Below are 72,089 nucleotides of genomic sequence, written 5' to 3'. Positions count from 1 at the left end.
AGAGTAGTGGAGGTTTTTATAAAGCTCAAGCATGTTATTTGAAGGACTTGAATGACCAAAACAAGAAATTGAGCACAGAAATGAAAACCATGCATGAAGATTTTCAGAAGATCAGTCAAGCCTTTCGAAATGCTGGCATAGGAAACACCCCATAAGAGTGGATCACAGGGGTCACCAAGCTGAAAAAGAACTGTAACATATATGAAGATCTTGTTCAAGAACTTCTTGGACAGAAAGGTTCTCTTACAAGGGAAAATGAGCAACTCCGAGAATTGATACAGAAGATGAAAGAGAATGTCATGGAAGAAGCTGCAGTCCAGAAAAGCAATATGACCTAAAAGCTGATAGACCAACCTGATTTTACGAGGAATTGAAGTAGACTGATAATTCAACTATTGAGCATGAATGGAAATTAACTTGGCTTTAGAGAAGTTAGGACTGAAAGATGTCCCATATATGTAAAGTTTTGTTTGATGTACCGAAACTTTTGTGTTCAATAAAATCTGTTCTAAGATGATCACTCTTGAGTAACACCTTTTCATACATGCATTTGCATTTTTGTATTTTCATTTTGCATTTGTTGTTTGCTTTTGTATTATTTTATTTTTACATTTACATCTTTACATTTGCATATTTGTATAGTTACATTTATAGTTTCAAACTAATATCATACGTTAAAACATTCATTCATTAAAATAAGGATTTCAGCCGAAGTGATCTTGGTTCTCCCTTGTAGAAGAACGCTTAGCACAACACAAGAAAAATGTCTAAAGAAACTGAGGATAGGCTAGCCAAATTTGAGATAGAGCAGAAAGAGATACAAGAGGAATTGAGGAGCAAGTTGGCACAAATTGAAGCTAATATCACAAATTCTCATATCGATCTACTGAACAATATGAAAGAAATGATTGAGAAGCACCAGACCGCTGGAAAGAGTCTTGTTGAAAACCCCACAAATTCTTTGGGTGTTACACCTGTTCATATTCCTGAGTTCACCTCTATACCCCAGGAAATTCAATCACCGATTTACTTCGCTGTGAAGAACTCACCATATCAAGCTGGAGCATCGTTCCCCACTGATTGTCCTACTACTTCTGAGTTGAAGCCTGATGAATTTCGTATTAGTAATGAGGTCTTTAACCTAAACAAATCAGTTGAGAAGGAAAAATTCACTCAACGACTGGAAAATATAGAAGAGGTGTTAAAATCTATAGAGACAGTTGAGTCATTTTATGGGTTTGATGCCAAAGAACTAAGTTTGGTCCCTGGCCTGGTTATTCCACCAAAGTTCAAGGTTCCAGATTTTGAGAAGTATAATGGGACCACATGCCCTTCATATCATATCACTATGTATTGTCGTCGTATGACTGGCTATGTAGAGAATGAAAAGTTGTTGATCCACTGTTTCCAAGACAGTTTATCTGGGTCTGCATCCAGATGGTATAATCAGCTAAAACGTACTCAAATACGTTCTTGGAGGGATTTAGCTCAAGCTTTTTTGGTTCAATACAAGCACATGACTGATATGGCCCCTGATCGAACAATATTGCAAAGCATGAATATGAAGTGCAATGAAAGCTTTCGACAATATTCACAACGATGGAAAGACGTTGCTTCTCAAGTACATTCACCATTGACTGAAAAAGAGTTCACTACTTTGTTCATCAACACATTAAAATTTCCTTATATTAATCACATGATAGAGGTTGTCCCTAATAATTTCTCTGGCATCATCATAAGTGGAGAAATCATCGAAATGGATATCAAGAATGGCAAGATAAGAGGCTCTGACAATACTAAAGTCAAGAAAGAAGCTGGGGTTAATACAGTGAGGTCTTATTCAGTTAAACATGGTGCCAAACCTTATAGAGTGATCAAGAAGAAAAAGAATGTGTAGGGATTTCAATTTTCTCCCTTCCACTGTTCGAGTGAAAAATTGCATCCAAAAATGCTCTCAGCCAGATCAATTACTCCATAACTTGATCAATCACAGTGGCCTCCAAATGAGAATTGGACCTATAAGGAAGTTCCTTGGATAAATCAGACTGGAATTCCAAATTGTTCAGCTAGGTTCCTGGTAACCTTAAGGGAAATTTCCAAGACCCTTTAGAGCAAGCAATTCAAAAATGCAAGATAAAAGAAGGGGTTAAGGTTCAATGTTCAGAAATCGTTGTTGCAACAGAAACTAATGTAACCAAATCCTACGAAGAATATCGGGCACAAGAAAATGGGAAAAGAAATCAAAAGGCTCCCATGGATGTAATTCGAGATTGGCCTATAGGTCTAAGAAGGAATGAGGCAGATATAACCCAGAATACACCTCAGATACATGTATCAGATTTTTCGAAAACCAGTAAGGCAAAGGACAACTTAAGAAATCTGGTTAATATTACCCCAGTTATAGCTGAAATGAGCATTCAGAACCCCCTCGATAACATGAGAGCATTCATTCGTTCAGAACGATCAAAGAAAGTGATAGCTTCGCGAGCGAGAAAAACTCTGAAGGTGTTTCAAGAATCTATCTCAGACCTGTACCCTCATTTGGTTAAAGGTCAATACATTACACCAAGATTGGTGAAGGTGTCACCAAAGCCTTATGCCCATTGCTATGATCAAAATAGCTTCTGTAATTTTCACTTGGGAGTATCTGGACATTCAACAGGGAATTGTTGGTCACTGTTAAAGGAAATAGAGACGCTCGTCGACAAGGGAGTCTTGACACAAGAAATGATCAAGAAATGGGGGGCAAATAAGGATAAAAATCCTGGGCCAAGTACACACCCAACAATAGAGGAGTAATGACATAAACAAGTGGAAGTGTTATCTACCACTGTAGTACTTTCTATATTCAGCATCTTGTTTGAACTTGTTTTTTTGTTTCTTTTCTCTGCTTTTGTGCAATAAATAAATGTGTGTTGCTTTTATGGTCATGAGCAAGGAATCAAGTTTTAACTTTGAAATTTTTGAGTATCAAGTAGATTAAATATTCTTTTATTTTTTCAAGAGTTATAGATCTTTGGCAAGTGGTAAAATTATATCTTCCATATCCCATCCAACGCCAATTACTTGATCCTTACAAAACCAAATCCTGACATTACGATTATCTTTGACTCTGAAGAAATATCTCTACCTATTTTTGAAAGACCAAATCCAGATGTTTACTGGTTTATGATATTACCCCTTCCACCATATATATAACCTCAAAAGTCACACATTTGACCTTCCAAACACAATGCCACCAAACTTTCAATTATCCGTGAATTTTCCTGCAAGAAGAGATGAGATGAGGCATCATGGACCAACTTATCGAAGATAATTTCGAGTGATTGGGACATACTCAAAGAAGAAGGAAAAAGGAATTTATTGAAATAAATATATCATGCATTAATTACATTTTTTCATGTAAATAAAGTTAATCTTGAATATTCATCCCCCTGTGGATACCTTTTTTTACAAAGGTTTATGTGTATGAGATGATGAACGGCATTGTTTCATTTATCCTTTAATATATATATATATATATATCCTTTGTTGTCCCCATTTGAGCCTGAATAATTTTTCTTCTAATTCAACCCTAACCAAGGATCACCCTCTACATTGGGGGGCAAGGTGAAGGATATTTGCTCACAAGAATAAAGATTGTCAATACATTTTTATTACGAAGACAAGTTTCCATGAAGTCAAGAAAGTTTTGAACTACAAGGTATGTCAAATACAGAGTGCTTGAAGATCAATCCAATCAAGAATAATGGAAAGCCTCCAAAATGCAAAAGGAAAAGGAGGTGCTCAAAGCAATTGAAGTATTATACTCATCCAGCAAAGAAAGAAGAAGAAAAAAAAAGGAAAATTGAATCAAGATGGGTGACTTATTGAGCCTCAAGTTACAAGGTTGATCAAGTACGAACAAGAAGAGCAAAAAATGCTGGAGATATGAGAAAATGGAAATGAATCCAAAATTTGGCAGTCTAGAGGGATCCAAATGATGGAAAAATCCCCAACAAAGCATATCCAAGTTAAGCAAGGCAAGGTGAAGGCATCATAATAAATTGATCCTTGGTTTGATTACCCTTAAACACTTATTTGGGCCTTTTTATCCATTTCTTTCGTAACCATAAGCCATGGACTACGTTACGTACCTGAAAAGTACATTATAATCATACATGGATTTCTAAGTAAAAGAGGATATCTTCAGAATTCATTCTGCCTCTCAAGATTGATTTTTATTTGCAAAAATTGGTTTTTAAAATCTTTAATGCATGATATGAAAAATGATAAAGGGGGGGTTCAAGATGTAAATTTTTAAATAACATCTTGAAACCAAAGGAGGATTCGAGTTGAAAACCTAAAAAAAAGGCGGCTCGAATAATGAATGATGCAACAATGACATAAGAGACGATCTTAAGCTCTTAATGAAGCACCGTAAATCCCAAAGACGTTCATGAGTGTTTGGAAACAAGAAGCATCTTTACAAGATGAGCATAACAACCATTTCTTCAAATCAGTGGAAGCTCGAAACGACATATTGAACCAACTTGAAAGAACCTACTTTACCAAAATCAACCTACACCTCAAATCAGTCAATAATTTTGACACTTGCCATAGGACTATGATTTTTGAATGATTTAAAAGTGTAGTTGAATTATTTGATATTCATTAAACTCATTGTTTATGATTTGATTCTATTGTGAACTTAAGAAGTGCATTACTTTGCAAAATTCTTTCATTCTTCAATAAAGAAAGGAGAAAAAACATTTTCAAACAGGACAATCTCAAATGAGGAAGGTCCTTAAAGCAATTGTTGCTTATTCTACCTCTGTTGTAGAAAAAGAATGAACGAGGCCATAATAATGAAGCATTTCACATTTTTAAAGGCAAGTGGTCCAAGAAGCCAGAAAGTCTGGAGAATTGAACTTGTGACACTCTTCTATGACATTATTAGTAGCTCATCAAGAAAGATTATCGTTTATCTCATGCTGAGGGAGATAAGCATCACCAGACAGATTATTTTCCCCAACCATCAATTCATGTTCTCTAGAAGATTACATCATAAAGCCATGAACAAGTCACTACCTGCACTCTGGTTATACCGTGATGCTGGCTCAAGTCTTGATACATCATTGCTACTTCTTCTATGATGATCACTTTCTTTGTCAATATGATATTCATTATGTCCTTCAGAAGATTGTTGAATTTGAATTTGAGGACTTATGGCACAGAATAAGACATTGGAACAGAATCTACCCTTATAGGCCTTTTATATAGGGTAACATTGGTTATAGGATTCCAAAAGTTAAAGATGACCAGTTTTACTATCAACTAAACCGTTCCATGATTCGAAAAGAGTGGGATATATTGGAGCAGCTGAAGAGAGAGTTGTCGTAGCAGTCATTGCAAGAAAATGCACCAACAAAAAAATATTCTAGTTCATCCTGATGATGTTTATTTCTTCCAGTAAGGTTGTTACGCTTGATGCCACCGACAACAAGGTCGAATCTGCCAAATCTACTCATCAATTGCTCCAACAGATCATCATTCAGTTCTTGCACATTTGTTTTCAAAGGTATACCAAGACAGTAGAAGGCAACCTCTGCATCACTGATTCCAGAGAAAAGAGACATGACATTGATACCATCGGGGAACATGTCTCTAGCAGATCCTCCTCCTCGTGTATGGTTTTTAGGGAAACCTAGATGCATTTCCACTTCATCAGGTTCAAGTGGAACAATTTTATTCCTTCCAACCCATACTAGATTCCATTTTCAGCACTCATCAAGAACATACTTCTGGACACTCGAAGGTGGCTCATCGTCATAAGCTTCAAGAGCCTTACAGATCCTTTCTGTCAATTTGACACTTCCTGTACATGTTTATAAAAAGTTCAACTTTGTTCTTGGATCCCAGGAAGGCCATCATTTCTTTGTCAATGAAAAAATACCATGTATAGTGCGTGGAGAAAACAAGATAAGAGGAAATTTGTTCTCAATTGGCAGATTATGAATATAGCCCTTTTCAGTGTAGCAGCATGAAAATGCTTCGAATCTACAAATTCTGGCTCTACATCGAATAAGTATTGTAATATTCCAGTCCAAACATTAACTGGAGCAAGTGCCACGTTCTCGTAGTAGAAATAAGGAGACTCAATAGCATCTTCTGAAAGTGTTCTTTGAGTTATCTGATCTGATTTGGTATAAACCCCAAAACTAATCATTAGATTTAAAAGATTAATTTGTTCATAGTAGAAATAAGGAGACCCAATAGCATCTTCTGGAAGTGTTATTTGAGTTATCTGATCTGTTTCGGTAGGAACCCTAGAACCAATCATTGGAATTGAAAGATGAACTGCATGATCGTCTTCATTAAGAAGCTTATTTTCAAGCTTCCTCTGTTTCTTCCTTTTCAAAAATCATAGCCCAAGTTTCGCCTTTGCTTGTAATTGGGATAATTGCATAATGGCTTCCTATCTTCTACCATAAGAAGTGTGTCAGTAGCCTTAGCCATTTGAACAACACATATAAAATCTGTCAACTTTACAATTGATGAATCCGGACCACATCTCTCCATGGCTATTGAAGCCTCAGCATCTGAGTATCCCATTTTCATCAAGTATAACGGTTTATTCTCCTCATCAGAATCAGAATTCAGGATTTCCTCGGTATCAGAAAGAACTATCAATATCTGTGAAATCATCCTGAAAGATCGCTTCATAATCAGATGAGTTGTTATCAGAATCAACATGCTGTATGGGTGTGGATTTTTCAAGAGCATATACCACTGTATATGTAGTCTTGCTGTTGCATCAGATTACTGTTCACATAAATTGGTTTCTCGCCCACAGAAAAGTATATTCCAGAAATAGCCTTCACTGAAAATAAGGTTCACTATGTCAGCCTGGAATGAATTACCAAGCAATTTATACTACTTTGTCTGACTAGATCCCTCCAGATACAGAAAATGGTCACCTCATTCAGAAGACACATATCTCAGACGTTTCTGTCAGAATGATTGAGTACTTCTTAAATTTGTGACAACATGAAGAGAATTTCTCCAGTTACCTGACAACACTGCTGTTTAGTGACACCAGAATGAGAGTATTCAAGATAAACATATTTGGAGCACGAATAAAGCCACAAGTACCTACAACATTTAATTGTCAAAATTGGACCTTGTGGGGATCATGACATTTCAGTCAAACAGACATTGAGAGTGAATCAGACAGATCTAGAGGGACATCATGAGGGCCCATTTTCAACCAGAAATAGAATATTGGGGCATTTTGAAGGCTCACAGCAATATGAATATTTAGGCATTCTTGGAGGCTCATATCAACAAGAAGTAATATTGAGCACACTTTTAACATCTGTATCGGCAAATGTTGGGGCATTTTAAAGGTTCCTTCAGACAGATCCATGTGGGGCATTTTGAAAGCTCAGATTAATAAGAAGCAAATATCAGGGCATGCTGAAAGCCCATTTCAATCAGAATTAGGATTGTTGATGCATTTTTGAATATTTGTATTAGCAAATGCTGGGGCATGCTGAAGGCCCACATCATCATGTGTTAAAAATCATTGACTTGAGCAGATATTTCCAATGAGACAGAAAAATATGAAGAATGAAAATGGTGAAACAATAACAGTCAATCTGACTACACATATTGCTTCGTTCATCAGGCAGTTGTATTAGGGTCATGTTGTTGAACAAATATCTACTCAACAAGTATGGTTTCAAATACCCAATCTTCTTAAACCATGTGTCACATGACAATGTGTTCTTTGATAAACTACATCATGATTGCATGAATAAAGATGATCCCCAGGTAGACTACTCGATCCAGGGTTCAGTTCCTCAAGATCTCAGCTTTGAATTTTGTATTATGTGTGTCGGTGATGATTGGAAATATTTCTTTGAGATTCATGGCAGTTAGTTTCAACAATAATGTTGAGATTATGAAGCTGTTTTTCACATCAGTTTTTGCTTACTTGATGACATTGAAAATGGAGACTCGACTCTCACTTATATTATTGTTATTCCCATTGTTATTGGGATCATCATTGCTAGCCAAGATGAACTGAGTTTCCATCTATTTTGGTTTTATCATGTACGTTTCATCCCCATAAGCAAGAATTCCACGGATATCTTTCTGTACATTGATCCTATAGCTGAAGTGTTTCTACTTTTTACAATGCTCATTATGAAAGAAAGCATGATCAGTATCACATTTTCCTTTTCCAGAGATGATATCAAGATTTGTTGGTATCTCCTATTCAATTCGACACCAGCACATTTTGTGAATTTGACCAACTTTTTGGTCATACCAATATTACACTTGAATCCCCATTGAGTTTTGTTCTCAAATGGTCTTGTGACATCATTCAAAAGCTTTGAACACTAGGCAAAGAGCTTCAATGATTGAGAAATCTTGGCAGAAGCCACAGAAAAGGATGAATGTATTGTCAAATGTTTTACGAACATCTGAGCAGAAGCCACAGGAAAGGATGAATGCGCTGTCAAATGTTTTACGAACCTGCTATTCTGATGCTGAACCAATTTTGCGATCATATGGTTTCCATTTATTGATCCAAGATGAAGTCTGTCTTCTTCAACCCCAAGATTAGAAGTGAGATATAATGAAGATTTCTTTCCACAGAAGGGAAGCAGAAATTTTAACAACAAGAAACTAGTGGAGCCAACTATGGTTGAACGACATGTTGTTATTAAGCATATCGATATGATATGGTCCAAGTTGATGTATTCGAGATTGGATTAGATGTGGAGACATGAAAGGAATTAGGATAAATCCTCCTTGTGATATGTTTCAAGAGTCAAATCAGAACAGACTCTACTCTCCTAATTAATCCCTGCTGAGTCAGGCATATCTACATCTACACTCTTTAAATATGATAGATTCTCTTTTTAAAGATGACAGATTCTCTTTTCAAAGATGAAAGTTTTATCGGATTTTTGCACAACTCCAAGCAAAGAAAGTTGGTTTTATCCAAGACAAAATGGGGCATCAAGGTCATAGTTCTGACTACGACAAGAGTTCCACAAATGAAACAATTCTTCTGAGACTTTCATGAAGCAAAGAAGACATAAAGATACAAGTTGATCAGATGGTTCTTCAGAAATGCAAGCTTGATAGCATAAGTTGCTACACTGATATCCAGAGGTGACCCTGGCAATAAATGATGAAGTGGAGGAAAACCGAGTTCACCATTTTGAAGTCAAATGAAGATTGCATCAACATTCATGCATCATATTTAGACATTTACAAAATATGAGCATTTTCATTAATTTTATCTATGTTGAATATTTGACAAGAATTTCAAAGATTTTAGCAAAGTTCAAATCCATCATTCAATGGATCAACATTTCTGGAAGAGTTCATAATGAGAAGAACTCATCTGAAGAAGGAAGAAGAAGTTCATAATGAGAAGAACTTGTTCAACTTTTCGCTTGAATTCATCATTAGATGGATCAACATTACCAGGTCGAGTTCATAATGAGAAGAACTCATCTGAAGAAGGAAGAAGAAGTTCATAATGAGAAGAACTTGTTCAACTTTTCGCTTAAATTCATCATTCGATGGATCAACATTACCAGGTCGAGTTCATAATGAGAAGAACTCATCTGAAGAAGGAAGAAGAAGTTCATAATGAGAAGAACTTGTTCAACTTTTCGCTTGAATTCATCATTCGATGGATCAGCATTGCCAGGTCGAGTTCATAATGAGAAGAACTCATCTGAAGAAGGAAGAAGAAGTTTATAATGAGAAGAACTTGTTCAATTTTTCGCTTGAATTCATCATTCGATGGATCAGTATTACCAGGTCGAGTTCATAATGAGAAGAACTCATCTGAAGAAGGAAAAAGAAGTTCATAATGAGAAGAACTTGTTCAACTTTTCGCTTGAATTCATCATTCGATGGATCAACATTGCCAGGTCGAGTTCATAATGAGAATAACTCATCTGAAGAAGGAAGAAAAAGTTCATAATGAGAAGAACTTGTTCAACTTTTCGCTTGAATTTATCATTCGATAGATCAGCATTGCCAGGGCGAGTTCATAATGAGAAGAACTCATCTGAAGAAAGAAGAAGAAGTTCATAATGAGAAGAACTTGTTCAACTTTTTGCTCGAATTCATCACTCGATGAATCAACTTTTCCAGAGAGAGTTCATAATGAGAAGAACTCATCTGAAGAAGGAAGAAGAAGTTCATAATGAGAAGAACTTGTTCAATCTTTTGCATGATTCTATCACAGAAGGAGATAGATCAGCATCAACATTTCCAGATTATATCACAGAAGGAGATGAATTGTCATCCCCAGTAAAAGAGTTCATAATGAGAAGAACTTGTTCAACATTGCCATCATAATCAAGTGAAGTCAAATGAAAAAAAAAAACTTATTGTCTTTTAGTCTTTGCCCTATTCTCGTTAACACAAGAATGAACAAAGAGGGACAGTTGAAGACACTAGTTTTTTTATTTCATTTGTTTTATTTATTATTATTTTGTTTTAATATTATTATTATATTATAATATTTTTTTATTAATTTTATTATATTACAGGCCCAAATTACAAACCAGACGGAGGCGCAATTATAACCCATACTGGCCTAGACCCAACAGACCCAACTTGGTCCAAGCCTAGTTATAAATAGAAACCCTAAATTGATTAGGGTTTATATCACAAGCTTCCAACCGTCGTCGTTCCTGAACATCCCAGCCGCCTCCAAGATTCCAGAAGGCCAGCCGTCGCCTCTGCCAGGTGGTCCAACGTCCAGCTGCCGACACTCCAGTGCCACGCCACCTCACCGCCAAAGCCTCTAGAAGCTCTGCTGTCACGACTCTGATCGTCCACGTTGTTGCCTAGGGTGAGTTACCACCATAGTTATGGTGACTCACCGAAAGCTTCCTAAGGGACCGGTCCGACGAAAGCCTCGGTGGTGCCACCACACCTGCAAAATAAAAAAACAGATAGGAAGAACCAGAGATAACAGAAACAACAGCAAGCCAAACAAAACCCATAGCAACAAATCAAAAAGCAAAGAGAGAATAGAGTGAGAAAACTTACCACCGAGGAAGCTACGCCGTCGTCAGAACCTCCACACGCCGCAAAAGAAATTGAAATACCGAGAGTATTTCTGTAGATCTAGGTAACTACAAGGCTTTTTAGAGAAAAAGGACACCGGATTCGTCTTTAAGACGTTCTGATCTTTATTTTGGGAATTTTGAAATTTTCTGACCACCGGCAGCGGTGGCCGGCGGTGGTTGCCGACGCCGGAGCACGGCTGTCGGCCGGTGGTCTCTCTCTCAGTTTTAGAGAGAGGCGAGAGAATTAAAAATTCTCTCTCAGTTAGAGAGAGAAGAGAGAAAGAAGAAATGAGGATGCTGGCCCGAAGGGCCAGCCGTTTAGGGTATTTAAATACCCTCTCCCAAACGACGCCATTTTGGAGAAGGGTGTTTTTGTAATTTCATAAAGGGTAAACCCCGTCCGCAGTGCTCCAAGTTTGTATACCTTGCAATTTAGTCACTGAAAGAAATTTTTGCCTATTATAATTTAGTCTTCGAAGTTTATTTTATTTTATTTCAGTCATGTCCAGTATAATTATATATTTAGGATGAATACTGAATTTAGTCCCTTATAGTTTAGTAATTATTATTTTAATCACAAACATCATGTTTTAATTTGTTTTAATTTAATATTTGAATTCAATATATATTTATTTTAGTCACTACATTAATAAATAGGTAATATAGTATGTTTAGCCACTATATTTTTAAATAAATAATTATGAATTAGGTATTTAATTCTATTAGGTTATAATTTAGTCACTAATTTTAATTTTAATTTTTTTACAAGTTTTATTTATTTTAAATATATAGTTTTAATTTTGTTCATTATATGTTAATTTTATATGTTTACTTTTAATTATTATTACTATTATTATTATTATTTAGCCATAAATATATATATTTATAATATTTATTTTTTTATTTATTAAAATCTTATTTAATTACTTTTAACTTATTTTAATCCTGTTTTAATATTTATTTATTTTTTAATATTAAGAAAGGACAGTCTTAAAACAACTGGATGTCCATTTTCTGATATTTTTAAATAAATAAATATCCTATTTTATAAATTATATATTAATTTTTTTAATTATTTATTTATTTTTTAATATCGAAGAAAAGAGCTGTCTTAAGGCACCTAGAAGTCCTTTTCTGATATTTCTAAATAAATAAATATTTTATTTATAAATATATATAAATTAATATATTTTTTTCATAATTATAATTTTGAAATAATAGGATTATAAATTAAATATACTTTGAATTTTTAAATTTCTAATAATAGAGACAATTTATAATTAAAAAGTACCAATTTTGGGCGTTGTAGGGGTGCTAATCCTTTCCTAAACGTAACCGACCACGAATCCCTTTTTATTATTAAAAAGAACGAATTTTTGGTTAAAACGCAGATCCGTTTATCTTTTAATCGATGTTTTCTTAAAAACTCTTTTAAAGGATGATTTTTAGGTATTCGACATACCTGACCCAAAAAGCCGATGACAACTCCCAAATTATTTTAAAAACCATTTATTCACATCACTTTTCCCGCCAAATAAATATTTCGTGTCCGGACGAAATCCGGTTACGACACTAGTCTTTTGATATTCTTCTCCCAACTTATATTGATTTTTTAAAATGCATTGATCAATATTGTGTCCCACCACTCCGCAATAGAAACAAACTAGATGTGTACCCTTATATTCGACATTGAAGACATCACTCCCTATCCTAATTTTTAACAGAAGGGGTTTGCTTAGATCATCTTTGACACAAATTCTTGCAAACTTTTCCCTTGTAGTCCATGTTGCCCTGTAGTAAATTTTAATAAGAACACCGATTATTTTACCAATGTTCACCAAGATTCTCTCATCGAAATATTCCATTGGTAAACCTGGGATATGGACCCAAATAGCCTTTGAGGAAATGCTAGCGCTGTTGGCAAAGAAATTAGGCGTCCATTTCTGAACAGTGAGATAATGATCCATAATCTTTCAGGGACCCTCTGTTAGGACCTTCTGTCTATCATTCATATTTTGGAATTTGACCACGTAAAACTCGTTGTCGAGATCGATACAGTCGAAATCACCTTCAAGCTTCCATATAGATGTGATTCTGCTAATTAATGTTTTGTAGGCCAATGTCTTTCCAAGAAGTTTGATGATTAGAGCCTTTCTCCAAGGCTTTCTGATTCTTGATTTAATCTCCGTGGGGATCTTTATTGTTGGAATAATCCATTATTTCTTTACCTTCATTTTCAGAATCCTCTTCTTCTTCTTCTAGTCTTTTTGAACTTTGGAATATTCCTGAGAAAAAGGGTGAGTCCATGACCGTTTCTTTCTAGGATCTTGGGCGAATATCTTCATCAATAATTGCATTTGATTCGTCTGTTCTTACTCATTTGTTACTGATGATTTTGTTTTCAGGATTTTCCTCCGCCATTGTCACCCCGATGACAGGCAAATTCGTTAATTTTCTTCACTGCATGTGATTTAGATTTTTAATTCACTGCATGTTATTTTGGAATATTGATGTGGCATGCTAATGTATTTTACCATAAAACCCTAATTTCCCAAATATACAGCCACTGCAAAGATAGAGTTTTCCATAATAATAAAAAAGTGATCGTCGGTTAATTCCCATGGTGAGGGGGCTTCATTTGACTAGAAGATTAAGATAATTTAGTTTCAAACTAATTTGATAGTTAACGGTGACATATGCTACTTTCAAAATTGCTATTAAGTCTACCTTTTAGTAATATTTGATAGTTAACTAATTTGGATATCCCCATTGGTTATTCCACTGTTTCTTGAACGGATAGGGATAATATTTTGCATGCTCTTTGTAACCAATCCTTATCTTGGAATATTCCCTGCGAAGGACCGAACCTTAGTGTTCCATGGCAAACTGACCCTTTGCTTTATTTTAGTGGCCATTGTTGCGTTCCAAGTTCCTCTGGTATACATTCTTAACGCATAGACCCCATGAAACTGGAAAGATCCATTACACTTTTAAATCTTAAGTTGGTCCTTAGGGATAAACATTAAACAGAGTCTTGATGATCAAGTTTTTCCCGGGAGTGAAAGCCATTCAGGTAGAACTTATCATAAATCATCAACACTTCTTATACAGCTTTAATCAATAATCTACATATGATATGATTGACCCTTTGGATTTAAGAGGAAAAAAATCTAGCCTATACACTGTACTTACAACATTTGAGAGGCATTCACTACTATATGCCAATATGCAGCTAAAACATTTACCTACATGCTTTAGCGTATTCTCTAGATGTTATTGTGAGTAAGGTATGGCCTTTTGAAATATTCTTTGGCCAGGAGCAAGTATTGCCAGGGGATCATAACTCGATTTTCTCCGTGAGAAAGCTTCCCATTGTGAGCCAAAATGAGCTTTCCACTCTCTCTGTGTCGAATGATGTGGCAGGTATTGCTTTACACCGAGACGAGCTATCTCGCAGAATTCTAGAATGCGTTTGTTCTGAATTAGTATGTGGCCTAAGCCATCAGTTCCTGTTGAAGAAGGTACTGCAGAAGAAAGGAATGCCACTAAGTAGAAAACTTCTTCTTCTGGTAGTACAACTGAAGTTCTATTGTCCCACCTGTAATCAACATTAAGTCATTAACACTATGACCAATCAAAGAAACCCATTAATGGTTAAGACATGAATTTTGTGAAAAGAAAAAGAGGAGAGTTTACTTTGATTTATTAACCGGGTAGATAAGAACGGGGCCATTGCTTGTATCAGTAAGGATATTTCCAAATACATGTTGAGCAAATATTTGGATTTTACTTCTTGGGATGAGAAGATTAAGCCATGGATGTGGAACTTCCCATAAACCTTTCGACCTTAGTTTGATCTCGGAAATGTGAACTCGGTCTAGAAACTCAATGTAGGGAACTTCAGATACAAAAAGTGTTGATGGAACATGGTTTAACAGAGATAATGAACTCTTAATTTCCTGCATAGTGAAAACAGACATAAGTTTTTCAATTTGATGTGAATTGGGAAGTTCGACTGATGATCGGAGGAGTGTCTCACCTGACTTACTACATCCGTTTCGTCTCGATTGAAGTACTTTGCCAATTCTAGGCAGAAGAGAGTTCTTCCATCTGAGTTGAATTTGCTGGCTTGAACAGGATCTTGTGGATCGAATGATGATCTCCAGTTATTTAGGAGACCAGTTCTGTTTATTATCACAAATCCTTCGATATAATCAAATGTGCTTTCTCCAGATATCAACTTCTCTTGGTCCTTGGCAAATGTGGCAAAATCAATGTACAACAATCTAATCCATTTCACCTGTTAATGGAGAACAGTCACAAAAAGTGTAATTTCAAATAAATTAAGACCTTTTAACTTAATGCTTGCTGTTTATACCATTTCCGGTGCAGGTTCCAGCGATATTCTAGTCCGTGTTATGATACCGAACTGACCGAGTCCTCCAAGAACGCTGTAAAAGAGATCGCTGTTCTGTTTCTCCGAGCAGTTCACCACTTCTCCTTTCCCTGCATTCAAGTATAGTCCACCATCAGCAACACATATATATATATATATATATATATATATATATACGTAACGATGAAAATAATTGATAAATCAATTGCATAGGCTAGTTTTGTATCATTGATGTTGAACTTCGTTTCTTCTTAAATGTATATGAACAAACCTGTAACAACTTCCAGTTGATGAACATTACTGATCTGAGGTCCATGCCGGAAGGCCTGTCCACTGATCCCGGCATTCGACAACGTACCACCAACCGTTAAATGCAGGTAATCCGTCCAAGATTTCGGTGCCAGCCCATGTTTAAGGCCTTCACGCAGGATGTTTATCCACAACTCGCCACCGGAGACATCGACATAGGGGAAGTTCCCGGTGTGAAACTGCATTTCAAGGCCTTGGAGTGATTCCATGTTGATGACAACACCTCCAGGCGCTTGTGCCTGGCCCTGGAGTGAATGACCATGGCCTCTAGCTGCAACTGTGAGCCCCGAACCAGGACCCATCTTCCAAACATGCTTCACCGTGGTGGCGATATCCGAAACCGACTTGGGGCATAGAACAGCCGAGGGAAGGACACTGTAGATATTGCCGAAATCTTTAGCTGCCTGGTGAAGTTGTTCGAAATCGAAATGACCATCAATGGGAAGCGTTTTTAGTGAAGAAATAATGCTGGGAAAGCAGAGGTTGATTTTAATGGTTATGCAACCGAGGAATAAGATCATAATGCTTCTTAAGAAAAGCATGTTTGAAACTCTTTTCTAGAGTTTAAATCCGTATGAAGACTACCTTCTTCAGTGGGAGAGTTTTTGGATTTTCTTTCCGTTCAACATTTTTGGGTTCTTCTGTTTATATATAAAGCCAAGTCCAAGAAGAGAAGATTTTCACAAATCTTTTGTTGCTTAAATTTTCTGACAAAACCTTTGTTTAAGGTTACCTTCTCTTTCCTGTTTTTGGAATGTAATTAGGGTTGGTTAGAAAAAGGTCGATGAGAAATTCTCATATGCTTTTAGATTTAGATTTTTATTATATATATAATTTATTTTTATTCTCTTAAGATTTTATAAATTTAATTTTTCTAAAAATTTATAAATTTAATTTTTCTAAAAATTTATAAATTTATATATCGACATAAAATCTTACGTATATCTTTAGACATAACGATTAACTATAATTATAATAAAGACAATACACACAAAAAATTGTCTATATAAATTAAAATCGTAACAATGACATGAACGTGTATCTATTATGAGATTTGGAGTAGGGCATAGGCACGTGAAATTCAGATGCTTATATGTTGGCTTTATAGTTGAAGGCCGTATGATTGGTCACATTGGGACTCTTTGGACCAGCGATTTTGTAAAGAATGAAGGAGCGGATGACAGCTTAGTTAGGGAAGACAATCAAAGCCCCTTTATTTTTATTTTTAATTTTAACGTCTTTCGGCAGTCTGTTGTTTCTAATTGCGTCTCAAGCCTTGCCCTGTAATCCAACAACTGGACAACATAACTTTTTTTTCAATTCATTATTTCGAGTTCGACTTAAGTTTAAAAATTTTAGGCTCGTAAATTTTTGAATCGATTAATCTCTATTTTAAAATTTTTAGTCAAGTTGAGCTAAGTAATACTTGATCTTAACTCGGTTCGTTTACAACCCTACCCAAAATCACATCTCTAGCGAACTCAAACCCTTGAATTCACGACACATAGACGATCCAACGACGTGCAGGATGACAAGGGCGACAACGGTTAACGAAGGAGATGACAAATGCGACATTGGAGGTCGTGGCTGGTAAGAGAAGTTATGGTTAATGATTTGAGATTTTTATGGATCAGAGTTTTTTTTTAATTTTAGAAGAATAGATTTATTTATATAAATATAATAAATTTTTATTTTTTAAATTTAAAATTACCAAAGCGTGACACGTATTAGTTAATGAATTTTTTTAATTGTCATTATATCTCAAACAACTAAAATGGTAAAGTTTATAACATTAAGCACCTCATGATTTGAAAAAAAAATTAAACACCTATTTTAAAAAAATAATATAATTTAAATATTTATTTTATAATCATGCCTAATAATAATAATTATTATTAGAACAATAGCTTTTCTTTATCTTTAACAAACCACTTGCCACGGAATTCTACAACAAAATATGTGGATCATTGATTCCCTTACTAGAAGCTACAATAGGTAAAGCAAACTTGGAATCTCACAACAGTTCTTTTTTTTTCAAAAATAATTATTTTGTGTATATATCATACTATTATACAACGATAATTAAATATCATATATTATTGTTACTAATGATAATAATTATTTTCACTTAAATAATTATTATAAATAATCATACAAAGATAACAATAATCAGTTGGTTTAATAGAATGAGACATTATATATCTTAAGTAATATCAAATATTCAAATATTAACATTGTGAATGAAATAAATTAGATTGAAATGTTCATCTCAATATTAATTCTATACAATACTCAATTTAAATTAATATAAAATATCAACCGTTATAAAAAAAAAACTATACAAAATTATGAAATTTTGAGTAGATATTGCACTCATTTGTGGTTGTTCCACGTGAGCTAGATATAACAAATATACTTGTGTAATCTCCAACATATAAATGTGGAGAAAAACCTAATCTTCAATAGTTACAGACATACTTTCTAAAAGTAGCCCAACCACTTATAAAAATAAATAAATCGACTAGTTTTTATTAGCTTAATCTAATGATTCTGTGGGACAACAGAATTTATATATTATTATTATTATTATTATATTGCACAATATTAATGTTGAAATCCCCTTACGTGGGCCTCTCTTGTCCGTCTAATGCTCCACAATTGTGGAATGCAAAGGCAAAACGACATTGAACTTCACCGGATAATCATATATCGGAATTGTCATCAAAGAATCGAGGTGGGCTCCCCATTTTGGAAGCAAAATCATCCATCTACGTCAGCACCATTCCCCATTGGAGAATATGAGATTGGTTAATTTCGGACGTATGTGGGCATGACCACATTATTCGGCCTACAGTTGTTCATATGCCAGATTTTGGTATCTTTAGGATACGATTATGCATAGGAGTAATATCTTTTATGTGTGTATAAGATCAATTAAATATTAAACATGAGTTTTAAATTAATTTATATTTGTATAACTTTAATGTAAATATATTTTCGACCTGCACATTTTTTTAAAGATATTTGTTGTATTTCTTAAACACTCGTGGGGTTTCATTTTATTCAATTTTTATCAAGTATTTATTGTTATTGGATTATTGATTTTCATCGTAAACATTAATATTGTGACGTTTCTTTTAATTTCTTTCTTCTCAAAATAGTTTTTTAATATTTGAGTATAAATCTAAAAGAATTTTATAAGATTGAACCTTATTCTTAAAGGTTCAAATTCTTAATAGTATTTTTAATAAAAAAATATTAGTTGATAAAGTTAAATTATTAGAATCAAACCACCATAAATCATTGTATTCTTATTGATTATATTCAATAAGAATATATATATACATATATTAGGAACAACATTTATCATTACACCATAACTAAAGATAAAAATTATAAACAAATACTGAGATTCTGTAAATATAATAATAAAAGTCCATATATGTACAGATTTGTGTATGCATTGGAATATGTTAAAACTGAGAAGGAAAATGCCAAGCAAACTTTTGATGACTTTTCTTGTGCTATTACTACCAAAATTGTGGTCAATAGATAAATAGTGTATAATCCAAGTTCTGGATTTAGACACCTGCTTTTACTCGCATACCATTCAAAATTATGAATAATATTTTCCCATTTCCAACAAGTATACCATCTCACGTGAAATAAGTTTTAATCTATGCATTTAACAACTTTTTTAATTTGATCATTAATTTTTTTTTTCTATAAAAATTTCAAAATCTTTACATTCCATTATACATTTTAGTTTGCTATTAAGATGTGAATACAACTCTGAGGTAACTCAAAGTCATTACCCGAATATATATATATAAATAATGACATGACATGAAACGTGTCAAGCTACTCAAAATAATGATGCGATATGTGTAGTGATAGATCTAGAAATATTTTTCAGGACAGACACGCATATGTTAACAACATAAATTTTTTAAATGGGATGTATATTAATAAAATTTCAGGGTGAACATTGTTTCAATAAAATAAGTAACTACGAAGAAAATTCAAATTTCAAGATAGGTACAAAAAATTTCAAGGTTGGTATAATCAGTAAAATAAGTAACTAATTGAAGAAACTTCGGATTTCAAAGTTGGCACGAAGCTTTGGCTCAGTCACTGGATATGTGCAATGTCGTCAATTAATTGCATGTGAAAATATAAATATGCAATGATTGTTAATTAATTAATTAATAATTTTCAATAAAATTGACTATTTTGATTAAAAAAAATTGAAAATTTAAAAGTTAAAATTAATGCTCCAAAAAGGATCAAAGTGATCATTTGAACAAATAATAGGGACTAATTTTATGATAATGCTGCTCCTTTCCCTTTCAAAGTAAGGGTCAAGTCAAAGACTAAGGAGAAAAGAAGTTGCATGGTCCAGTGGGTGGAAACAGAAAGGAACTCAGTGGGAAGGGTTGAGGCGAGGCTGATGGATCGGGGATATACCATATGATAGCGGGGGAATTAAACCCCGGTCCCATTGCGATCGACCCCAACAAAAAAAAACAGGTGAAGTGAGAGACAAGACAAGAAACGATACTCTGAATGCTGCCAACACCACCATTATTATTCGTTAACTCCACTTTAACTTGTTGTTAGCGCAGTAATTATCTGTGTCGATCGACTAATGCTGGTAATAAAACCAAAGCCTATATATCCAGCTGACACGTTAAGAAATTGACTCGTAAATCAACAACACCCAATTGAATAAACCAAATGTGCTTTTGAATGCCATTTTCTAGGATTAACGAGTCCTTTTCCCACAACAATTTTGTCAAGGATTCCCCTCTCCACGCTTCAAAATCTTCAACAAATTGTCTCAAACACTTGACAAATTATTGTTAAAGAATGTTCTACGTTTGAATCAATTGTGAACGTTTTCTTCCCACCCTTTTCTTTTTATTATGTCGGCAGCATAAATTCGTTACTTAATAATTTATGTCAACTTACATATTATCATAGATGGAATTAAGATTAAACAACGAGAGTGATCAAATTAATTTCAAGATTAAAAGAGAATTAATAGATATTATAAAAAGAAGATTAAACGAGAATTAACAGATATTAAACTAACAGGAACAAAAATTATCTTTCAGTATCATATTTTAATCGTTTTTTGTGGCGTTTAAAATTGTGTGAAACCCACTGGGTTGGGTGATGGGTGGGTTAGGTTGAAGTCCAATATGGTGGAAAAGGAGGACCCTGTACAAGTGCATGGTGGTTAGAGACATTTTCGCTTTCATGGAAGGAGACAGCGAAGTTTGGAGCTTTACAAATGTCGATATTCAATCATAACATGTATAATGCGTGCCCTATTACACTCAACAAAGCTCCCCATTTTTGACTTCATTCTCCTCGCTCTTAAAGCTTGTTTGCCATTGGCTAAACCTTCCTAATTTCTCCACAATTGTTTTATTTCTTTTGGATGCTACGTACACCTGGCAACTCATTTACGTATACGGTGCTACTAAATCATTACCATATCTCTGTCTTTATCAATATCTATACACAAAAGTGAAGTATTTTCTCCTGGTATGTCTTGAGATAAAAGCTGTTGCAGTTTCGGAAAGAGGCCTTTCAAATTAGGGGATGACCTTCACAAGGGCAAAGATTTGGAGGTCTATTATGCAAGTTTGTTCATTAATGAGAGTTCATGTTGTTTGGAAAGGCATAAATTTGTTTTTTGTGCTGCTAATGCATTTACGTATTGAATACTTGGGGGGGGGGGGAAGAGAGAGAGAAAGAAATTGAGGGTAGTTTCTTGGTCAAGAGAGATTAGTATCTCAAATATTGATTTTTTTTTTTTTACAAAAGAGAAAATAACAACGGTAAATCTAGAAAGCAGCTAACTACAAAACTTCTAGAGAAGGAAATACCCCTAGAATCAGCGTCTACAAATTGGAAGATCTTTGTTGGCAGTGAGTTAAAAATCACAAACTCTTCTGCCGTACTGCGTCCCATTTTCGAGAGAATATTAACACAAAAATTCCCTACACGATAAGTATGTTGAAAATTGATTTCCCAATTGCGTGCTTTCAAATTTCGGGTATCGTTGATAATAGGCTCCAAAGGGTGTAAATAAACGTCAACAATATCTATCAGTTGTAATACCACGCAAGCATCTACCTCACATTCAATCGCTCTATAACTATACTCCCATGCAAGCGCTAATCCAATTCTTATAGCATGAAGCTCAGCCCCACACTCGAACAGATGCCCAAATGTACCGAGAACCCCAAAACTCACTCACCAAATGTGTTTCTCAGAATATCACCTGCACCTGATATGCCCGGATTTCCTTGGCTTGCACCCTCTGTATTTAATTTTTGTCTTCTATTCATAGGAGGTAGCCACACCACTTGAATGTGAGTATTTGGCTTCGGAGTAGGTTCTTATAAGCAAACAAAATGTCCTTCGCTGTTGAGATAATATTGCTTAAACAACCGAGTAAACAGCCCCCCATGTAGGTCGCCGAGAGTTGGTAATTAATCTGTCACGCCAAACCAAACAAAGGTTTTCTATCTTGCTGGGATAGGCATCCTCCACATCCATGATAAATTTTCATTCACCTCTCTATTATCCTCACAAATAAGAACAATATAAACTGATCAAGTTGTTAAAATTTCGTTGATAGAATATTTCCAGCAATAAGAATCTTGCATGGAAGATAATTTCGGTATCGGATATCTCATTGTTTTGTTCGCCACCTGCGCAAAAATTTTATCCAAATCCTATTGTCTATCAACAGTTATAAACTCAAATATTGAATTTGATATAACAATACGTATAGTTTAAACTTCCTACTTTTTTGCATAAGAAAACATGATGATGTAAATGAACAGTTATGCTTTAAAAAATATGTTCCTCGAGACATTTTAAAGTTGTTTATGTTTAAAATTTTAATAAATAAAAATAACATAATTTAAAAAAAATATTTTTTATAAAAAAAATAATCATGTCTAAAACATATTTGGACTTATCATTTACAAATAAGAGATGAATTTAAGAAAATTTTGACATACATATTTCAAATCAAATCAAACTTGATTAAATATGAGTTATGTTAATACTTTAATCAAACCTAGCGTGACCTATGAATATCTCCTTGTACATCTCAAATTAACCTCAAGGAAGGGACAACACGGCTGATGCAATTAAGTAAAACTAAACAAAGAACTCGAAAACACTAAAAAAATTATTTAAACCATGATGTTCGATTCAATTTCAATTTAATTATTCGTTAACTGCATTTGATTGACAACTTTAAGAGCTACAATTATCCAAATAAAGGCAAATTATATTATTTGTAATATTTTCTTATAATACAAATAATAAAATTTTATGTATCAAACTAGTAAAAGTAACTTAAATTACAACAATGCGGAGTCTTTTACTTATATTTCTTTTAATAATATTGGTTAGAATTTTGTAAATTACAACAATGACCTAGGCATAATTTTATGATCACCGTTCAATTCTAGCAAGCTGAAATATACTCTCTCTCTATATATATATTACTGTAGTAAATGACATAATTCTAAAGTATCAAAGCTAACAACACTACAATGAATTACAACATATTGCACGGCCAATTCTTGCTTCAAACAATCAATGGCAAAGCAGAAATCTGTACAACTATACACAACAAGATAGTGCATACCGGCTCTTTCGCTTGTTTTGTGGCTCCATGTGTTCGAAGCCAAAGAAATGAAAAACAGTCCGAATAGGAGATCATAAAGAAGCACACAGATTAACCATGCCATCATTGCTCCAATGTCGTCATTGTCCATGCAGGGGGCGACAATGGCGGAACAGCTGCTTCCTCATGAGCTGCCCTAGCTTCAATTTCCAGCACCTTCCTAACAGATGGTTGATGCTGTCTGTTTCTCCCAATCTTTCTTGAAGCGTGAGAGGCTGGGGAAACTGTAGAGAATAGTTACAAGAAGTTATTCTGTTTGTACAGTTAGAGAGTTTGTTAGTTAGTTTTTTGTTAGTTTGTACAGTTAGAGAGTTTGTTAGTTAGTTATTTTGTTTGTATAGTTAGAGAGTTTGTACAGTTATTCTGGGCTATTGGGTTATTGGGCTTCTGTTATACTAGCTTGTTTTCATTTCTCGCTTATGTTTCCCGTTTCAGTGCAAAATTCCCAATTCTCAATTATGTTCTGCGTTTTTACTTCTCTCTTCGTTTCTTCTTCTTCGTGATGCCTCCACAGGACATTTTAGAAATTGATTTCACGCATCCCTTGTATCTACACCCATCTGATACACCGAGTGCTCTTCTCGTTTCTTATCAACTCACCGGCGTCCATAGTTACAGTGTTTGGAGTCGATCAATGCGGATTTCTCTCCTTGCGAAGAACAAATTAGGATTTATTGACGGCGTCTGTCGCCAGTCTGATTTTGTGGAGCAACTTCAACCACAATGGGATAGGTGCAATGCTATTATTCTTTCGTGGTTAATCAATTCCGTCAGCAATGATCTTTCAGCACGTATTGTCTTCTCCTCCAGTGCTGCTCTTGTGTGGTCCGATTTGAAAGAAAGATTCGACAATGCTGATGGTTCTCGGGTCTATTTTTTGTACCGAGAAATTGCAACCCTCGTTCAAGCGGATTCTTCAATTTCATCATATTTCACAAAGTTGAAGCTTCTCTGGGATGAATACGGTGCTTTGGTGCCTCTTCCTTTGTGTGATTGTGTCAATGCCCAACAAAATACTGTTAATGCTCTCCAGTAACACCTTTTCCAGTTCTTGATGGGCTTAAATGAATCATACTCTGTTGTGCGTAGTCAGATTCTTCTGATGCAGCCACTACCAAGCGTTAATCAGGCTTACTCGATGCTGGTTCAAGAGGAGTCTCAACGATCTCACTCTACTGGTATATCTTAACTCACTGATTCTACTGTTCTATATTCTAATGCTTCTGCATCTCTTGGCAGTACTGGTAGGCGTCGGTTTAATGGTACTTGTGACCATTGTAAGATTAAAGGGCACAAAAAGGATCAATGTTATAGATTGATTGGATTCCCTGCTGACTTCAAATTCAATCGAATGAAGGATACTTTAGCTGCTCTTATTGGTCAGCTTGAAGAAACTGTTACTACTTCAGCTCCTCATATGCCCTCTGCTCTAGTCTTTACTCAAGAACAGTACAACCAGATATTGAGTCTGTTACATCAAACCCCTACTTCTGAGCCCTCTGTTAATCTTGTGGGACAAGCTTCAGGTAATGCTTCTTTCATTAATTGGATCTTAGACACTGGTGCTACTGATCATATTACTTTTGAATTTTCTTGCTTGATAAATCCAGTTGCATGTGCTTCAAAGAATCGATTTGTTCATCTTCCTAATGGTAAAAAAGCCCTTATCACCCATATTGGTTCTTACATTCTGAAAAATGATTGCATCATTCACAATGTTATGTATGTCCCTGAATTCAAAAATAACCTTCTATCAATCACTAAACTGACACACGAGCTTCAATGTGTTGTTTTGTTTTATCCTGCATGACATCTTCAGTGGAAAGATCAAGGGGATTGGTAAGGAACGTGGAGGTCTTTACTTGTTCGAGTCTTCTTTTGCATCATCGGGTTTGAATTCATCTTTTATTCATGATTTGTTTTCTAATTCCTCTGTTTGTAAGTTTGTTGATCATCATTCTCCTACCATTACTGAACTTTGGCATGCTAGGCTTGGGCATTCTGCCATTAATAAAATTCACAAATTACATGTTCTTCAGTTTGTCAAATTTAATTCTAGTGATGTGCAACATTGTTCAGTATGTCCTATGGCTCGACAAACACGTTTACCATTTCCTTTAAGTACCTCTAGAGCAGATAATCCTTTTGAATTAATTCATATTGATCTTTGGGGTCCCTATGGAGTTTCTACTCATAGTGGACATCGTTACTTTCTTACTGTTGTTGATGATTTCAGTCGTATGACTTGGGTGTTTTTGTTAAGACTTAAAACTGATGTTGTTATTCATTTAAAAGCCTTGTTTCTCATGATTAAAAATCAGTTCACTACTTCTGTTAAGATAATTCGTAGTGACAATGGATCTGAGTTCTTCAATTCGGTTTGCTCTCCTTTTTTTTCTTCTCTTGGTATAATTCATCAATCAAGTTGTGTTCTTACTCCTCAGCAAAATAGGGTAGATGAGCGTAAACATAGGCGTTTACTTGAGGTTGCTCGTGCCCTCCGCTTTCATTCTAAAGTTCCCTTAAAATTTTGGGGTGAATGTGTCCTTGCTGCATGTTATTTGATAAACAGTTTGCCTTCTTCTGTTCTGCCTTGGCGTACTCCATTCGAATTGTTGTATAAAAAGCCCCCTTCCTTGTCTCACATTCGTTTGTTTGGGTGTCTTGCTTATGCAACTCAAACACATGTAACCGACAAGTTTTCTTCGAGAGCCATTCCTTTTGTATTTCTTGGTTATTCATCTACTCAAAAAGGCTACCTTCTATTTGATCTTAAAAAAAAGTTTTCTTTGTCAATCATGATGTTGTTTTCCATGAATCTGTTTTTCCTTTTAGCTTTCTTTAATAATTTGATTCCTTTTTTTCTACTCAATCTTATAAGGATGGTTATGAATTCTTGGTTTTGTCCCAACCTCCTGTCTCTCTTGGTGATTCTTCCTCACCAGTTTTACCTGAATATTGGACCCTCCTGTTATTCCATTGCGTAAATCTGCTCGAGCATCTAGACCTCCTACATAGCTACAAGATTATATGCGTTCCAATCAATCTTCTTCTTCTTCTTCCACCTGTAAGTACCCTTTTATTCATAATGTTTCTTATGCTCATTTACCTATTCATACTCAACATTTTCTTGCCACCACTTCCTCCATTGTTGAACCATAATCTTATTCTGAAGCCATTTTAAACCCGGTTTGGATTAAAGCCATACAAGAGGAAATTCAAGCCTTAGAAAACAATGGTACTTGGTCTGTAGTATCTTTGCCTCGAGGAGTGAATCACATTGGTTGCAAATGGGTATTTCGTGTCAAGTATAGAGCTGATGGTACAGTTGAGCGTTTTAAAGCACGTCTTGTTACTAAAGGTTACAATAAAAGGGAGGGTGTTGATTTTGTTGAAACCTTTTCTCCTATTGCGAAGTTAGTTACTGTTAGGACTGTTATGGCCCTTGTTGCTATGCATGACTGGCCTCTTTTTCAAATGGATGTGCACAATATTTTTTTGCAAGGTGGTCTATTTGAAGAAATCTACATGAAGTTGCCTGAAAGTTTTAGAAGCCAAGGGGAGAATATAGTCTGTCGGCTGTAAAAATCTCTTTATGGTTTGAAACAAGCCTCACGACAATGGAATTTAAAGCTTTCTGAAGCATTGATAGCTGCATGATATCATCAGAGCAAATTTAACTATTCGATGTTCACAAAAAAGGAGGGTGAAAAATTGGTGGTGATGCTCATTTATGTGGGTGATCTCCTTTTAACTGGTAATGATTCAGCCTTGATTAATGAGCTGAAGGATATGTTGAATTGCAATTTAAAGATGAAAGATATGGGGGAGTTGAAATATTTCTTGGGATTTGAGGTTTTGAGGTCAAAGGAAAGAATCGTGTTGAATCAAAGGAAATATGCTCTAGAATTGCTAAAAGAGACTGGTCTTGAAGGAGTTAAACCAGCCATGACTCCTTTGGAGCAGAATTTGAAGCTTACTTCCACAGAATATGACGAGCATTTGCATCAAAAGGGAGATGAAGTATTGGTTGAAGAAACGTTAACATTTCAAAGGCTGATTGGAAGATTAATATACTTAACACATACTCGGCCATATATTACATTTTCAGTGCATCATCTCAATCAATTTATGCAACAACCAAAGAGAACACATTTAGAGGCAGCATTGAGAGTTGTCAAATATTTGAAGAAGGTACTAGGTCAGGGGATACTGTTGAAGAAAGCAAGCAAAAATCAGTTGTTGGCATATTGTGATTCAGACTAGGCTTCATGTCATATGTCAAGAAAATCAGTTACTGGTTTTTGCATAAAGTTAGGTATTCTTTGATATCCTGGAAATCAAAGAAGCAGAATACGGTAGCAAGATCCTCAGTAGAAGTTGAATATCGAAGTATGACAGTTGTTGCAGCTGAAATAGTATGGTTAAATGGTATTTTAAAGGAGCTACAAACTGATATTTCGAAACCAGCAAGGTTGTATAGTGATAGTAAAGCAGCTTTGCAAATTTCAGCAAATCCAGTCTTTCATGAAAGTATTAAGAACATTGATATAGACTGTCATTTTGTTAGAGAAAAGATACAAGAAGGAATAATCAAGGCCAAGTATATATCGTCTTCAGAACAGCTTGCAAACATTTTAACTAAAGCACTTGGAATATAACAACACAGTTATATGGTGGGCAAGTTGGGGATGAAAAATGTTTTAATCCCTCAACTTGAGAGGGAGTGTAGAGAATAGTTACAGGAAGTTATTCTGTTTGTACAGTTAGAGAGTTTGTTAGTTAGTTTTTTGGTTAGTTAGATTACTAGTTGTTGTATAAATACAATAGTTTGTAACCATATACAATCATGAAATGAAGTATACATTTTAACAGGAAACAACTCTAGATGAGTTACAACTGTATGAGTTACAACTGTCAATGGACGCTAAAAACTTGTCCTTCGAAATAGTACTAGGGGCATTTGCAATAACGGAGCTCAATACACCGGACTCTCTTAAACCTTGTATTATGGCCTGAGACAGAAAAACAACATTAACAAGAAGAGGTGATGAGAATAGCTATAAAAGAGAAGAACACATAATCAAAGCATGAAAACAAATCGAAAAATGTACATTGAATTCTAAAATTTTGATATATTTCCTAATCTCACTATGCATATATCTATTCAAACTGAATTCTAAAGATGGATGCCTATAGAAGTAGTTTTGGTTTCAAGTGCATTCTAGTTTTCACTAAATATCAAGTAACTGTCCTTACCGTTGGAGCATATATGCGAGTTAAAATACCCTTTCTCAGGAGTTTAAGCCTTAGGTCTTTATCACCCCACACAACATGTTCATGATACCTACTATAACCAGATCCAATATAGTTCAACATCAGCACATCCCCAAACTGCTAAAAGGAACAAATTATTAAAAAACAATATATAAAAAGACCCTGCATTCAATCATATACCAGTTAAGCATCTCTTCCTCTGTTGCAGTTGAAGCAATTATAAATGCCTGCAAAATGTAATCATTTACGTAGATAATCAAACAACAGTTGGAAGGAAATGATATCCATAACATACTTGGGACCCTATCAAACATCACTCTTAATATTGCTCCCAATCTTATGAGTGTCAATTATTGAAATGATCTTCAGCTGTTCAATGCTTCTAGCAACCTAACATGTCCTTAAGTTAATAGTTTTCCCTTTAATTTAGGCTCTCCAAATTCTCAAGTACAGATAACATGAGTACATGACCCAAAGTCTTTATCTCACAGTGATAAATATCTAGTTTAACTGTCTTTTCAGTTTTCCTAGATAGCTTGTTGTGTTTCCAGTATTCAAATACTTACTACAACTCACAAGTAAAAGTAGTAAAGATATACATAAACAAAAAATAACCCAAGGTATTAAACTTACAGCTCTATCTAATTCCAACATGAAGCATCTTTTTACATCTTCCTTGGTAGGCTTGCACCCACACCGATCACGTCTAGATGTTAGGTCTGAAAATTTGGCATACGTGTAGTGTAGAACAGCAGCCTCCTCCAATTTGATTTCACTTAAAAAATAAAAGAAATGTAAATAGGTGCCACTTGTATGTACATTGAAAATGATATGAACATTAAGCAGCTCCATTCTCAAAAGTCACAGTTTCAATTAAGATATGCTTATTGAAGATATCATATCAACATAAAGCATGCTCTCATTATCAATGATCAAGCTGCCCTCAAACCTTCAAGATATATGAAAGTCTGCATGTCTAACCACATAAGGATTTATGATGTATGTTTATTACATCATACAAAATCATAATTTTTGGAGCTTGATTTCAGCAATCTGTTTGCTGATTTAATAGTTGTCTCAACTTGGATATATAGTTTTGAGGCCAAGTTCATCCAGCTATAACATAATATTTACAGCATTTAATTTTCAGAATTAAGTGATTTGTTACTGATTTATTTTTTACGTTTTACCCCTTGTGTAAGCCTATAAATAGAGAATTTTTCCTCTTATTTCATCATCCAACAATTAACAAACATTTTTTTCTTTATCTCAAAATTCTCTAAAGAGCTTTCTTTCTTTTTTTTGGGTGAGAAGAGCAATTCGACCATTGTCCACTCTGAAAAATTGGGTGTACGAATTTTCCAGAGAGTTGTGTTAACCTCGGGAGACGATCATCTATAATATAGATTACACACATCGAGACAAAATTCGTTTATAAGACAGTTGTTTATACCACGTCACAATTGTTCGGTTTATTGTTTAATTATTTTATTGATTTCCATTCAATGCTAACGATTTCATTTTGAAGTTTTTATTTCCAACAATTTTCGGGACTATAAGAACATCTTTGATGCTATTTCATTCCCTAGTGAGCATAAAACTTGGCAGCGATCTGAAACAGATGATGGCACCAATTATTTAAATAGTTGCCAGCTATTTAAATAATAATTATTAAATAGCGATAAAGGTATTGTTCGAAACCGTTTTACATAATCGCTAGATTTGTAAATTGTAATAACATTTGCCCTTTTTATAATCATGATAAACACAATACAATCCAAAATACAATTGCAACCACAATTTAAATCATTGGATGACACGTATGTAAGGAATTTCATTAGGAATCGACCACATATATAAACTAGCAAAACCAAGATTGTGTGGTCGACTTGCAAAACGTGGGAGAAAAAGTAAGGGAAAGCTCCCCATCCATCCCCAGCTAAAGCTGCGACTGTGACGCCATTGTTTGTAGAGCAAGCGAGCATGCCTTGAAAAAGGCTGGTATGTCTACATGATTACCAGTCTTTCATTATGAACAAAAAAAAGTGGAAGATCACATGTTGAAGTTTAAATCAGTTCACTTTGTTTCCTTATAAATACTTATTTGGAGAAACAGTTGAGTATTCATTAATTGCAGCTGAAATCTGAACAATGGCTTCCTTTGCATCTCAACCTCTCTTCATATTCTTCTTCTCAGTTTTGTTCATTACAATCGAAGCGGAGTTCTCGTGTGAATCCGTTACAACATCCACAAAACGCATGGAGAAAACAACCCGTCTCCACTTCTACTTCCACGACATTGTAAGTGGAAAAAACCCAACAGTCGTTAATATTATCAGACCACACAAGAAGTCAGCTGGTTCTTTTGGTTCCACTAACATGGTAGATGACCCTTTAACCCAGAAACCCAAGTTGAGTTCGGAACTGGTGGGGAGAGCTCAGGGAATATATGCCTCTGCTTCCCAACATGATGTTGGATTGCTTATGGTCATGAATTTCGCTTTCTCTGAGGGAACATACAATATACAATGGGAGTACACTTAAAGGTAGTTTGGCAAACAACTTATAGTTGATAGTAATTGTTTCATAAGCTGATTTGATCAATTGATTTGAGAAATTGATTTGATTAACTATTTATATAGAAGTGTTTGGTAAAATTTAGCTAATAGCTCATATGGGTAAAATGACAAATAAATATATGGTACATTTAGTTGTTACGTACATATATGTTTTATAACACTTTATTCTTTATTGGGGTGAAATTATACAGATAAAATGCTTTAGACAAAGAATTAAAAATTCCTTATGAAAATTAGTGAATATTTTTGAAAATTTTGAATATATTTTTTAAATTTAATATTTACAAATATTAACCTTATGAGATTGATACATACTATTAACTTTGTATAAAATATCAACAATACATTTTTTTTACTTTCATGTTTAGCTATATTTTCTTAACTAAAATATATTTTTACAACTAAAAAATATAATAATGAAAAAAAATTCAGCTTAAATATATTAGGATGAAGGTTATTTCATTATATTATGTTTTATGGTAGTAATTATGGGGAAAAATAAGGTCAAATATGTCATTTAACATCTTATTTTGCAATCAGCTCTTTCAAATTGTTGGATTTTCCCGCAAAAAAATGTTTATTAAACACTAAAAATGGAATTTTTGACCATCAATCAACTATTTATGCTCAAATAAACTAAAAGCTCTTCAAAAATTTGTTTATCAATCACCCTCTTAGTACTCTTGGAAGGAATGAAATTTTTCATACCGTCAGGGAATGCCGGTGGTCGGAGGTACCGGGATTTTCCGGATTGCTCGAGGTTATGCTTTGGCCAAGATAGTCCGGTATCATAAACAGAATACTGTAGTTGAATATAACGTATCTGTTCTGCACTACTAAATAACTACACTATATATGCTTGCATGGAAACTCAGTTATCTACTTGTTTAAGGGCATGCTAGAGTTGCAGTACTATTATCTACTTTCTTAGGTCATTTTGCAACTTTTGTCAAAATGATCACTGTTGAATGAAGCAAGGTGTCATTTCTAGGTAAAAGAAACTAATAAATTCAGTACATAATATATATTTATAACCGAGTGGAGGAGAAATTAGCTAAAACTTTTCATAACAAGACTATGCGATTGCAGAGAAAGAAAGAGTTTATATTCTTTACAGAGGGACAAACAAGAAAAAGAAAGAAACGAGCGCACAAAAAAAGGGTAAAAGACAAAATCTTAAAATTTCAGGGTCTAAATCCCCAGGCTGACATTGAATACAGAGGTCTTTCTTGCCAGCAGATTACCACACGTCCATTATCTTCTTTGATTTTATAACCATCATAGTTCTTGGTCTGCAACAATCGTCCTGCCTGCAACATGCCATGGTAGCTTAAAGGCACCTTTCCGAAGCCGGCCAACTCGAGTCTTAGAATCCATTTCTCCAGCTTCTCATGTCTCTCCCTTCTCTCAACCCCTTCACAAGCTATAATATTCTTAATTTCCTCCCCTAAGAGCATCTTCTCGACCTTTTGTCGTTCTACTGGTGCTCTTGATACCGTGGACTCCAAGCAATCGAAGAGTGCGGCATAGAAATTCAAAGCTTCCATTACCCTCTCCATTAAAGTAGAGCCATTGTGATTGGCCTCCTGCTCGGTTATAACTATCAGTTTCAGTGACAATCCCCGAAGAGCCGATAGAAAGTTCGCCATTTTCGGTGCAGGAGCTAGGGAAAGCGGGGATAACGGTGATGATGATGCCAAGTCCGGACTCGGGCTATATACATGAACTGGCTCTTTCTTAAGCCACTCTCCTAAAGTACGTTGGTTCATCTGCAAGACTCTCTGTGATAGATCGGTATTAAGGTTATTCTTAGACATGGATGGGGAATTGATCCTTCTAAGCATCTCATCATCCGTAACCAAGAGTGAATGAAGCTGAAGGACGGAACTGACCGCAAGAGCTTCTCCGGTCTTAACACGCAAACTTTCGAGATCTAGATTCTCCAACTTGCAAACTAAAGGGTTAAACTGAAATGGAATGTCCCATTTTTCAGCTTCATCGGTCAATCGAAGTGCCATACGATCCAACACCTCTTTTTGTTCATGTATGCCTGTAATTCTCAAATGGGGAGGCCCTTCTGGTCTAGCATTAAATGTTTGAAAAAGATTAATCCATTGTGCAGGCTCAAAGCAATTGAGATCTATAATATGAACCATTTTCTCCCCTTCCATAGCTTCTACAATGGCCTGATTCGTGATAATATATGCAAGTTTCAAGAAAGGGAATAACTCAAAGAAGAGATTCTGAACATGAATTTTCTCGAGTACCGATGATATTTTAGTCGAATTGAGGGCTTTGTGAAGACCACTCCATGCTTTAAGCACCCTATCAGCAAGCGCCTCAGTGAAGTAAGCAGCAATTCTTTGCATGGTATCTCCATCGGCCGAGGCAAGGTGGGATATCTGTTCTAAGCCGATATTCGCATTCTCGAGACTACCGGCAGCCACATGGTTCGCGCATGCCACGAGAAGATGGATCAGATATAATCCCCTTTCCTCGGATTTGAGCTCCCCGAGCCACGGGAATGGAGATCCTAAACCAGGAGAAAGTGACATCCAGGACATGAACTGAAGTGTTGCTGAAGTTACAAATGATTGTCCCTCTTTAATCGTTCCTGCCATTAACGGTCAAAATAAGCTTATGTCTAAATAATTTGATGGCAAATCAATCTACATAGCGAGAAATCACAAAACTTGGTTCTTTGTGTCCTTCATGTTAGAACAATTGTGGATAAGAAACATCAGTTGAAACTTGAATTTGCAGAAACAAAAAATGGAGATTGAAGCAAGATGTAACAGAGAAACAGAGGAAAACTCTATGTTTTAACTATTCCAAATTGAGCAGCAAAAAAAAATATGAAACAGGGAGAGGAAATTCACCTGAGCAAGATAAACTGATTAAATGAAGCAATCAATTAAAACCCTCAAAAGGGTTTTTAAAATTCATCAAAATCCCTGAAGAAAATTGGAAAACTTTGCTGCCAGTAATTCCAATAGCAAGAGAAAGGGGTTTGGTTAGTGGTCTAAGGTTTTAGTTGGGAAATGAGTCAGCGGATTTAAAAGGCTCTTGTCTTGAAGGACTTTTCCATCTCTTCTTTGGCTACACCACAAGAGGCTGATTTTGTCTTCAGTGTTTTGTTTGTCCTTTTGGAATATGGAATTTATTGAACTTCAAACAAAATCTTAACCATAGGCCCTCTCCCTCTCAATCCACAACTAAACTAATATTTTCTATTACAAGTTCACTCTATTGTCGATGACAAAATTTTTTTTTTTTAAAGATTTCAGGTTTAAACAGTTGAATCAATAATAATAAAAATATTAATTTTTCTAAAAATTCCAGGCTTAAGCATATGTATTTACAAGGTAGGCATCCAAGGCCTCCTCTTCCACGACCCCTTCAAAATTATAAATTCATAAATAAAAAACAAGATAAATTATTTATTTAGTCATCCACCTATTATTTTATATTTGTTTTGGTCCTCTTATTGTTTCTATTTTCAAAATCATATTCAACGTTACATTTTGTTTCTTTTTTTGTTATCCACCATAAAAAAAAATTAACGGCGATGTTGATATGAAAATTTTAAATTATTTTTTTTCTTTTAACTTAATTATTCTTTTATTGTTTTTTAACAAGATGGAGTAGGTTAAAATCTAACATGGACCCTCTTAAAAGAGGATCATGATTGTTTTGTGTGAGTAGTTATGTGCTTAATGAAATTTCTTGATGTGTTTTATTTAAAATTTGATGTATTTGTTAGGTACTTTACTAAACGTAATAAAAAATTACAAGCAAATTTATTTAGTTTTACTTGTTATTACTATTCATTTTTTTCTACTTATTATTAGGGGCCTAATTTCTATGTTTATCCTAGTCCACTAAAATCTCAGAAACAGGGTGTGTAACATATTAAAAAAAATTGAATTGATAATACTTTATCATATATATATAAAAGAGATTTTTCTTTGGCAGGATGTGCAGTGGATGGGAATAAAAAGTGACAAAAATTGGAATCATTCTCAAACACAAGACAAAGCCAAACATGCCCTACCAAAGCAAAACAACAACCTTGCTTGTTGTCTAGTAGGTGATAGTGGGGATTACAATTTCCATGTGCCTCCAAATGAACTACTTGTTCTCTTTTTCAAACCCAAAAGCAAAGTGATATCCACTTACGGGCCTCCTCCTAGCATTAGGACAAAGAGACACGCAAGTTTTAAGAACGGCCAAAACTAAAGTAGAATTTAGAACGCCAACAACAATAATTTAAGGATAATGTGGTCTTTGGGGGTTGTGTTGGAGTATCTCTGCCCCTCCTCCCTTGTTTTCCTCAAAAGGAAAAAGAAAGGGTTTTAAAATTGTTGGTTTAGTGTGTCATAAAGACCCAAATTATGCACATAATCAAAGGCTTAGTAATTCACCACATAATGTGGTTGGATTGGCAAAATCTTGTTAGTGGCAAACTGTGATGCCCACTTGCCTCCATTTTTAATTTCTTATATGATTTTGTTGTTCCTTTTGTCCGTTGTTTACTTTGGCCTTAGGTGTGGTGGCAGTGGTAGTGGCCAGCAATTTTAGGTCTTTGCTCTTTTGAATTTACACATGCTTGGGATATACTTTTGATACTTTATTCTATTGGTCTACGGACGCATTTATGATTGTAATTTTTTTTATTGATTTAATCAAGTTTTTTAAAGTAATATTATTATACTTAAATGATCTCACTCACTTTAATTAGATAATTTAGGTGGTAAAATTACGTCATTAGCTCTTGCACTATACATTAATATTTATTTGTACATTTTTTATTTTAATTTGTCTATGAACTTTTTGAGTTTTAAAACTTTAGTTCTGACCTAAATACTACAAAGTTAATATAATCAAATTATATGGAATGAAAATGATTAAATTGAAGAATATAAAATAAGTCTACAACTTAAACATAATACATCTTGTAGAATGTTCACATTTTCCTATTATTTATTTCCATCTTCGTCGTATCTATTTAGTTTTGTGATCTTATGGGAGTGGTTAGAATCAAACAAAATCCAAAGTACGTAGAAGAAAACATTAAACGATGGGTGTTTCCAAGGTGTTGAAAGAGAAAGCCTATGTTACGCTCTATTTGATTTTTTACCAAAAAACAAAAGTGTAATTTGGACATTAAACACAGCTTCTTGTCTTAAAATGGGTATCGATGCTTTCGATGTTTAAGGTGCGATGGCCGATGGGATGTTTTCGAGACTCCACATTTTGTTCCTTTCATCGCTGTTTTCTTCGTTGATCCAAATACTATGGTTAATTAGTACCATGATGCCTATTAGTCTAATAACGTGGGAATTGTCGAAAATGAGGCACTCTTGTCTTCAATTTAATTTGGCGTCAACTAAGTTTATATTAGAACATCGTGTCACGTCATTATGTGAATGAAAAGAGTTATGTTAATTTCTTTTTATATACGGTCTGTCGCAACCGTCTTTCGGTTGGGCATCGGAATTGGGCTTCGACGTGAAAAATGGATTGGGAGTCGCCACCGACCACTTTAAAATGAATTTAGGTGGGTCGGACACCATCTTACATGATCTGCGTTGTACCAGAAACGTGTCGAGTTCGGGAGTCGGTTACGGTCAAGGAAGGATTAGCACCCTTGAACCGCCCTTTCGGTACCAATTAATTTGCCGATTGTCTTTGATTGCGAAAATTAAAAATTTAAATTTAAATTTAAAATATTCGATTCGAATTACTTACCTCTGATTGGTTGGAATTACTACTGAAAAAAAGTCAAAAATATTTGATTCAAACATACTCAATTTCAACATCATGCATCAAAATTATTATTAGAATTTCTTAATTAAGGCCAAAAGAGAGATAATTATTGAATCATCAAATTATTTCCCTATAGTCCAACTACGAATAAGAATAATTAATGTGAGTGTCTAGGTGTCAAAATTAAAGTCAATTAAAACCAATTAATAAATAATGTGAGTTTAAAACTAATTATCGAAACTGACAAAGCAATTAATCAATTAACAAAACGTTCCAAAAATTCTGATCTAATTATTAATAACTTATTAACAAACATGGAAACTAATCACGTTAGTCCACCCCCCATTAAAACAATTAACGTCTGAATTAACCAAATTAATATCATAATTAAAACCTCCATCAAGACATGGAGCTTAATGGCAATCAATGGTCACGTTTTTCTTCATGCAAGTAATTCAGGGAATACAAAAAGCACCAAATCATGAATTCAAAGAAAATTAAAATTAATTAAACTAATTATGGAAGTTAAAGCCTGCGTATTATACAAAGAAGAAGTCACGTTTGTTATCAATTAATTAACCAAATCAAATTACGATTATTGGTAAAATTAAACTAATTAAACTTCGGCTAATGTTTTAATTACCAATTAATACCATAAAAATTAAAATCAAGAAAATAAGATCAATCATGCTAGCCAAGAAGAGATGGAAATCACGTTTTAAACAAATGAACCAGGGAATGCAAAGCCATAAATTATGATTTTCTTGTCTTGTTTAATGAAGATAATGCAGATTTTAATTATTCCAATGCATAAAAAAAAGCCAATACAGAATTTGATCATCCTACTCAAGGAAAGAAATTAAGCCACGCTCGTTACAAGCACTTTCACCGAATTTGAAAGCATTCAACCATCAACCATGCAAACTCCAAAATTGTGCTGATACAATGAAAACAATTTCGGTTCTGTTACCTTCTTCCAGTTAAAAAAAATTTGCTGTTGAATGTTGGTTCGCCCGAGATTTGAAGATTTACTTGCCGGCTTGATGCTTTGGCATTCTACTTCCCATGATTCATGGAGCTTTTCCTTTTCTCTTTTCGTAGGTTTTTCTTCTCCAAGAATTTTCCTCCCCTTTACAAGGTGTGAAGATGGGTTTAAATAGGGATATATGAGAGATGATGGTGAGAGTTCAAATTTTATGGGACTCTTGGGGAAGTTGAGTTGTAGTGGGATATTGGATTTCATGGGATAAGGTTGTTGTTAGTTTAAAGGATGTGGTGGTGGAAGAGTCCTCCTAGGAGATGAACTCTAGTTAATTTTCTCTTTATGTCTATTTTTTTGGAGGAAAAAAATAATAAGAAAATGAGTGTCTACAGCTGCCCCTCTTTGTCCTTTTTCGTGGAACGAAAAAATAGGACAAAGATAAAATGACACGAATTTTCGTTCGGTGGAGTTGACTCTGATGTTTCAATAACTCTCTATCGAATTGAGTGTGAATGACTCTTTCGTTGCGAAGTTGAGTCCATATTGAAACGGAATTGAAGCCGTAGTTCAGAATTTGAATCAGAATGTGACTTCTTATTGCCAAACTGTAATCCACTTTGGTCTTCTTCTTGATTGAAAGACATTGGTTTGAGAATTCGACTGAAAAATCATTCTTTGACTCTACCATATGGTTGATAGGCCCTTAAGCTGACTGAAATCGAACCCGAAAAGGTCTTCATTGACATATAGCTTTTCACGACTTAAGCTATGCTGCTGGAAAAACGATTTATTTTCACTAAGGCACGGTTAACTCAGGTCTTCTTCTCGACTTGAAAACCTTGATTGTAGCCGAACAATAGTGTGGTTGGGGTGTCATCGAGCTGAATGGAACCGAACTCGACAATTTTATTGACAAATAGCCCTTCTTGCCTTGAGCTATGTTGTAAATGATATGACCTCGAAGTTGAGTGTAATCGAACTCGGGGGTCTTTGGCAGATAGCCCTTCTCGACTTAAGCTATGCTGCAAATGATGCGCCTTGGAGCTGAGCGTAGTCGAACTCAAAGGTCTTTGGTTGGCAGACAACCCTTCTAGACTTAAGTTGTGCTGCAAATGATATGCCCTCGAAGCTGAGTGTAATCGAACTCGAAGGTCTTTGGCAGATAGCCCTTCTATACTTAAGCTATGCTGCAAATGATGTGCCTTTAAGCTGAGCGTAGTCGAACTCGAAGGTCTTTTGGTCACAGATAACCCTTCTAGCCTTGAGTTATACTGTAAATGATGTGCCCTCGAAGCTGAGTGTAATCGAACTCGGGGGTCTTTGGCAGATAGCCCTTCTCGACTTAAGCTATGCTGCAAATGATGTGCCTTGGAGCTGAGCGTAGTCGAACTCGAAGGTCTTTTGTTGGCAGACAACCCTTCTAGACTTAAGTTGTGCTGCAAATGATATGCCTTGGAGCTGAGTGTAGTCGAACTCGAAGGTCTTTTGTTGGCAGATAACCCTTCTCGACTTAAGTTATGCTGCAAATAATGTGCCCTCAGAGCTGAGTGTAATCGAACTCGAAGGTCTTTGGTCACAGATAACCCTTCTAGCCTTGAGTTATACTGTAAATGATGTGCCCTCGAAGCTGAGTGTAATCAAACTCGGGGGTCTTTGGCAGATAGCCCTTCTCGACTTAAGCTATGCTGCAAATAGTTTGTTTAAAAAAATGGCTTCCCTTAACGGGTCGAAGCCGGTCATGATTCTTCAGGTGGTTCCTCTGAGCGAGAACCAAGTAAGACAATCTTTGGATGACTCCCATTTTATGGGAAAGCCCGTTGATGAATTCTAACAACCAAATATCTTCCGTTGTGGAATTGAAATCTGGCTTGAAGACATACACTGGAAACATGTTGCTCATTGTTGAGTTGAGTTGAACTGAATTGATCTGAATTGGTTCTCGAACCCATCTGAAATTGGTTCTGAGATCTGTAGATATGTAAAGTCAGTTGAGGTGTAGCTTCTTGCTGCTGAGTTACACCATCGTTCTTTAAAGGTGCTTGCAAGTCGAGTAGCCTTCATCCTGAAGTCGAAGCTTGACTCTGAAAGCTGCAAAATTATGTATGCTAAAATGATGAATATGATGCACCTAAGTATGTCTAAGATGCATGCAACATGAATAAATTATGTGCAATTTCTTGGATGGAGTCTCGTGCTTTGTCTGCTAATCTGGTCCTTGGAATCGATCGTGCCCCATTTGCTTCTCGAGCTTGGGCTTTACAGACCTTTCATATCTGAGACTGTCCTGTTTGAAAATGTTTTCTCCTTTTTCTTGTTTTAGGAGGGAAAAGGATGAAAATTATGTAAATATTGTTCGCAGTTGAATCAAATTGTAAACATGAGTTCAAAGTATATCAAATGAATCAATAGCTCTTTTAACGTTTTCAGAGTTACAGCTCGTTGACAAATATTCAAATGGATGGGTTGGCTCTAGCTTGGCCTCCTTTCTAATGTCATTTTTTTTGAAATATCGCAACATGCTTTGGCACTTCAATTGGGTGCGGACAAAATGACGCAACTAGCATGATCACTTACTAGACCTTTATTTCAGTCCTCTGAAATTCTATTTGTTCAAGCTTTGTAGGCTCCTCTAACAAAGACAGTGCAAAAACATCGGTCTAAAAATGAAATTCTTGAGTGCTCGTGTGTAGTTGACTATAACAGGTGTTCCTTAACTCCCTTAGTCCATTTTACCGAAAATTTCTTGCTTAGATAAATTTGACTTAACTTGTCATTATCTGGCTAGCTGAATCCATAAAGCCGGGGCATTTAACCAATTGCTTTAGAGGGACAGCTTAATATTATAATCACTCTTATCAAGTTAACTGAAGGGTTCATTTCATCACAGAGTCTTCCGCCTGACAAGAGCAGTGGAGCAAACACCGAATTGCCAAGTGTCCGAGCAATGTCATGGTTGAACGTAATCTACCCATAAGGCCAGGGCTTTCAAGTTTCCTCTATAACCAATTGCCTTAGCGGAATAGCTCAGTTTTTACGGATTTAATTTCTTAAGATTGTCAGAAGAACCTGTCATAGTCTAGGTGTTTTGAAAGTCAAGGAATCTCATCTTAGAGTTCAATTTTCAAGCAACTGACCTAAACCAGATTCACCTACTCGACTCTTTCATTTGTAAAGATTCTCATCGTCATTGAACATCTTAAATAAAAAACATAGTAATTGTCATATGCAAAGGATGCCCCATGTTGTCCGTACCTTATGAAAGGAAAGGGTTGTATTGGTTAATTGTAAGAGCAGGGTACGGTGTTTGAGGGTATTCTGGGTAATGTCAAGGTCCTTGTTTTAAAACATGTTACTTTGGCAAAGATCCGTAACTTTGAACCATTCACATAGTTTCTTAATTCAAATGATATTCAAAGAATTGCAAGTTTGCAAATGTGATCCATTGCTTAACATCTTTTAAAGTAACATAAATTGATTCAAATGTTCTTACAGAAACTTGAGAAAAAGTGAAAAAAAAAACAAGTTCAAACAGAATGCCTCAAATGACGAAATGATATTCCTCACTTGGATGCCCCCAAGTTGTTGAAGTCGATCCAGTTGTGGTTACGCATCTTCTGTACGACTCTTTTGAATGCGTAACAGTTTCAATTGTGTGTCCTGGGACACCGCCGTGATATTCACAATGTACATTCTCATCATACCACTTGGGGTATGGGGGCTTATGGGTTCCACCGGGTATGGTGACACTACATGGGTCAAGAAGTGCTGGTAAAGCTTTGTAGGTCATGGGAATAGGGTCGAAATGGTCCCTTTCCCTCCTGGAATCTTGTTTAGAAGTACCTGACGGTACAGCTGCAGTTGATTTTGGGCTGGAGATTGTAACACCTTTGTTGAAGTGTTTGATGTTGTTAACCTCTCCATCTCTCTCCCTCATAGGAGGCTTCTTACTGGCTTCCCCATCCTTAATCTTGCCTTGCTTTATGGCCGACTCAATCATTTCTCCGGCCATAACAAGTCTGAAAAGCTTCCTGATGTGATCGCCACCAGGTGCCCGAAGTATGGAGCCTTCAGGGTCTGCACGAAAAGTTTCCGGGTTTCCTTTTCATCTAACGGTGGATGAACTTGCACAGCTAAGTCCCTCCATTTTTGTGCGTACTGCATGAAACTCTCGTTATGCTTCTTTTCCATGTTTTGTAGCATAACTCGATCTGGCCTTATGTCATTGTTATGCTTGTATTGTTCCAGAAATGACTTGGCCAGGTCCTTCCAGGTCTGATATTTGATCGGTTGAGCTGGTTGTACCACCGAATGGCTGAGCCCGACAGACTATCCTGAAAACAGTGGATCAGGAGTTGGTCGTTTCTCCATATCCTGTCATCTTTCGGCAAAACATGGTGAGTGAGCGGATGGGCACTGTTCCCGTCAAACTTCTCGAACTCCGGGGACTTAAATTTCGGGGGAAGAACCAAGTCCGTCAAACTTCTCGAACTCCGGGACTTAAATTTCGGGGGAAGAACCAAGTCCGGGACTAGACTAAGTTCCGCTGCATCGATTTCATGGTAGTCACGATCTCCTTTGACTATATTCATTTGGTCCTCCAATTGTTTGATTTTTTCTCCATCTTCCTCGCTTTTTCCTCTTCGTCCAAATCCGGTACATGGTAAACGATCTGATCAACCAAGGACTCTTGGTTCTTTGTGATTGTTTCTAGAGTATTTCGACTATTTTGGTCTATCTTATCTTCTAGCTCTTTCTGTAGTTTCAACATATTCTCTCGATTTGTGTAATTCTGGCTTCCATCCTCTTCTTCAAACGAGTGTTATGTGGATGGGGTGTGTCCAACGCTTGAGGCGGTGTATCCATTTTTCCTTTTGATGAGACATGTATATGTTAGTTAATGGAATGCAAAGAAAATGACAAAATGCAACATTGTCTAGATGCATAATGCATGCAATGTTCGAGGCATTGATCCAAAAATGTGTCTGTTACTAGAAATAATCCTTATTGGGGACAAAAGTGTTTTATCTTTTAAGAGACAAAAAATATTCTGACCTTCTAACATGTTGACTAGTCTTCTGCCTTCATCCATCATCAGTTGAAAACCTGTCGAACCGCTCTGGCTTCTCTGGATGAACAGTGCAAATGCGAGTTGTTTGCCCTAAAAAAAAAGTCTTAAAGGACTGCACCTCCGGCATTTATCTTTCGTTGAGCTTGTTCCCAAGAATACGTCATTGGAGCCCTTAATTGATAGGAACTATGTTAAGTCCATTTGTCTGTTTCTTGAATTCGTCAGTAATGGTCTCCCATTTCAGTTATCATTTTGCCATTGTCGTCTTTGAAGTGACTCCTAAGATCAGTGGTCTTCATCTTGCCCTGTAACTTCTGCCAGTCAGTTCTTCAAGATAGACTTTCATTGTGCTTGATGTAGACCCGGTTCATGAGTCATTTATAATGCGTATAGTGATATACTCTTCAATCGCGGGCACCACGTCTTCTGGATTAAATGTGACACATAGTCTCCTTGTAGACTGTCCTCTGCATTTCATCTCTTGTATTACAACCCCTTTGTCCATTAATGCAGATTATTCATGTTTAGCAAACACGTTTTTAGTGGATCAACACCTCTTTTAAATGATGCAAGGGATGAAAATAAAGTGAAAGAGAAAAAAAAAGTAGTGAGGTAAAATAATCATGAAAATAAAAGTCCTACCCCACATGATATCTACCCGAACATGCTTAATATTCCTACTCGGACATGATTTCTATCCCGTATGCTAATTTCAAACAAATCCTAACCGCATATTGTCTAGTTCGCATGCTTTGAACATAAAATAATGCAGGAAACGAAACAACCTAGGGTTTGGAATGAGGTTTGGGGTGGGCTCTAATTCCCTGTACTCTCCCGGTTTAGGTTCTAAAAAGGTACTCGAGTTCTCCTTGCCGGTGCCCCCTTGGGCTTGCCAGACCCTTAGTCCTAAGCCTATTACAAGCTTATATGGACTAAGTTAAACTCGAGAGGAAACATTCCCTTATGCCCATACGGAGAATAAATTCACACGAAGGCATAAGGTATATGAATCCCGAAGGTTACTTGCTAGGCCCATACGGTGAATAAATTCACACGAAGGCGTCGCTTTCGCCCCCACTTAAAGGGTTCGGAGCTCGGGTATAGAGCCTGAGATAGAGAACTTTTCAAAAATCTGAAATCATTGAAAAAATGTTAGTACAACTATTTATTTGAAAATAATCAAAGGTAAATAATCGGAACCGAATAAATAAATTAAATTTAAACTTACAATTTTCGCATAAAAAGACAACCAGAAATTAATTCTGGCCTGACTCACTTACCTGTCCCCAGCGGAGTCGCCAAGCTGTCGCAACCGTCTTTCGGTTGGGCATCGGAATTGGGCTTCGACGTGAAAAATGGATTGGGAGTCGCACCGACCACTTTAAATGAATTTAGGTGGGTCGGACACCATCTTACATGATCTGCGTTGTACCAGAAACGTGTCGAGTTCGGGAGTCGGTTACGGTCAAGGAAGGATTAGCACCCTTGAACCGCCCTTTCGGTACCAATTAATTTGCTAATTGTCTTTGATTGCGAAAATTAAAAATTTAAATTTAAATTTAAAATATCGATTCGAATTACTTACCTCTGATTGGTTGGAATTACTACTGAAAAAAAGTCAAAAATATTGATTCAAACATACTCAATTTCAACATCATGCATCAAATTATTATTCGAATTTCTTAATTAAGGCCAAAAGAGAGATAATTATTGAATCATCAAATTATTCCCTATAGTCCAACTACGAATAAGAATAATTAATGTGAGTGTCTAGGTGTCAAAATTAAAGTCAATTAAAACCAATTAATAAATAATGTGAGTTTAAAACTAATTATCGAAACTGACAAAGCAATTAATCAATTAACAAAACGTTCCAAAAATTCTGATCTAATTATTAATAACTATTAACAAACATGGAAACTAATCACGTTAGTCCACCCCCATTAAAACAATTAACGTCTGAATTAACCAAATTAATATCATAATTAAAACCTCCATCAAGACATGGAGCTTAATGGCAATCAATGGTCACGTTTTCTTCATGCAAGTAATTCAGGGAATACAAAAGCACCAAATCATGAATTCAAAGAAAATTAAAATTAATTAAACTAATTATGGAAGTTAAAGCCTGCGTATTATACAAAGAAGAAGTCACGTTTGTTATCAATTAATTAACCAAATCAAATTACGATTATTGGTAAATTAAACTAATTAAACTTCGGCTAATGTTTTAATTACCAATTAATACCATAAAAATTAAAATCAAGAAAATAAGATCAATCATGCTAGCCAAGAAGAGATGGAAATCACGTTTTAAACAAATGAACCAGGGAATGCAAAGCCATAAATTATGATTTTCTTGTCTTGTTTAATGAAGATAATGCGATTTTAATTATCCAATGCATAAAAAAAGCCAATACAGAATTTGATCATCCTACTCAAGGAAAGAAATTAAGCCACGCTCGTTACAAGCACTTTCACCGAATTTGAAAGCATTCAACCATCAACCATGCAAACTCCAAAATTGTGCTGATACAATGAAAACAATTTCGGTTCTGTTACCTTCTTCCAGTTAAAAAAAATTTGCTGTTGAATGTTGGTTCGCCCGAGATTTGAAGATTTACTTGCCGGCTTGATGCTTTGGCATTCTACTTCCCATGATTCATGGAGCTTTTCCTTTTCTCTTTTCGTAGGTTTTTCTTCTCCAAGAATTTTCCTCCCCTTTACAAGGTGTGAAGATGGGTTTAAATAGGGATATATGAGAGATGATGGTGAGAGTTCAAATTTTATGGGACTCTTGGGGAAGTTGAGTTGTAGTGGGATATTGGATTTCATGGGATAAGGTTGTTGTTAGTTTAAAGGATGTGGTGGTGGAAGAGTCCTCCTAGGAGATGAACTCTAGTTAATTTTCTCTTTATGTCTATTTTTTTGGAGGAAAAAAATAATAAGAAAATGAGTGTCTACACGGTCAAACAATATTTTTAATATATATTATATAAAAAGTTTGAAGGATTTAAATAATTTAGAAAATATTTGATCTTTTTTATCAACCCATCCATTAAGTTAGTACTAGTGAACTCGTAATTAGATGCGTTCTGTTTTATATTTAGTTAAATTTGAGTTGATTTTATATATTATATTAATATATTCTATATTCGTTTAAATATAAAAAAAATATTAAAAAATATTTTTTAGAACTTAATATTTTTATCAAATACTTTGAAAATTTTAATAGAAATTCAGGCTTGAACAGAGAACACTAACTTTGATAATACCAAATTTATTATGAATTTTATAATTAGAGATGGATAAATGATAAATGAATGGGTTAATGTGGGCTTTAGCATTTTTAAAGCAAGTCCAAGTCTAAGAGGTGACACAAGTGCAAAGAAATTCATTTTAGGGCTCATTGGAAAATATTGGATCCGAGCTTATTTTAATATAGAATATGACGTCTTCTTTTGTTTTGGGCCAAACCTTTAAAATAACCCACCCTCAAACCCTAAAATAGACAATCCTCAAACATTATATTGTGGACACTATAACTAAACAAACTATGAAAAAGAATATATAATACACTTTTAATAAATTATATTTGATGTATTAATTGAATGTAATTTTTTATTAAATTATATGATATATTATTAAAAAAATAAAAATAGAACTAAATCTCTATTTTTATTAATCTAGAATGATTGTAAGGTAGTACACGTTCTAATGATTTACAAACATTTAACAATGAAAGCTAGGGTCTGGTGCTCGAACATGGGATCTCTAGAGATAATAATCATTCCTTTACAACTGAGTTAACTTGATTCATGCATAAAACTAAATGTCTTGACTTACAATGATATATTTAATTTGATCTATTAACAATGTATATAAATATATGGAATTATATATCTTCAATACATTAAATAATTTTTTTTCAATATCTATATTTTATATACACATAAACTTATAATAATTTACATAAAAATGATTAATTATAATTTAAAATATTGATATAATAAAAAATATGTATATATTATAATATAAGAGGTTAATCGAGTGTAACTTATCAAACGACATTGGTGGTAAAAGTGAGTATTATTCTTTCTAAATGTCTCAGGTTTGAGCAGTTTTATTTGTAGTGTATGCATGTTCTCTCAATAGCTAATTAAGATTTTGAATATATTTTATGTTATAATCAAATAAAAAATTTGAAAAAAATCATTTTATTAACTATGATTGTTAGATAACTTTAAATGTCTACATAAAATAATTTATTTCCCTTGTAACGTGAAGGTGATAAAACCTAATATAGAGATACGTATTCCTTTCAAAACGTCTTACCCATGTTTAACTCTTCTACCAAATAGTAGTGGCGTTTAAGTTAATGGTTTTATACACTAACCTTTTTGACAAAAAGTTACCTATTTACTGCTTAAAACCAACCCATTTTCTACTCACTTTTATAGAAGCTATTGATTTTTTTAAGAAAAATACACATTTTATATTTTTATATTTATTTACTTCAAATAATATAATGTCTCAACACTTTCGATATTTCATCATCTTCTTCAACGAAGATACCTGGAGCTACAATCATTTCTAAAAATTTGAAAAATTATAATTTAGATTTTTAATTTTTTTTTTAAAAAAATAATTTATCCTCTACAAAATTTTCAGAATATTCTTAATTAAAATCCTCCCATAATTTTAAAAAGTAATTCTCATTAATCATTTCAAAATTTTAAAATTTTTTAGTTATACTCCAAATTTTTTTTAAATATAAAATGAACCCTTCAAAATTTTTGAAAATTTTAATTTGAACTTCTATTTTTTAAAGTTTTAAGTTGTCCCTCAAACTATATCACTAAGTTCCGCCCATTCTCTACGTAGCACACCAATTCAAAAAATCAAGGTAAACTACGCATTTAATGCTTAAACTATCAGTTTTGATTTGTTTTAGTACCTAAACTTTCAAATTTTTTTAAAATCATACATAACATTTAGTTTTTGTACCTCGTCGTTACAAACATAACGGGTGATTTGCACGTGGCACCTTTTTATGGATAAATTGCATCATTCATCATTCCAATATTTTCTCACTCTTATTTTGGTCACTAAAGTTTTTTTAATTTAATTACTTAATTTTCAAATTACTCCTAATGTAATCACTATAAATTTATTTTTTCTATTTTTAATTATATATTAATAAAATAATAATAAAAATGTCATACCAAAAAAAATTAAAATATGAATAATTTGAAGGTTAAGTTAAATTGAATTTTTTTTAACTTTAGTACCAAAATAGGAGTGAAGATAGATGAGTGATGAATGATGTAATTTACCCATAAAAAATGCAATGGCGTTAAGTTTTTAACAGTGAGGTACTAAAATAAAACAAAAACTAAACATTAGATATGGTTTTGAAAAAATGAAAGTTTAAGTACTAGAACATATCAAAATTGATAGTTTAGATACTAAACACACAATTTACCCAAAAAAAAAATAAAAACAAGTCAACGCATCTTTATTTTCAAACTAGGCAAAGTAAATGGTAATAAAGAATTTCCAGGTTTGGGACAAAACGTGATAGTTAATACCATCCTCTTTAGTATCAATGTGACAATGTTTTTGTCAATTACAAACCTAATTGTCCCCTTGAAGATTCCCAACATTGTCCTACAAATATAATCGTTTTGATATTTTTCATCCAATTTTCCAATCTTCAAACTGAAAAAAAAAACAAAGCAAGAAAATTAAGATAATCAACAAGAAAGAAAACCCAAAGTCACCAAAATTACATGATTTCTTCCTAGATGGAGCAACGTTTAAAACATCATGCATACAAAGTATCCTTCATTCTATTGATACTTTGCCTTGCTATTCCATCTTCTTCTTCGTTCGAATTGCAGCCTCCGGTGGGCGACTTGACATACCTTCACCTCAACTACACTACAATATCCGATTTTCGTGTGCTCAACCGAAGAACTTTAATTCAATGCCCGGATCCTAACCTTTTCTCCTAATCAATGTCACCAACAATGCTAACCTTTCCGATGATCAGTTCTTGAAAGTGAGGCTTTCTATATTCAGACCGGTGATACTAGTACACTTCCTCTCCTCTGCCATTATCCTGTTAAGGTATTTTTAGTTTGCATTTGTGATGGACCAGGAATCGGAGATCCGGCCAATTCGTTACCTTTTTTTTTTCGATGTCTTTGTGCAGGCAAAATATGTGAGTAGTGATCCAGACTATCTAAGTTGTAAGAACCAAGAATGCCATAAATATGGCACAAATACGGCGTCTGAGAGCTCACCACTTGTAGTGGCTCGGTATCTTTTCATGTCGTTAACATCAGAACCGACATCGAATTCGAGTTCTTTGCCGGCGGATTCAACACACCTTGCGTTTTGACGAGGACCGATGTCCCTTTGAAATTTTCTAATCCCAATTCACCATTGTTTGGACATCTCTCCAGCATAGATTCAACTGCCACATCGGTATGAAAATATTTAATTCCTACGCATGAATTCTTGTGGTAGGTTATATTCCTTTTTACTATATTTGATAGAGATGATTATCGAATTTAGATATGTATATGAAAATAAATCTTTTTTTTTTTCAAAACTCTTATTAATACATTTGAATCTATATCATATACATATACTTTTATAAAAACTGAGTACAGGTAATTAGGTTTGTCAATCAGAAAGGTCAAATTGAATTGGTTTTGAGTCGTATTTCAGGCTCGAGCTTTTTAGGTTAGGTCGCTCAAGGCTCAACTTGTTTTGGGTTTTGGTTACTTCAAGTAATTACATGTTGTTTATGGGTCATCTTGGGTTTGGTTCTTTTGAGGTTTGGATTGGATAAATCTAAAATATATATTTTTATGATAAATTGAATCAAATTAAATTTAAATTTTAGCTTACTAATTCAATTAAAATTTATCAAACTTTGATAAGTCCACCAATAGTAACCTAGGGATTAAGGAAATTCAAAATGATGAGTTTATATAATAAATAAAATCAAATCAGTTGTAGGTTTAAACTTATTAAGATATGTTTTTGAATTCGAATCAAAATTAATAAGTCCACCGATAACAATGCCCGATTATTGATTTTTCTTTTGTTGCTCCGATTGTTCATTTTAGTTGAAATATTTGTATTGGGACAATGAAGTGGAATATGATATTTGAGAATCATTCAAATATAAGATAAAGAATGTTTTGACATTAATTTTAACCACTCATACCTGAATATCTGGTTGTTGTATAAAATAATGGATGGAGTTAATTTGAAAGTAGCTTATCATCACTTGGGGTGTAGATGAGATTAAGATGGGTTAGTGGAGATAAGGAACCTCAACAAGTAGGGTACGGAGATGGAAAATCAGAAACATCACAAGTTATAACATTTTCAGCAGATGATATGTGCAGTGAGTTCCCTTGATAATACCCTCAATTGTTCTTTCAATTACTCCTTTTTTCACTTGCATTTTATTTTTCTTTATTCTGAAATGTATAGGCTCCGTTGTATTGTTCCGAGTCCAGCAAAGGACTTTGGATGGCATGACCCGGGTTACATCCACATTGCAGTCAATTCAGGATTGCAGCCTTCAACTTCCTTTAAGTACAGATATGGAAGGCAAGTGTACATATATGTATTATTGCTGCAAATTCATCTTTTGTTTTATATTCTGCGTGATTCAGTGATGCAGTTGGATGGAGCGGTGAAACCGAGTTCCGGACACCGCCGGCTGGAGGATCAGATGAACTCAAATTTCTCGTATTCGGTGATATGGGAAAGGCTCCGCTTGATGATTCTGCAGAGCACTACATTCAGGTAGAGGCGTGAGTTTGAACTACAATGTGATTAGTGTGATAATAATGAGGAATCTTTTTTATAATGTTTTTGTGGCACATTCAGCCAGGATCAATTTCGGTAATAAAAGCAATGACCGAAGAAGTTGAAAGTGGCAATGTAGACTTCATTTTCCACATAGGAGACATAAGCTACGCAACTGGCTTCTTAGTTGAATGGGATTTCTTCCTTCACCTTATAACTCCTCTGGCTTCTCAAGTTACCTACATGACTGCTATTGGAAATCACGATAGGTAACTTTCTTGTACAAAGTACATGATCCGGACCTAAAATGACTGAACTTGAAAGTGATTTTGAACTTAAAAGGACTCGAATATGAACCGCAATATCAGCCATTGTCACCGATTTTAGCCTGCACTTTTCAGGGACTATGTGGATTCAGGGTCGTGGTACCCAGGTCCAGACTCGGGAGGGGAATGTGGAGTCCCTTACTAGACCTATTTTCCAATGCCAAAACCAGAGAAAGACAAGCCATGGTACTCCATAGAGAAAGGCAGTGTTCATTTCACTGTCATTTCAACAGAACATGACTGGACTAAACAGTCTGAGCAGGTTAAATAATATCTGAATTATTATTCTCTCCGATCTGATCTCCTTTTCGGTCATGTACACAATTATGAGAGAACATGTTCTGTCTACAATTCTGAATGTCTGGCAATGCCAACGAAAGATGGAAATGGCATCGACACATACGATAACAGCAACTACACTGCACCTGAGCAAGCTATCGTTGGGATGGCTGGTTTCAGTCTGGACAAATTTTCTGATGACGTAAGTTGAGAATTGAACATAAGGTCATCAGTTAATATTTGTTGATTAATAGTCACGAACAGGCGCCTAGTTGGAGTTTGAAAAGGATTTCTGAATTTGGGTATGTTAGAGCACATGCCTCACAGGATGAGCTGAGCTTAGAGGCTGATACGAAACACCCTCCATTTCAAGTTTAACTCCTCTGAGTTTTGACAATTTCTCATGTCCTTCAATTGTTTACGTTTTGCAGTTTGTGGATTCCAAAACCAAAGACGTTGAGGACAGTTTCATCATTACCAAAAAGTAAAACCCAAATTGGAAATCTACAGCTTTTATTCTCTCTCAAAATTAAGCCTTAAAATTCCTGTAGCACGTTGTGTTGGTGTATTTTCTTGTGGTGTAATTCTAAGTTTGGAAAAGATAATAGTTTATGTTATATAAAATTTATAATATCAAGCTGGTTTAATGGATTCGACATGGTTAAAGTGCATTTTTTTTCTTTTTTTTCTGTTAAATGTGTAATATGCACAATTTTTATCTTTATTAATTTTAAACCTTGGATACGCTTATAGTTTTTACCAAGAAGTCCAAGCATATTGTATTCATTCAATTTAAATGAATTCTTTTAACATATAATTACTGAAAAGGAGGCAAACAATGAAATTTGGATCCTACGGCCGCGGGACTTGTCTAATTTTCTAGAGGAAGAAAGAGTAAATAATTGTTAAGTTTGTACATAGGTACAGCTGAAAATCACCTTCATTTCAATTTTCTTCTGATCTTATTGTGTTAGGATATTTTCGTTGGAAATGGATATTATGAGAGTGAACCCCATTTTTGGTTGGGTGGAAAATGAGAGATTAAGCGGAAACTCCCAAGGGGAACGTGATCAATAACTTTGTTTCGTTTAGTGTATTTGCTTGGTGGCCTTGGTCCATGCATTAAGGCGTGTGCGGTACCAGAATTGAGTGAAAAGCGCATTGTACTGACAACTCACATACATTAGCATTTCCAAATGGAACCAACAATCATTTTCTTATTACTAAACATCCATAAATATATGTATTTAATGAGTTGAGCAACTCGAATTCAACGCGGTCAAAACTTGATAAAAGTTCGACTCAGGTTGATTCGATTCGAGACCTTAGCGAACTTAGTCGAGTAAAATTCAACTCGACTTAATAAGTTCGCGAACATATCATTAATTTTCTTTTTATAATTTTTTTACTAGTTATCTTAAAAAAATATTTCATTAAAAAATTACTACTTTACTAATAGATGATAAATGACTAATCTGTTAATTTTTTAATAAAAATATTAAATTAATAATTATTATTTTACTACACCTACAAATTAAACTCTAAATATTATTTTAATGCATTTGTAGATTTTTATTTTGGAGTTTAAACTTTGAATTTGTTTCATATACTCTTTTTGATAATTTTTGGTTAAATTTATCAATTCACGTTTATATTAAGTTTTATATAGTATTAGTAGATTTTACATATAGTTAAAAAAATAAGATAAAAATTTTGGTGAGTTTAACGAGCAACGAGACGAGTAACGAGCACGAGTTGAGCAACAAGATTTTTTTAACGAGCAATAGTCGGGCAAAATTTTAACGAGCTCAACGAACAACGACTCGAGTCGAGCAACGAAATTTTTTTAACGAGCATGAGTCGAGCACTACCTACCTAACTCACGATCAAATCGCTCGATAAACACCCCTATCCATAAACACTTTCTCAACTTGTATTACAAGAATGGAGTTGATAGAATATAGCAATCAACATGGGTCGAGTCGAGTTGGATTTTCGATCTATTGACATGGCCTAAAAATTATAAATCCTCCACTTGACCCGAAAAGTATACACCTTCCACTCGGCCTGAACCGACCAGGTTTTTTGAGAAAAAATTCGAAGCCGACCTGAAATAATGTATTTATTAAAAAAATATTATTTTTATTCTATAAGAATAGATATTTAATTGAAATAAAATAATATATAGAGGGGTATTATTGTAATTATCTCAAAATATATAAGGTAAAATTATATTTTTTATGTCGTGTCAGATTAGGTATTTTATCCGACCCGAACGTAATCTTAAAAAAATTAACTTAACCGGAATGTGATATTTTTTAAATCCGACCTGATCGGATCAAAACTTATCAGATTCGATCAATGCCTATCACTATATATGACTAATTAAAAAGTAAAAAAAAATAGTTCAATCATTTATAATATATATATATAGAAAGATAAGCCCACGTGTCAAGAGTTATCCCTTCTCTGTTAGCACATAGTACCCAGGCCACTATTTGATTACCATGTCATGTAATGTGCTTGTATGGGTAGGGATTAAGGTTAATTTGTTTTTTTTTTTTTTTAAAGAAATGGAAGCAAAATGATAACTTTTGAGAGAGTACGATGAATTTTTGTTATTGTGTTAATTTAATAAAATAATTTTTAAAAATTAAATTTTAAACTTATTATTTTAAGGAAAATTCTAATTTTATTATGTATTAAATTAAATATTAGAAAATTTAAATAGAATTTGAATATTTAAAGGGGGTATGATATGACATTCACAACGTATTTCTCTTAATTCCGCGTATGAGACAACCAAGTAAGGACAAACCTTTACAATTTGATGAGTATCCAGACAATTTGACGTTCACCCGATTTTGCCAAAAGCCATAGCAAAACCATGGGCAATTTACTCAGCAAGTTTCATACACCAACAACCTTGGCTGTTGGTTGAAAAAGCCTTTTTTCAGCTTCGGAAGTTTAATTTCACGTCAACAACCAAGCTTCTCTTTTTCGTTGTTTTCCTTGGGGACGTTTCAGTATTCTATAATTCCATTAATGCCCTCCTAACTTACCACGCATTCCACCTTCTTTAACATTTTTGGGTTTTTACTTTGAAAAAGGTATTTGCTCAGATCGCTTAGGTTTCAACTTTTACAAATCAAATATTGACAGCTTAATTTATAGTCCTCTATACACGGGTAAATTTTGAAAATTAATTTTTATATTTAAAATTTTAAATATTAAATTTCTCTACTTTTATTTAAATTTGTAATCCGATCATTGACATTGATATATTTTTTCAAACTTTTCTCATTTTAAAGTATGTTTATTAAACTTGTGATAACTTATTTATGAAATTATTATGATCGCATAAAATTGATGGAAAATATTAACATGTCAATGGTTAGGTTAGAATGTTCAACCCATAAAGAGTAATATAATATAAATTATAGTTCTTAAGTACATTGACTCAATCTCACAATCTGTTAAAGGATAGGGACCGTCCAAATAATTAACCCAAAAAAAGAAAAATATAAAAATCTAGTGTCATGAATGTAATAATAGAGTAAGCCATGTCTATTTAGGAAACATCCCGTTATATATTCAGTGAATGTATTCGGTGTTGATCTTATCCTTATCTTCGTAAAGCATTTTCTTTCTTCTGATTTACTGATTACACTTTTTAGTTGAAAAAATGGAGGTTCTTTCGCAGCAATCAGTGTCCTCAACATTGAATCCCCACGCTCCATTGTTCGTTCCTTTGGCATATCGGATGGTCGAGGATTTCTCCGATCACTGGTGGGCTCTCGTCCAATCGTCTCCTTGTTTCCGCGACTACTGGCTACAGGAACGCTTCCACGACCCCCAAAACGACGACGTTGACGATCTTCTCTTCCCCGACGACCTCGATGACATCTTTGACCAATTCGATGACGGTTTCGTCGATCCTATACGTAACTGACTCATTCGACTCAGCCCGAATCCACGAGTCAGTTAAATACAACTCGGATCTCACTTTTTTTGTCTTTTTTTTTTTTTTTTTGCAGAGGAAAAGGAGGGAGATAATCAAAGGAAGTTAGTACCAGTTGGAGTATTTAAGTGGATGAAGGACCAAGTTGTGACTGAGCAGCCTAGGTTTGTTGAGAAAGCACCCAAGATTGTGAATGTGAAAATGGTTCCACGGAACATTCACCAACCAAGGTAAATCAACTCGTGCTGAGTTGAGATGGGAGGCTCGCCGGGCCTGCAACGGCCATTTTCAAGCCTTTTTTTTAACCGATTTCTCTTTTCTTCTTTCCAGTTTGTAGTATTCTATGTACAGAGATCTGTAAATTTTTAATTATGTAATAAACGAAATTAACTTCACCCAGATTCCGAAAAAGGAACTAATGACAAAAAATACTTGGGTATAATATGATTTGGTTATTCCAGATATTACATCGAAATTGAAGCAAAACAAAATAATAATAATAATAATAATGTATGTTGTTAATTAATCACATCCCCAAGTGGTAGCTTGTTCGCCAATTATTTGAAGAACTCGGATGCTTCATCGTTGGTAACATTTCCCGTGACGATAATATTGTTCAGCTTAGTATCTACATTGTATGTTTCAATATCTGCCGCCCATTAATATTAAAAATAATCAAATTTTCCCGAGAAAATTTAAAAATCATAGCAGGCATGTAGAAGAAGAAGAATTACCCTCTATTTTCTTGATGGCCTTGAGGATTTTCTTGATGCACTCGTCACAATGTAAACCCACTTTCAGTTCCACTACCTATACAAATATTGAAACCTTGGTTTAGCTCTCCATGAGATCAAACTTAAAAAACAAATAAAAAAATTAGTTACTTACGTTGGCCATTGTTGCTAATGAATTTGCAGAGTTGAAAAATGTTGAAGGAAGGAAGCTAATTTTTTTGTTTGGTAAAAGGGGTGGGCTTGAAGCTAATAAATATACAGTGTTAGTGAGGTATTAGATTCCTTACGTGATTGATGGGGTCTTTTTTTCTGTATTTTATTCCAATAATTATGACTTTTGTAAGAGATGAACTACAGCGGCACCGCCCAACTGGTTGCCAATATACATGTATAGCTAGACAGCACCGTAAAAGCTTTTTTATTTTTATTTTTATTCAAGGTCTAATTGAAAAATTAAGGCTTAAATGTATCTTTGGCCCTGAAGGTTAAAAAAATCAATGTGACTCCTTTTTTTTTTTTTTATTAATGTGATCCTACAATTTTAAAAAAAATTAATGTGACTTTTGTCTAACGTTTTTCGTCATTGAATAAGATTTTATTAATTATTTCTATTATAAATTGGGTAAATTACACCATTCATCACCCAACTATTTTCATTAAAATTTAAAAATTCAATTTCAAAAATTCTAGAGACTTCATAGACTAAAGATGTAATAAACCCATTTTACCTCATCTCTCTAACTTCTTCCCTCTCCTCCAAATTTGGATGATAGCTAATGAGTTCCTTAACTTTCCTCCAAATTTGGATGATGAACTTTTGCTCCGCTCCCTTCTGATATTTTCCTCAACGAAGTCCCTTCCAAAATCAAGCTCCGCCTTCACCACCATAACTCCCCTCGTCTCCCTTCCTCTTGCATGGAAGACTTAGCTTCTCGTTTCCCTGCCCTTAATCTTCCTAAGCATGACCAAATACTAACCAAAGCTATCAACTTTCAGGTTCTTTTCTAAACCCTTTACATTTTCTCTTGCAAGCATCTCTTTTTTCCTCTTGTTTTCTTGCTTTCTTACCCCCACTTTGCAGAGGCTTCAAGAACCGGTTTGTTACGTTACGGTTAATAGGAGTGGTTTGGAAGCGGGTCAAAGCTTTTACGGTTTCAGAAACGGTCCGTTTCTTGGAGGGACCAAACCGGTTTATGAATGTCAGCTCGTGAAACCAACTCAAGCTCAGGTATTTGAAAGGTTTCGGGTTTGATGCCATGAACGATCTTTTCACATTTCAGTGTTCTTATTATTTTTCTTGAGAGGGAAGATATTATGACGTTTGGTTGCTTAAATGTTTACGAGGAAATTAGAATCTATAAAAGAATTAGAATCTATGAAATAATTGGAATCTGTCAGGAATTAAAATCAAATTACATATTCTGTTTGATTCGCAAGAAATGAAATTAAAATCTAATTTCATATTCTGTTTGGTTCGTAGACATATAGATGAATTTGATTTTAGTAACATAAAATGACAGAATTACCCTTCATATTTTTTTGTTTTATTTTAATTTGTTTTACAACTTACAGGTAGTAATATATTATAAAAAAATAAAAAATATTAAATTTTCATTTTATTGATTGATTATTCATTTTAATAAATTATAAAAATCATGCTAATAAATATCATAAGTTAAAATCATCACAATCAAAATATGTTAATAAGTTATCAAAAGTTATAGTAATATTTCGATACATTCCAATCGGAGTATGTTAATTAGTTACCAAAAAATATACCAAAAATTATTTTTATTCAATATTTGAATTAGAAACTCGACTCGACACAACACAAAATAATAAAAAAATTATTTTTATTCAATAAAAATATTGACTTAATTGAAAAAAATATATATATAAAGGGGTATTATTATAATTATTCCTAAATATATAAGGTAAAATTATATATTTTTTTTGGGTAGGTCCGGTTTTTTTCACCCTAAAACCGAACCCGACCCGACCCGACCCGAATATCACACTTAAAAAACCTGATCTGACCCGAAAAAAATAAAGTTTCACCTGACCCTACCCGAATATATGAATTAGAAATCCGACCCGACCCGAAATAATAATAAAATATTTTTATTTAATAAAAACAGTGATTTAATTGAAAAAATATATATAGAGAGGGGTATTATTGTAATTATTCCTAAATATATAAGGTAAAATTATATATATTTTCGGGTCGGGTATTTTTCACCCTAAACCCGAACTCGACCCGACCCGAATATCACACTTAGAAAAACCGACCCGACCCGACCCGAAATAATAAAAAAATATTTTTATTCAATATATGAATAAGTTACCAAAAGATTGATGAGGGTAGTATGATCAAATTTCAATTTCCTCCAACAAGGGAATTGAATTCCATCCATTATTGGATGGAATTCACTTTTTCTCATTTGATGGAAAGTTGAAGCCATGAGGGATTCCAATTCCCTTGGAAAACTTGAACCAAACATGGGAAAATAGTGGAATTGGATTCTAATTCCCCCAATTCCAAAAGATTCCATCCAACCAAATGATACCTTAAAGAAATATGAGGTAAAATGGGTTAACTATAGCCTTAGTCCCTGAAGTCTCTAAGTTTTTTAAATTAAAAACTTTTAGAGTTTAATGACCAAAATAGAAGAGAAGAAAATAATTAATTGATGAATGTTGTAATTTATCCAATTTATAACAGTAGGAATTAACGAAATTTTGGTACATAAAGGAAAAGGTTAGTCAAAGTATCACATTATTTTTTTTTTCGAGTTGGAAGATCACATTGAAAAAAAAATCAATAGGCCCACAATGGTTTTTTTTAACTTCACGGCCAAAGATACTTTTAAGCCAAAAATTAAAGATTTTTTTTGTTAATTTAAGTGTCAAATATTTTTTTCATTATTATTTAAGGTGTATAACTATTAATAATTATTAAAAATCATTAATTATTCAAAAACATGATAGGTGATTTGTGTTAATAAATTTTTAAAATTTTAATTTCAAAAAACTTTACATTATTATTTTTAATTAATTAATCTCGTGACGAGCTAAATCTACTATTAATATATTCACGTTTATATTGTCTGTTAAGTTTTTTTTAATAAGCAAAGATAATCGTAAAATAGTATTGGTTATACATATTTTCAATAATTTGACATTGAACTCTCAATTACTTTGTTATAGTCATTGATACTCAAACTTTTGACCTCTAAGAACAACAATGGTTCTTTTAACTGCTAAATTAAGTTGATTCTTTCTGTCTGCTAAGCTTGGTCTAGCGATAATCGATCCAAATTAAACTTTTTCTTGAAACAAAAGTTTTTATAAGGCTTAATACAACAATAAGTGGTTAAAGTATGTCTTGAAACACGTTTTAGTGCCTAAAGAATTTTTGTTAAAAATATGTGTCTAATGTTTTCTCAATTATATTTCTAAGTGCCTAAAGTTATTTTTATTTTTTAATAATAAAAATATTATTTTTAAAAAAGAAAAAATTAAAAAAAACTTAATTTATTTATAATAAAAAACTCCAATTTTTGACTAAAATTATAAAAAAAACCCTAAAATATCTCATTTCAACGCATTACCAACCATTGCCAACCATCTTCGGCCATCATTGCTATCTTCGAACTATTGAGTTTTGATCGAAATTATACGGTGGTTCGAATGGTGGTGGAGGTGTGGCTTATGGATGTTGAGATTGGCCTGAATCGACAAAAAATGTGACGATGACTTAAAATTCGACAAACCTTTGAACGTTTATCTATGACAAACAGTGACAGATTACGATGAAAGGTCAATGAGAGTTTGATCAGGGGTTGATGTCGGTGATGATGGTGGCAGTGACAGTCACGGGTGGCCGACGACGATGGAAGGTGAAGGAGAAGGCGGGGAGGGGAGCACGAGCCATTTGTTTTTTTTTAATTAAAAAATACTTTTATTTTTTAAAATAAATTCTCAAAATTACTAGAAATGTGATAGTGACACTTAACGGTGGTTTAATGGTCGGCACCTAAAAATGTAACTTTAGAAACATTATACACATATTTTTAGCGAAAAATTCTTTATACACTAAAATATTTTTTGATACATAGTTTAATCACTTATTTTTGAATTAAGCCAAATTATAATATACATCTCGTGGGTTAATATCCGTATTTATACGCTAGTAAAGCATCGCTATCAAAACAACCTAATTATTTAGATTTATTTCTTTGTTATTTTCTTTTTTATGTATAATTAATTTTTTTATATAATTATATCAAATCAAAAACTCGTAGAACAATTTTAAATTTGGATAAACTATACTATTGAGCACTCAACTATTTAGTCCTTTTACTTTTATTAATAATTTTTTTAATTTTGTCAATCACACTATCTAACTATTTAATTGTATTCAATCAAACTACTAGTCGTTAACATTTAACGGACATGGTGACATGACAGTTAAGACATTTGGTATAATTACATATCTAGTCACTAATACTTACATATTATATCAATTTGCTCTTAATTTTAATAAATTAAAATAAATTTAATCACCGAATCATATGAAGCCATGTGTCATCATTCAATTGAATAATTAATTATATTATAATTCAATATACTTTTCACCAATCAGATGTTGACATGTGTTACTCTATGGTGGAAAGAAAATAAAGTGCACAACAAATGTATGCAAGGGGTTCAAACCTGGATACTTTTGATGATAATGAAAATGCTCAACAACTAAGCTAACTTGCTTTTTTGGTCTAAGGTATACAATATATGATATATATTTTGTATTATTGTGTAAATTATTAATATTTCATATATTTTAATTTAAATTCACATACTAATTTTTTTTATCTTAACATTAAAAAATATATAAAATAAGATAAGAATAGAATAAATTTTTTAAGTAAAAATAAGATTAAAATATATTTTTAAGTTAAAAAATAAAAAAATATTTTTTTAATATTAATATGTGAATTTAATATTAATAATGTGAATTTAAATTAAAATATATAAATTATTAATAATTTACACTGGGGTCCATAATATATATCATAAATTGTTTGCCTTAAACCCAAAAGCAACTTAGCTTAGTGGTTGAGCACTCCTACTTTCAGCCAAGGTTTCCAGGTTTGAACCCCCGTGGCTTCATATGATTCAATGAATAAATTTATTTTAATTTATTAAAATTATGAGTAAATTAATATAATATGTAGTATTGGTGACTAAATGTGTAATTATACCAAATGTTTTAACTGACACCATGTATGGTAAATGTTAATGTGATTTGATTGGATATAATTAAATAGTTAGATAATCTAATTGATAAATTTAAAAGATCTGTAGTAAAATTAAAAGGGCTAAATAATTCAATGGTCAATGATATAGTTTACCATTAAAATTTTACCCCCATAGAATTATTACAACATAATTGTTTTAACATAGAAATGACCCATTTTCAGACATGAATAATATACCAGGACAATTTCCCCCACTTTGTGCAACAATATGATGTTTTTGAGCCTTTTGAGAGATTATGGTCACGATTCATACTTTCTCCATTTTATTAGTGCGATTTTAAAAAATATATATTAAGAATATGCTTTTTGTAAAAGTAATATATATAATTTGTGTGTATACCATAAATATCAAGAGTGTGAACGTTATATGTTAAATAATGAAGAATTATCTATGAACAAATATTATTTTATATTTACCTCATATTAATAAAAAAAGTCGTGTTTGTATATGTAGAGATATTGTAACTTTAATACATCTGATTCATTAAATATTTTATTAAAATTGTGATGATAACTTTTAAATTATCCTTAAAAAACTAAACTCTAATCTTTTAAAAGTTTATTTTTCACGATCTTAAAAAATCAAACCCTCGTTATCCCAAAAAAAAAAAACCCCTCTCCTCTAAACCCTAGACCACTTCTTTGTTGGGGTCGTCTTTAACCGCCGCACGTCTCTTATCCAAACTCCAATACCCTTGCACCCTCGCCCTTTGCCATGCTCATGATCCAAAGTGGAATTTCGTTGCTTTATAAAGGGTGCAAGGGGTGTGAGTTTACAAGGGAGGGCATGCAAGTGAACTTATGATCAGCTTGGGGTGTTCGATTAAGCAATGCTGGAGTGCTTAGGGTTGTTAGGGCGGGAAGAAGTGAGGGCCTAGGGTTCCAGATGTGGGATTGTTGGTGTTGTTCGAAGGGGTTTTAATCGAGTCGAGCAATGGATAAAGATATTTGATGGCTTTCGATGAGTTTTATAGTGACAGAGAATTGAAAGGCGAGAGTTTAGGATTTGAGTTTTTTTTAAAGAACTATGACTCTGAGGGTAGTAAACCGGGCTTGAGCAACGACATGAGGTTGGAAAACAAAAGAGTATGGCGTTGGCAGGGAGAACATGAAGACAATAGGTTCTATTCGTTTCAAATTTTTGCAAAAGATGAAAGAAAGATGATGGCCGACAGCAACGACTACGATGGCAATAAGCCTATGATTATGGTTTACGTTAAAGAATGTAGGTTTTCTGGCAGTGTAAAAAAAATAAAGTTTTAAAAATTTAGGAATCTAATTTAAAAGTTTTGAAAGTTTAAATGTTATAATTGAATTTAGTATTTTTGTTGGTGTGACATGCCATTAATTTTTTTTCTTCAAAATCAGTGATTAAAATAGACAAAACTATAAACATAAATGACCAATTGTGTAGTTTATTCTGACATTTTATTATAAAAAAATTAAGTTCTCTAAATATCTTCCATCAGATTATTTAAGAGTTGTTGCTTTAGAACACTATAATCGACCATAATAGTACATTTTTAAATCACCTTTACAATAGATAGGATTCAATTAAAACACAATCACAGTCACAATCCCAGGTGAATTGGGAGATTAGTGTCAAAATGACACGTTTTAGTTCCCAATGAGAACCCCTTGCATCATGAGCACAAGTTGTTGCTCCCATGCATGATGCACCCACAAATCTCAAAACAACCACTAAAGTTAAAAATACAATGGAAACAAACAGCACCCAAACTAATTACTTAAATCCATATGACGCCAATAAGGAACTGACACGAAACACCTTTTTCTTTATTCATCGTCCTACACACGGCTGCAGCTGATCACGGGAAATGGCTAATTAAATTGCCAATACCAGACCCGGCACAGACTTCCCAACTCGGTTGGAAAACCTGCTCTCCCAGACGGAAACGCAACGCACAGGGGTAATCTCAGCCGCTGATGAAGAATCGTAGTTGAAGGGTGGGGATTGGACAGAGCTCCCAAGGCGAGTAACAGTGAGAGAAGTGTTGAAGTATTCTCTGACTTGTGTTATTATCCCACCAGCAGTGAGGGTCCAGGCATGAACCCAAGAGATGGAACGCTTATGATCGCACCCTTCAACGATGACGGTGGAGCCAAAGGTGGTGACTGAGAGAGGATCCACCTCGAAACGAAAAGAGTGGTGGTCAGATGAAGCTTCGGTGAGGAGGCGCATCATGAACTGGTACGTCGGGGGGCCATGGAACCACCATTCAATGTCGGGAGCAAGGATTCGGTGAACGGTCTCCACGTCTCGGGTGTTTAGGGCATCGTAGAGGGCAAGAACCACGTCTTGGTTCTTGTTGGTTTCATCCCTTGCGTTAGCCAGTTCTTAATGGAAAAAAAACGAGAGATTTTATGTTTTTGGAGAGAGTTGTTGGAAAATTTGTAGCTAAGACCAGAAATAATATACACCGGTGAGGTCTTGTAGATGGATGAAGCGTGATTTATATAAGGAGACTCCTTAGTTGGCTGTGATTCTCTAAATTCATTTACTTTGTCAACATTGATTAGGTGTGGTACATGCCTAAGGGTGCGTTTGGTTTACGGAATGTAAGATTACCAATAAGAATAAAAGATTACCATGGAATAGGATTACTGGGAATGTTACATTACTGTATTTGGTTGGTTTGGCAGGAATATAAGATTACAGTGTTTGGTTGGAGGAATAAAAGATTACTGGAATGTATATTTTACCAAATTGTCCTTGTTCTATATTTATTTTTTTAACAAGTGAAATTCTAAATATTTAAATAAAAATTATTTATATAAAAATTTTATTTGTTGATAATATATTACTTGAGTATTTAAATATATCATGTATTATTTTAATTTTAATTAATATTAAATTTTACACAATTTATGTAAAAATATATTAAAATTTTACATCAACATTTAACTAAATGTTTACATTGTGGAAATTCTTCATAGATATTCATAATAATAATAAAATGTAAATTATTTTTGTTATCTAAGATATAATATTTATTATATCTTCTATATACAATTATTTATTTATTTATCTTTTATATTTATACTTAATTCTGCATACTTTATCATTATTATTTATCTCATTAATTTATATTACAAAAACATAATTCAAATAAGTAAGAAAATATAACATTAAAAATCATATTGTCTATAATTTTATATTTCACCGTCATTCATCGTTATCTTTGCTAATATTTTAATAAAATTATTAATACTCAGTCCTAATATGATTTGTACTTAACTCTTGATTACGAAAAGCAAGCAACCCAATAATACTCAGTCCTAATCTGATTTGTACTTTACTCGGCCATAAAATAACTTGTTCATCCGTCTTTTTTTATTTCAATTTTTGGTTTTTAAGTACAGTTCTTCGGATTTCCAATTTTATAACCACTAGATCAGCTGACTCTTAATTGAATTGGTTCGATTGATCGAATTAAAGACCCTATTAACAAAGAACCTAAAATGAACTTGCTCATCCGATTTTTCATATTTCAATGTTTGGTTTTGGTTTTGAAGTTGCTCACAACAATTCTTCCAAAATAGATCTAACCCACTGATTGAACCCATGGCAGGGGCAGGAAACTTTTTTTTCATTTAATATTCAAAAGTGAACTAAATTAGGCAAAAGCAAAAAATTATAAGAAATGAAGCAGATTCATGATACTGTGATTGACATCTTTGCCGCAAGGTTAACATGCATAAAATGTAACATTAAAAGATAAATTTAAAGAAAATGAAAATGAATGGGAACGAGAAATTTGAAATGCTTCTACGTGCATGCTTTGCATGGATTGGGAACTATTGCAAAACCCATTGATTCTTCTTGGCTAGTTCTCCACTCAAACAATTGAATTAATTGATGGATTCAAGGTTCTCTTCTCAGTTAGTTGGCGGAGGAGGAAATCAAGAGGTTCGATTCAAGGGAGATTATTTGGTTTTACTAGATTGCTTCCTGCAAATGCAGCTCAACAACTCTTACTTTACTATTTATCATTCACAAAAATATAATATAATGTTCTTAATAATCCTCAATTTTCGGTCTGCAACTCATGTAATCAATTGTAAAATTACAACTCTCCTGAAAGATAAGGAAATACTGGAGCAGAAGGAAAGATATCAACATGTCGAGCAACCATTTTGTGTACTAACAATCAGACTCATCCATGACCAAACACATCTTTTATGCTGATAAAATAAATAAGTAAAATTTGTTCACAGACTCATGCCAATCTACAGAGGGAAGTATTCGACTAAAAAAAGTAGCAGCACTGCAGTAGGTCATGTTATGAGAATCACCGTTTAATATAAAACTGTTACAGGACCCATCATTATCACCTCCAACTTCTTTCAAAATAGATCTAACCCACTCAGAGTCATGATCACCAGCAAGAGCAACACTGTTTCAGTTACAGAAATACGGACAAATGCCTGCAGTTCTCCAAGACTTCTAATATTCACTACCGATAAGTTGTGACACACAAGAAAGCGATAACTCTTAACTATCAAAGACAAGGTTTTTACTACATAACAAAAACTATCAAAAGTAATTAACATATTCGAAAACTAACACATTACTTGCAACTCATATACTATATAACAAAAAGAAGTATATCATTAACCATCAAAAGATTGTACAATGTTCAGACTTACAAAAGATAATATCCATGACATTCTAAACGTAATCATATATGTTGGCTATATTATATACACACAAAATTCTTCAAGTCAAAAGATTGACATATACTTGGCTAAGCTACACAAAAAAGTTAGGATCATATTCTAAAGTCATAATAAAAAAGAGATCGACATAATTGTAGAATGACGATAGTCAAATTGATGGTCTAAATTGACGGCATTCAACCAATTGCTTAATCACATAATCTTGCTTGAATTCTTTTGGCAAAGAAAAGAAAAAATCTACCTTGTGCGCATCTTTGCTAATATACTCTCCTGCAGTAAGCATTTCATCAGTGGGCAGTCCTTCAATTTTCATGATTTCAGTGAAAATCGACATTCTTCGATCATTTCCTTCTGCCTCCTTTTTCAATAAAGCAGTAATATCCTTAATTTCTTTGGCAGTTTCTCGGTATGCAACACCGAACTTACTTATCTCCTGTACAAGCTCGGTTAACCCATCATCACTTCGAGACCTTTTCTTGCTAGCTACTTTTTTCATTTTAGGGGTAGAGGCAGTAGCATCAGATGTTTGGCAAGTTGAAGCACCAATATCCTCTCTGATTCAGAATCTCTTACTCCCTCTTCTTCAAGTAATGCATCTATAAATGCATTGTCTTCAACATCAATATGTTCCACTGCATCAGTTGTTGTCTCCGCTGCTATTCCTGTAGCTCTTTCTTTTCCAAATATATGAACAAAGTCATCAAAGAATGAAAATGACTTGTTTCTCAATCCAGCAGCAGTTGGATGACTCTATAATATAATAAAATCGCAAATTTAATAAATCTTACAAAGCTAAGTAGATAACAAAGAGTATAGAAAGAAGATAAATTCAATTAAAATACTTACTCTAACCCAATCATCAAACACATCTTTTGGTGTAGTTAAACATTTTTCTTCTTCATTCCAACCGAATCCACTTCCAATATTCAGCATTTTAGATAAAGCATTGTATTGTCTTTTGAGTAGCTTCACTCTAGATTCAATATGTGGATGGGCCCTAATTTATGATGATGGAAGCTTGATTTCTAACATCTTTTCAAGATTAGATAGATAACCTGATCTAAATGTTCCATTATCAGCTTTCCAATGTGGGTATTCAGCCAAAATATGTAAACATTCAACAAGTGCAGCATCCTCATCTTTAGTCCATGTCCTTTTAGTTACTAAAGACTTAGGCTTTCTAGATGTCGACAGTTTTTCCCCCCTTTGAGATTCTATATTTGATGTTGACATATTTCTCTTCGAAATAATCTAAGAAGATGTATATAAAAAATGTATAACATAAAACATGTCATCATTGTCAATACTAACCATAAAAGAAATTTAAAATAGTAACATAATATAAATCAAATGTAGTGAATGACATAAGTAATGAATGTCCATAACAAATAAAATTCGAATTTTATAAAAGAGAAATACATAAAATTTAATAAAGTTTATGCCATAAAATATAAAGATGTCAAATACATGAAAGTAATGACCACTAACATTAGATAAAATAGAAGATGGAAGTCATACATAACATAAAATAACATCTATCCTAAAGTACGTGACTCCAACCAACTAGTAAACATATCTTCTGCTAATTTGTCTCTCCACTCAGTCCAAGCACTGCTTGGCTCACAATGTCTGATCATTTCTACTTCATTAATCTCTTCAATATGCCTACTATCTTCAGTATAGTCAGATTCAATAGGATCGATTGGCATCTCAGATCTTATGAAATTATGGAGAAGACAACAAGCTGAAATGAGTCTACATTGTGTTTTCACTGGATAAAATGATTTTTCCCTTAAAATTACCCATCTCGCTTTCAATATGCCAAAGCATCTCTCAATGCAATTCCTAGCTTGAGAATGTTTCATGTTGAAATATTCTTGAGGGGTGGTAGGTTGATGTCCTTCTCTCCAATCATTCAAGTGGTATCTTTAACCTCTATATGGTGCAAGAAATCCCTCTCCATTCGTGTATCCAGCATCACATAAGTAGTAACACCCTATATTATTTTAATTTAAAAAGTAAATTAATATACAAAACTTGTAAGAATTTTACATTCTTATATATATATATATATATATATATATATATATTAATGACCTAATAATTTACCTTGTGGAACATTTAAACCATTTCTTCTACTAATGGCATCTCTGAGTATTCTACCATCAGCTGCAGAACCTTCCCACCCAGGTAAAACATAAATGAATTGCATGTTTGGTGTGCAAACACCAAGTACATTTGTCGCAATTTCATTTTTTCTTGTTCTGTATCTAGGTTTATCGATTGCAGCTACATTGACCTTAATATACGTTCCATCTAGAGCACCCAAACATCCCTATATTTATCAAATAAAGTTAAATTACATTATTACTATCCATTTATGTATTAAGCATTACTAATTAACTTAAAAGAAAGTTCAGAATTATGATACAATACCTTAAACCATTTCCATCTATCGTCTGTTGAATTATCTTGTATCGGTTCTGGTTTTCTAAAAAGGATTGGATGCAGTTTCAAGATTGAAGCTAACATTGTATGAAGAACTCTACTAATTGTTTCACCAGATCTTATTGTTTGACATTTTAAAACTCTAATCTTAATATGGTGGGATATAATATGAAGGAAAGTAATAACCATTTCTTCTATAGACATATATCGACTCTCTTTTAAACCACCTTGACTTTGTAATAGGTGACACAATTTGATAAATGCTCTCTTATCCATTCGACAATTATCAACACTTTGTCGATCACTTTCAAATACAATTTTATGTAAATTAAGTGATCTAATATTATGTCTATGAAGTCTTTCATGTGCATAAGTTATTTTAGGTCGATTTTTATATTTTCTAAGAATAACTGAAATAACCATAAGCATATGACACATAATCTCCATCATTTGCAGTTGTAAAATAAGAATTGTGGCGATATGCGTCTTCTTTCGCATTGGTAAACGAGCCATAACTGTTATTATGAACAAACATTTTAATATTAGAAAATAATAATATTTAACAAGAACAATTGTTTGTCATCACAATAAAAATAATTAAACACAATAAAAATGATATTAAACAGATAAAATGACTATTGAAACGTGAATATTTTAATGACTATTCTTAAGACGAAATCAGGGAGAAATTGAATGTCTTACAAAATATGTTTACGGATAAAATGCAATCTTATAACGTAACTTTTCATGATTTAGCCTTCCATAAAGATGCTAGACTGAAACTTTCAACTGACCATTAGAACTGCAAAAAAATCCTCATATCCTATCTGTGTTACCTGGACTCTTCATTTACCTAAAGCACCTAAGTGATCTCTTAAATTAAATATATGTAGAAACTTCGAAAATATTGAAAACCCATGTTAGATTAATACCAATGAGTAGCACTTGACCCAGAGTTACAGGACCCCCAACAGTCGTTACTGAAAAAATAGTTCAAGGAGTTACTAGCCTTGGCATGTCACTTGATTCTTTTCATCTACAACCTATTGAAATGTGAATATTTTAATGACTATTCTTAAGACGAAATCAGGGAGAAATTGAATGTCTTACAAAATATGTTTACGGATAAAATGCAATCTTATAACGTAACTTTTCATGATTTAGCCTTCCATAAAGATGCCAGACTGAAACTTTCAACTGACCATTAGAACTGCAAAAAAATCCTCACATCCTATCTGTGTTACCTGGACTCTTCATTTACCTAAAGCACCTAAGTGATCTCTTAAATGAAATATATGTAGAAACTTCGAAAATATTGAAAACCCATGTTAGATTAATACCAATGAGTAACACTTGACCCAGAGTTACAGGACCTTACCCCCAACAGTTGTTACTGAAAAAATAGTTCAAGGAGTTACTAGCCTTGGCAGGTCACTTGATTCTGCATAGCACATAGAATGCATGCTAATACCGACAATGGTTATTCACATTCTACAATTGCCTTTAACATATTATGAAAAAATATGGGTGGGAACTGGGAAGCCATATCTCTTGAACAAAGCGTGAAACCCATAATAAAATCCAAAAGCAAAAGTTGACACTTAATCTACTGAACAAGAACAATCGGGACTTCGAACAACTCTGCAAAATGTGCAATGGAGAACTAGTTTTTACAGACAAATAAGGATAAATCTAGAAAATAGAACTCATCCGTGATCTAATATTATGTCTATGAAGTCTTTCATGTGCATAAGTTATTTTAGGTCGATTTTTATATTTTCTAAGAATAACTGAAATAACCATAAGCATATGACACATAATCTCCATCATTTGCAGTTGTAAAATAAGAATTGTGGCGATATGCGTCTTCTTTCGCATTGGTAAACGAGCCATAACTGTTATTATGAACAAACATTTTAATATTAGAAAATAATAATATTTAACAAGAACAATTGTTTGTCATCACAATAAAAATAATTAAACACAATAAAAATGATATTAAACAGATAAAATGACTATTGAAACGTGAATATTTTAATGACTATTCTTAAGACGAAATCAGGGAGAAATTGAATGTCTTACAAAATATGTTTACGGATAAAATGCAATCTTATAACGTAACTTTTCATGATTTAGCCTTCCATAAAGATGCTAGACTGAAACTTTCAACTGACCATTAGAACTGCAAAAAAATCCTCATATCCTATCTGTGTTACCTGGACTCTTCATTTACCTAAAGCACCTAAGTGATCTCTTAAATTAAATATATGTAGAAACTTCGAAAATATTGAAAACCCATGTTAGATTAATACCAATGAGTAGCACTTGACCCAGAGTTACAGGACCCCCAACAGTCGTTACTGAAAAAATAGTTCAAGGAGTTACTAGCCTTGGCATGTCACTTGATTCTTTTCATCTACAACCTATTGAAATGTGAATATTTTAATGACTATTCTTAAGACGAAATCAGGGAGAAATTGAATGTCTTACAAAATATGTTTACGGATAAAATGCAATCTTATAACGTAACTTTTCATGATTTAGCCTTCCATAAAGATGCCAGACTGAAACTTTCAACTGACCATTAGAACTGCAAAAAAATCCTCACATCCTATCTGTGTTACCTGGACTCTTCATTTACCTAAAGCACCTAAGTGATCTCTTAAATGAAATATATGTAGAAACTTCGAAAATATTGAAAACCCATGTTAGATTAATACCAATGAGTAACACTTGACCCAGAGTTACAGGACCTTACCCCCAACAGTTGTTACTGAAAAAATAGTTCAAGGAGTTACTAGCCTTGGCAGGTCACTTGATTCTGCATAGCACATAGAATGCATGCTAATACCGACAATGGTTATTCACATTCTACAATTGCCTTTAACATATTATGAAAAAATATGGGTGGGAACTGGGAAGCCATATCTCTTGAACAAAGCGTGAAACCCATAATAAAATCCAAAAGCAAAAGTTGACACTTAATCTACTGAACAAGAACAATCGGGACTTCGAACAACTCTGCAAAATGTGCAATGGAGAACTAGTTTTTACAGACAAATAAGGATAAATCTAGAAAATAGAACTCATCCGTGATTTGACTAGCGTTGGTAACACATGCAGGAAAGAATTAGAATATTACATAAAAAGCTAAACGTTAGTTGGTTCAAGAAAACCTTATGAGAGAGAAAAGAACTTTTGGCCACTGTAAACTGTTTTCAACAAAACTATCTACCTTGGAACTCATTCACATTTCAGCACCAAAAGAAGCAAAAGGGGGGAAATGATATTAA

The 72,089-nt window shown here is 33.9% G+C and overlaps 7 protein-coding genes and 1 pseudogene across 10 annotated transcripts; 3 read left to right on the top strand and 5 right to left on the bottom strand.

The window, feature by feature from the left end:
- Positions 1–14,193: 14,193 nt before the first annotated feature.
- Positions 14,194–16,378, bottom strand: LOC120153705 (cytokinin dehydrogenase 6-like). Its single transcript, XM_039165612.1, has 5 exons — positions 15,761–16,378; positions 15,472–15,599; positions 15,133–15,393; positions 14,790–15,052; positions 14,194–14,691 (listed from the first exon to the last, which is right to left on the bottom strand). The coding sequence occupies exons 1-5, from the start codon at positions 16,338–16,340 to the stop codon at positions 14,367–14,369; spliced, it is 1,557 nt and encodes a 518-aa protein (XP_039021543.1). The 5' UTR covers positions 16,341–16,378; the 3' UTR covers positions 14,194–14,366.
- A 7,027-nt stretch (positions 16,379–23,405) lies between these two features.
- LOC120153938 (glycosyltransferase-like KOBITO 1) lies at positions 23,406–29,728 on the bottom strand. Its single transcript, XM_039165798.1, has 5 exons — positions 29,429–29,728; positions 28,976–29,022; positions 28,778–28,865; positions 28,398–28,533; positions 23,406–23,742 (listed from the first exon to the last, which is right to left on the bottom strand). Exons 1-5 carry the CDS (start codon positions 29,645–29,647, stop codon positions 23,582–23,584), a joined length of 651 nt encoding a protein of 216 aa, XP_039021729.1. The 5' UTR covers positions 29,648–29,728; the 3' UTR covers positions 23,406–23,581.
- Positions 29,729–30,876: 1,148 nt separating this feature from the next.
- On the top strand, positions 30,877–32,236 carry LOC120153827 (pterocarpan synthase 1-like). 2 transcript variants are annotated; one of them, XM_039165699.1, is made up of 2 exons: positions 30,877–31,332; positions 32,046–32,236. In XM_039165699.1, the coding sequence occupies exons 1-2, from the start codon at positions 30,947–30,949 to the stop codon at positions 32,050–32,052; spliced, it is 393 nt and encodes a 130-aa protein (XP_039021630.1). In that variant the 5' UTR covers positions 30,877–30,946; the 3' UTR covers positions 32,053–32,236. The 2 variants fall into 2 exon arrangements, with proteins under 2 accessions (XP_039021630.1, XP_039021629.1); XM_039165698.1 differs by having other exon boundaries at positions 30,878–31,338; positions 32,052–32,236.
- A 177-nt stretch (positions 32,237–32,413) lies between these two features.
- Positions 32,414–34,491, bottom strand: LOC120153851 (scarecrow-like protein 3). Of its 2 annotated transcripts, XM_039165722.1 has the most exons (2): positions 34,254–34,491; positions 32,414–33,988 (listed from the first exon to the last, which is right to left on the bottom strand). In XM_039165722.1, the coding sequence occupies exon 2, from the start codon at positions 33,936–33,938 to the stop codon at positions 32,559–32,561; it is 1,380 nt and encodes a 459-aa protein (XP_039021653.1). In that variant the 5' UTR covers positions 33,939–33,988; positions 34,254–34,491; the 3' UTR covers positions 32,414–32,558. The 2 variants fall into 2 exon arrangements, with proteins under 2 accessions (XP_039021653.1, XP_039021652.1); XM_039165721.1 differs by lacking the exon at positions 34,254–34,491 and having other exon boundaries at positions 32,414–34,130.
- Positions 34,492–48,978: 14,487 nt separating this feature from the next.
- Positions 48,979–52,162, top strand: LOC120153951 (annotated as a pseudogene).
- Positions 52,163–55,266: 3,104 nt separating this feature from the next.
- LOC120153880 (protein EARLY RESPONSIVE TO DEHYDRATION 15-like) lies at positions 55,267–55,990 on the top strand. Of its 2 annotated transcripts, none has more exons than XM_039165746.1 (2): positions 55,267–55,578; positions 55,672–55,990. In XM_039165746.1, exons 1-2 carry the CDS (start codon positions 55,320–55,322, stop codon positions 55,827–55,829), a joined length of 417 nt encoding a protein of 138 aa, XP_039021677.1. In that variant the 5' UTR covers positions 55,267–55,319; the 3' UTR covers positions 55,830–55,990. The 2 variants fall into 2 exon arrangements, with proteins under 2 accessions (XP_039021677.1, XP_039021676.1); XM_039165745.1 differs by having other exon boundaries at positions 55,669–55,990.
- Positions 55,991–56,001: 11 nt separating this feature from the next.
- LOC120153881 (heavy metal-associated isoprenylated plant protein 33) lies at positions 56,002–58,727 on the bottom strand. Its single transcript, XM_039165747.1, is given in 5 exon segments — positions 56,002–56,173; positions 56,176–56,244; positions 56,330–56,405; positions 56,484–56,497; positions 58,722–58,727. Coding segments are annotated over 4 exon segments (210 nt in total). The 5' UTR covers positions 56,493–56,497; positions 58,722–58,727; the 3' UTR covers positions 56,002–56,117.
- Positions 58,728–63,493: 4,766 nt separating this feature from the next.
- Positions 63,494–63,983, bottom strand: LOC120153934 (senescence associated gene 20-like). The gene has a single exon (XM_039165794.1). The coding sequence runs from the start codon at positions 63,851–63,853 to the stop codon at positions 63,494–63,496; it is 360 nt and encodes a 119-aa protein (XP_039021725.1). The 5' UTR covers positions 63,854–63,983.
- Positions 63,984–72,089: the final 8,106 nt, after the last annotated feature.

The sequence above is a fragment of the Hibiscus syriacus genome, unplaced genomic scaffold (genome assembly GCF_006381635.1).
Source record: "Hibiscus syriacus cultivar Baekdansim isolate YM2019G1 unplaced genomic scaffold, ASM638163v2 tig00111105_pilon, whole genome shotgun sequence".
Taxonomy (NCBI): Eukaryota; Viridiplantae; Streptophyta; class Magnoliopsida; order Malvales; family Malvaceae; genus Hibiscus; species Hibiscus syriacus.
This window is presented reverse-complemented; position numbering and strand designations above follow the sequence as displayed.

What these genes read in the sequence shown, in the direction of transcription:
- LOC120153705 (XM_039165612.1), bottom strand. Translation starts at nt 16,340, where the DNA reads ATGCTTTTCTTAAGAAGCATTATGATCTTATTCCTCGGTTGCATAACC. An exon ending in AAACGGATGTAGTAAGTCAG is followed by an intron (nt 15,053 to 15,132) that starts GTGAGACACTCC and finishes TTCACTATGCAG; the next exon opens with GAAATTAAGAGTTCATTATC. An exon ending in TACCCGGTTAATAAATCAAA is followed by an intron (nt 14,692 to 14,789) that starts GTAAACTCTCCT and finishes TGTTGATTACAG; the next exon opens with GTGGGACAATAGAACTTCAG.
- LOC120153938 (XM_039165798.1), bottom strand. Translation starts at nt 29,647, where the DNA reads ATGGAGCTGCTTAATGTTCATATCATTTTCAATGTACATACAAGTGGC. An exon ending in GAGGAAGAGATGCTTAACTG is followed by an intron (nt 28,866 to 28,975) that starts GTATATGATTGA and finishes TGGTTATAGTAG; the next exon opens with GTATCATGAACATGTTGTGT. An exon ending in TTGTAACTCATCTAGAGTTG is followed by an intron (nt 23,743 to 28,397) that starts TTTCCTGTTAAA and finishes TATTCTCTACAG; the next exon opens with TTTCCCCAGCCTCTCACGCT.
- LOC120153827 (XM_039165699.1), top strand. Translation starts at nt 30,947, where the DNA reads ATGGCTTCCTTTGCATCTCAACCTCTCTTCATATTCTTCTTCTCAGTT.
- LOC120153851 (XM_039165721.1), bottom strand. Translation starts at nt 33,995, where the DNA reads ATGGCAGGAACGATTAAAGAGGGACAATCATTTGTAACTTCAGCAACA.
- LOC120153880 (XM_039165745.1), top strand. Translation starts at nt 55,320, where the DNA reads ATGGAGGTTCTTTCGCAGCAATCAGTGTCCTCAACATTGAATCCCCAC. An exon ending in CGGTTTCGTCGATCCTATAC is followed by an intron (nt 55,579 to 55,668) that starts GTAACTGACTCA and finishes TTTTTTTTTTTG; the next exon opens with CAGAGGAAAAGGAGGGAGAT.
- LOC120153934 (XM_039165794.1), bottom strand. Translation starts at nt 63,853, where the DNA reads ATGATGCGCCTCCTCACCGAAGCTTCATCTGACCACCACTCTTTTCGT.